General features: G+C 35.3%; 1 protein-coding gene and 2 long non-coding RNA genes across 8 annotated transcripts; 1 reads left to right on the top strand and 2 right to left on the bottom strand.

The window, feature by feature from the left end:
* Positions 1 to 41,630: 41,630 nt before the first annotated feature.
* On the bottom strand, positions 41,631 to 63,131 carry LOC131152291 (uncharacterized). The gene is made up of 2 exons (XR_009135916.1): positions 62,716 to 63,131; positions 41,631 to 41,833 (listed from the first exon to the last, which is right to left on the bottom strand). It is a non-coding gene; the product is annotated as an uncharacterized LOC131152291 (long non-coding RNA).
* On the top strand, positions 46,121 to 52,974 carry LOC131152290 (uncharacterized). Its single transcript, XR_009135915.1, has 5 exons — positions 46,121 to 46,321; positions 46,375 to 49,487; positions 50,338 to 52,426; positions 52,520 to 52,582; positions 52,675 to 52,974. It is a non-coding gene; the product is annotated as an uncharacterized LOC131152290 (long non-coding RNA).
* Positions 63,132 to 65,791: 2,660 nt separating the features above from the next.
* On the bottom strand, positions 65,792 to 70,535 carry LOC131152155 (uncharacterized). 6 transcript variants are annotated; one of them, XR_009135858.1, is made up of 3 exons: positions 70,447 to 70,531; positions 66,291 to 66,364; positions 65,792 to 66,153 (listed from the first exon to the last, which is right to left on the bottom strand). XR_009135858.1 is itself a non-coding variant. In XM_058103840.1 (2 exons), exon 2 carries the CDS (start codon positions 70,185 to 70,187, stop codon positions 69,027 to 69,029), a length of 1,161 nt encoding a protein of 386 aa, XP_057959823.1. In that variant the 5' UTR covers positions 70,188 to 70,257; positions 70,447 to 70,531; the 3' UTR covers positions 68,999 to 69,026. The 6 variants fall into 6 exon arrangements, 1 of the variants encoding a protein (XP_057959823.1); XR_009135859.1 differs by having other exon boundaries at positions 65,792 to 66,197; positions 70,447 to 70,498; XR_009135856.1 differs by lacking the exon at positions 66,291 to 66,364 and having other exon boundaries at positions 70,447 to 70,535.
* Positions 70,536 to 72,089: the final 1,554 nt, after the last annotated feature.

Below are 72,089 nucleotides of genomic sequence, written 5' to 3'. Positions count from 1 at the left end.
AATCAATCACATGTAAAGATTTAACCCACGAGATTACCCAAGGATAGGGGTGATTACCCGCCTATACAAGTAGCACCTCTCTGCTTTGATATTTAGGTAACCCTAAGGTCACTACTAAAGCATACCAAGACACTCACCTTACTCAGTAAGCCCTCAAGTATTAAATTAATCTCGTACTCACACTGTTCAACAATAGCTTACCGGCAAAGGTTCTAAGGATAAGGAAATCTACTCGCTTATACAAGTAGGTTCCCTCTGCCTTAATACGTTATGCGGCTACTGTCACATTTGTAGCTACTAGTGCACTTGCCTTACTCAGCAAGCTCTTAGACGAAAGGTACACCTCACCCAATCGTAACATGTTCTACGCACATATATACTTTTAATATCATAATACATCATTATTTCTATCATTATTCAATCATACACATATGTTCATATTCATAACTTAACATTGCATTGCATTTCACTTTAAGTGACTCTTTCCCATTTGTATTATTCACGTTTCACATTTTATTTCATTGCATTGTCATTTCATCGCATAACATTTTCATTTCATTCCTTCGTACTACAACTGGTCTTTAGCCATCATCAGTTAGTCCACATAGAAATGCGCTAGAATGTGCTACAGTTAGTACACATAGAAATGCGCTAGAATCTGCTAACATGGCTGTCTTTCAGCTGTCTTACATTTACATGGTTGCATTTAACATACACAGGTAACGTAATCCATATTATATTTTATTCTCAATACTTTACTTACTTAACTTGCATCTCATACATTTAACATATATTTGCACAAAATCTCATGTCACACAATTTAACAGTAAAATTCATACATATTCCTATAAAATAGGTTAACCCACATTTAGCATTTAATTACTGAAAATACAATTTCCATTTCTTACATAATTATCCAAAAAATTCCTTCCACTTTCTTCAGTTCATTCCCACAAATACATAACTAAATAAGTGGTCCTAGGCTTAGAAATCATAGTTTTACATGGTTGGCTTTTTAATAATTCGCATCAAAACATACATATAATATAACGTAAATTATTAGCCTTAATTTCATAAAATATAATTTAATATATAATTTCCCCTTACTTGAATTCTCAACTACACCGACAGGACTCTCACACAGATGCCCGCAGTGCTCACCCGGACCCTGGTTCAAAAACCCTAGTTCCATTAAATTAATACTAAATAAAATACTATTTAAATATTTCCTAGAGCTATAATTTCCAAATAAATAGTTATACTCGCAAATATAATCAATTTGCCAAAATTTTCAAATCCCACTCTCGCTTTGGAGTGGGGTCTAGAAAATTTCAATTGAAAATTTACCCATGTCAAAATGACAACAATCGTGACTAGGACCACGTGGTGGAGTCTGATCGTCAATTTAACAGCAGATTCAATGAAAAATTAGGAAATTAGGAAAAAATTGTCTTACCCCAGGAATAGTGCCTAAGCCGCTCTCACGACAAATCTACTATAGTAGAAATGTTGGTGGTAGAGTTAGGAATCCAACGGCACCTTTTGTTTCCCGATCCGCCACAAATTCGTTGAGAAATTGAGAGAGAAAGAGACGGAGATGGACGTGAGCTGCAGCAGGGGGATATGTTATAATATAATATTATTGTACCCCGTTTTTTCTAATCATATATATATATATATATATTATAATAACTTACATGTATATATACATATATATCTTATTTCAATTAGTTTTTTTTCCTTCATACTATTTCTTTTTATTTATTTATTTAATACATCAATTTAATAATGTTTAACTAATTAATTGATTGATAATTTTAATTAGTTTAATTTTTCAGGTTTTTACATTCTCCCCTCCTTAAGAAATTTCGGCCTCGAAATTTGTTACCTGATCTTTCATTTCCATAATTGTATGATTTACTATATCCCATACCATAATTTCAACAACACAATTATATATTTTAAATTCAATACACATCCAAGTTCTCCATATAAGGACCAGTCCCACGACTAAGAACCATCATCATCGATGGATTTACCGTGATTTTCTAAAATCGTTGACTGAATCAAAAAATCACAGAAGTTCGCCAAGGGATTTCTGCCTCCAAGTTATAAGACAAAATCATATACTTCCCTACACCATACCTACTTCTCAGCACCTAACCTAACCTATCAATCTCTTATTTTTCATCATAACTCATTCCTATACTCTGGTATAAATCATCTCCTAAATTCTCAAAATCCCAAAATCATTGCTCTAATACTATAATGTAATGCCCCGAACCCATAAACTCAGGTTCGACGCGTTATACCTAATAAATCCCTGATAATCCATAATCCGTGATATATGCAGCGGAAAATATAAACATAATCTCTATATAACATAATACCAGAGTTTACTAATTCTAACCATAATCCATAATAAATCATCCATCACCTGCATTTCCATAAATCTACATAACTCCAAAAACATTTCAGTATTTCACAATCATTCCTTACTCAACAGCCTTAAAACATAAAGACATAAAACATAAATATTTACATTCCCCAAAATTAACATAAAATTATATCATTTTTTTTTTCTATTTCCCAATAATGCTATAAAAATCTCGAGTTCTCAAAGCTCGATATCGAGGAAATCCTAAAAAAGATAAATTCATATTCGGGTGAGACACATTTCAGTAAGGGAAGAAATAATATATTAAAACAGCGTGTGGTTAACATGAGGTAAATATATATCATTTTAAAAACATTAGCAAATCATTAACATAACACTGAAATCATTCTCTGAACCTAATCAATCACATGTAAAGATTTAACCCATGAGATTACCCAAGGATAGGGATGATTACCTGCCCATACAAGTAGCACCCCTCTGCTTTGATATTTAGGTAACCCTAAGGTCACTACTAAAGCATATCAGGACACTCACCTTACTCAGTAAGCCCTCAAGTGTTAAATTGATCTTGTATTCACACCATTCAACAATAGCTTACCGACAAAGGCCCTAAGGATAAAGAAATCTACCCCCTCATACAAGTAGGTTCCCTCTGCCCTAGTACATTATGCGGCTACTGTCACATCTATAGCTACTAGTGCACTCGCTTTACTCAGTAAGCCCTCAGGCGAAAGGTACGCCTCGCCCAATCGTAACATGTTTTACATACATAGATACTTCTAATATCATAATATGTTATTCTTTCTATCATTATTCAATCATATGCATCTATTCATATTCATAGTTTAACATTGCATTACATTTCACTTTAAGTGACTCTTTCCCATTTGTATCATTCACGGTTCACATTTTATTTCATTACATTGTCATTTCATTGCATAACATTTTCATTTCATTCCTTTGTATTACAATTGGTCTTTAACCATCATCAGTTAGTCCACATAGAAATGCGTTAGAATTTGCTACAATTAGTCCACATAGAAATCTTTCAGCTGTCTTACATTTACATGGTTGCATTTAACATACACAGACAATGTAATCCATATCATATTTTATTCTCAGTACTTTACTTACTTAGCCTGCATCTCATACAGTTAACATATATTTGCATAGAATCTCATGTCACACAATTTAACAGTAAAATTCATACATATTCCTATAAAATAGGTCAACCCACATTTAACATTTAATTACTGAAAATACAATTTCCATTTCTTACATAATTATCCAAAAAATTTCTTCCACTTTCTTCAGTTCATTTCCACAAATACATAACTAAATAAGTAGTCTTAGGCTCAGAAATTATAGTTTTACATGGTTGGCATTTTAATAATTCACACTAAAACATACATATAATATATCATAAATTATTAGCTTTAATTTTGTAAAATCTGATTTAATATATAATCTCTTCTTACCCGAATTCTTGAACTACATCGATAGGAATCCCACACAGATGCCTGCGGCGCTCACCCGGACGCTGGTTCAAAAACCCTAGTTCTATTAAATTAATCCTAAATAAAATACTATTTAAATATTTTCTAGGGTCATAATTTTTAAATAAATAGTTATACCCACAAATATAATCAATTTGTCAAAATTTTTAAATCTCACTCTTACTTTGGAGTGGGGCCTAGAAAATTTCAATTGAAAATTTACCCAAGTCAAAATGACAACAATCACGACTAGGACCACGTGGTGGTGCCTGATCGTCGATTTAACAACAAATTTAACGAGAAATTGGGAAATTAGGAAAAATTTGCCTTACCCTAATAACAGTATCTAAGCCGCTCTCACGACAAATCTGCTCGAGTAGAAATATTGGTGGCGAAGTTAGGAATCCAATGACACCTTCTGTTTCCCGATCCGTTCAAATCCATCGAGAAATTGAGAGAGAAAGAGACAGAGACGGACGTGAGCTGCAGCGGGAGGGGGGGGGGCTCCTTTCTATTTCTGAAATCACAATTCAATCTGATGTTGAAGCATCTAGATTCATATATAATCTATATAATATAATATATTATGTTATAATATAATATTATTATACCTTTTTTTTTATAAACATATATATATATATATATTATAATAACTTACATGTATATATACATATATATCTTATTTCAATTAGTTTTTTTTTCTTTCATACTATTTCTTTTTATTTATTTATTTAATACATCAATTTAATAATGTTTAACTTATTAATTGATTAATAATTTTAATTAATCAATTAATTTTATTTATTATTTTATTTATCATTTTCCTCTAATTATTTTAATCATTTTAATTTTGGGGTCTTTACAAAGACAACTAAAAAACTCAAGCCCTTTTTCCCCTCAAGCCACATGTCTTGCATGTGGTTTACTTAAAGCGGTTTGCTTTGGACCGATTGGTTGGTTTTTGCAAACTAATTGGCCTAGCCATCCCTATTTTTAATTTTTATTTATTTATTTTAATAATTTTGATTTAAAATTTAAAATAAATAAAAATTGGTTTTTAACAAGAAATAGCTAAAAAAATCTTTTTTTTTTTTTTATAGTCATTTTATTAATTCATTTTATTTATCTATTATTTATTTTGTATTTTCTTTTATTTAATGTTCACTAGTTCAAAATGGGTTTTCTTAAAGGATTTTGTGTAGTTTGCTATATTAATTTTTTCAAGGGACTTATGTCTAGGATTTAGTTTATTTTTTTTAAATGTTCTTTATTATAAAATTTTATTGAATTTTCTTGCATTTCCTCATATTTTTTTGGGTCCTTATAAAATGTCAAAAAAAAAAAAACAAAAAAAAAAAAAACAAAAAATTCCTATAAAATGCTAACAAAATTTTAAGCAATTTCTAGTGTTGCTTTTATGCTTTTTGAGGCATTCTGTAGCGCCCCGACTCGCCACGTGGCCCGAAGTGCTAGTAAAATATATATATATTTTTGATACCACCTGTAACATATAAATGCAACTCGCCCTAACCAGGGAATCTTGGGTGCACCTGTCATTACTGAAATTAAACCATATAGGAGAAGATTTCTAAAACATCCAAACAATTTACCAGAGTTCTATTTGTTCCCAAATACATACACACCACTATCTGTCTATATATTACAATCCCTAGATAACAAAATAAGATATATAATATCTCACTGGTTCTGATAACCACTCCTATAAGTCTAATCCCAACCCGAGGTAAGTTAGGTACGGTTCCCGGAAGGACCTGAAAAGTAATTTGTATAATGGGGTGAGACACTTCTCAGCGAGGTAGATTATATTAATATCAGTGTGTGACTAGCATGAGTTCTCACGTGAATATAAAATTTTCATTATGTAACTGAATATGAAATGACATTTTAAAATTGTACTACATTGTTAATATCTAAAAATACATAGTATCATAATAATAAACTGTCGGCTCAATATAGCCCATTTTATAGTAAATTTACTCATATATGCATAAAAGATACAACCTCAACTGCTGTATTAGCGTCGTCACGCTATCATAAATATAACGCCCCGACCCCCTACGTGGGCCCGAAGTGCTATTAATGCATTCATTTACCTCATAATCTATATTCTAATATCATGTACGCAGCGGAAAACATAATTATAATCCTCAATCATATAATACCAGAGTTTACTATTCCTATCCACAATCCAAATTAACTATTCACCACCTGTAATCACATATATACATGTCTCCAAACATAATCCCCAAATACCAGTATTCTCAACTATCCATATCTCAGAAAACTTAAAACATATAACATAAAACATAAATTTATACATTTCAAAATTAACATAAAAATATATCATTTTTTCTTTCTATTTCCAAAAAACGCTATAAAACCTTGAGCTCTCTAAGCTCGATCTTGAGAAAATCTTGAAAAGATAAATTCATATTCGGGTGATACATATCTCAGTAAAGGAAGAAATAATTTATTAAAATAACGTGTGGCTAATATGAGTTTATATAATAACATAATATTTAATATTTGAAAATCTTTAACATAATTTTTGAAATCATTCTCTGAACCTAATCAATTACATATAAAAGATTTAACCCACGAGATTACCCAAGAATAGAGGTGATTACCCGCTCATACAAGTAGCACCCCTCTGCTTTGAAACATTTGCAACCCAAGGGTCGCTATTGAAGCATACCAGGGCACTCACCTTACTCAGTAAGCCCTTAAGTATTATATTGATCTCATACTCACACAGTTCAAATAAAGGTTTACCAGTGAAGGCCCCAAGGATAGGGAAATCTACCCACCCATATAAGTAGGTTCCTTCTGCCCTAGTACGTTATGTAGCTACTGCTACATCTAAAGTTACTAGCACACTTGCCTTTCTTAGTAAGCCCTCGGGCGAAGAGTACACCTTACTCCAATCGTAACATGTTCTACGAGTATAGATACTTTTAGTATCATAATACATTATTCTTTCTATTATTATTTAACTATTCACATATGTTCATGTTCATAACTTTAACATTTTATTTTATTTCATTTTAAGTGATTCTTTCCCATTTTACATTGTTCACATTTCACACTTCATTTTTGTTTCATTCATTTCCATTTTCATTTCATTTCATTTCACACCCAACATCTTTCTGCTGTTTTACCCAACATCTTTCAACTATTTTACCCATTATTTTTCAGTTATTTTATATGGTTACATTAACACTCACATGCAGCATATTTCATATAACATTTTCATACTCAGTTCATTTCCTGTATATCCTGCATCTCATACATATAATATATTTTCACACAACATTCCTATTTACTCATGCCACACTATTTAACAGTAAAATTCATATATATTTCCTATAAAATAAGTCAACCCACATTTAACATTCACATACTAGAAAAATACTTTTAATTTCTTACATAATTATTCTAAAAAATATTTCACTTTCATCAGTTCAATTTCATACATAAGTATATAATAAAACAGCCATAGGCTCAGAAAGTATAATTTAAAGGGTTGACATTTTAAACTCAGACCGAAACATACGCATGTATATATAACGCAATTCATATTCTGTTAAATTCATAAAAATTCTGGTTTAATATATATTTATCCTCTTACTTGATTTCTTGAACTACGCCAACAGGGACCCCTAAAAATACTTGCGACGCTCACCTAAGCTCTGAATCAAAAATTATAATTCCATTAAATTAATCCTAAATAAAATATTATTTTAACATTTCTTAGGCCCATAAATTATAAATAAATAATTATACCTCAAATATAACTAATTTACCTAATTTTTCAAATTCCACTTTCGCTTTGGAGTGGGGCCTAGAAAACCCCAATTGAAAAATTTCCGGCCAAAATGTTGATGGTCGTGACTAGGACCCCATTGTGGTGCCCGATCGTCAATTTGGCTAAAGATCTAAGGAAAAATTAAGTAAATTGGGAAAAGTTACCTTACCCTAGAAATGGTACCTACGCCGCTCCCATGATAAATCTGCTCCAGTAGAAATGTCGATGGCGGAATTAGGAATCCAACGGTACCTTCCGTTTTTCGATCAGCGCTTGTTAGACAGACGAAATTGAGAAGAGAGACAAGGAGGACGAAGGAGAGAAAAAGCGTGGAGAGACGGAAGACAGAGGAGAGAGAAAGCGTGGAGAGACGGAGAGAGCAGAGAGACATCTGTCTTGAATTGGAAGGGAAATCTCAAATCTTCCTTTGGAAGATTCAACTAAATATCTAATATTATATATATTTTATATTAACATTATATATATATACTTATTAATTTAACCATATATATACTTTAACCTTATACATATATACTCATCATATTATTTACTTAATTAATTCAATTAAATAACATTTAATTAATTTATTAACTCAATTAAATAATGTTTAATTAATTAATTAATTAATAATTAATCTTAATTATTTTTCATACTATTTCTTTTTATTTGTTTATTTAATACATTAATTTAATAATATTTAATTAATTAATTGATTGATAATTTTAATTAATTAATTTTTTTAATTTTTTTTTCCGAGTTATTACATTTTTCCCTCTTTAAAAGAATTTCGTCCTTGAAATTTCTTTATTAATCAATCATTTCCTCATTTTAGACATTCATTAACTCATTATATCTCAATATCTATCCAATGAATTGCTATATTATCCACAAAGAAATAAAATCATCAAATAAACTTCTCAATCATCCATAGTCAAATTAAATCATTATTACCTTAATCATAAACTCATACTTGCGCCATTGATAACATCTGCCTCAGTCAGGATTAACGAGTATACTCGTGCTTGTCCACCTCTACCGAGAGGTACTTGCCAGTTTCCCCCGATACCCTAACCTCTAAAATCAACTAACCAACCTCATACCATACATTTCCATATATTTCAATTTAAATATTAAACACCCAACTTGACCACAAACCATTAAACCGCAACACCTAAATTATTTCCCTTCAAAGATTTTTCTCCCTAAATCAACAAACTTAACCATCGAGTTCAAATCCCAAGTTCTAATTTCTCTACTCAGAAACATCACCATCGATGGATTTACCATGATTTTCTAAAGCTAGCTACTTCTTCAGAAAAACACCGAAGATCATCAAGGGATTTCGGCCCCCAAGCTTATGAAACACAACTTAGAATTCCTAACGGTATCTTAATTTACCCATCCCTATCCTTTTCGCCTTAATCCTATACTCGAGTATAAATCATTCCTAACCTAATACTCTAACATTTCCATATTGAGGCGATGTGAATCTAATCAAACTTCTGGCTGGACATTGCTCTGATACCATCTATAACGCTCGACCCCCTACGTGGGCCCGAAGTGCTACTAATCCATTCATCTACTTGATAATCTACATTCTAATATTATGTACGCAGCGGAAAACATAATTATAATCTTTAATCATATAATACCAGAGTTTAATATTCCTATCCATAATCCAAATTAACTATTCACCACCTGTAATCACGTATATACATGACTCCAAACATAATCCCCAAATACCAGTATTCTCAACTATCCATATCTTAGAAAACTTAAAACATAGAACATAAAACATAAATTTATACATCTCAAAATTAACATAAGAATATACCATTTTCTCTTTCTATTTCCGAAAAATGCTATAAAACCTCGAGCTCTCTAAGCTCAATCTTAAGGAAAACCTGAAAAGATAAATTCATATTTGGGTGAGACATATCTCAGTAAGGGAAGAAACAATATATTAAAACAGCGTGTGGCTAATATAAGTTTATATAACAATATAATATTTAATATTTTAAAATCGTTAACATAATTTCTAAAATCATTCTCTGAACCTAATCAATTACATGCAAAATATTTAACCCACGAGATTACCCAAGGATAGGGGTGATTACCCGCTCATACAAGTAGCACCTCTCTGCTCTGATACATTGGCAACCCAAGGGTCGCTACTGAAGCATACCAGGGCACTCACCTTCTCAGTAAGTCCTCTAGTATTAGATTGATCTCGTATTCACACAGTTCAAACAAAGGTTTATCAGTGAAGGCCCCAAGGATATGGATATCTACCCGCCCATACAAGTAGATTCCCTCTGCCCTAGTACGTTATGTAGCTACTGCCGCATCTAAAGTTACTAATGCACTCACCTTTCTCAGCAAGCCCTCAGGTGAAGAGTACGCCCCACCCCAATCGTAACATGTTCAACGAGCATAGATACCTCACCTAAAGTTACTAACGCACTCACCTTTCTCAGCAAGCCCTCAGGCGAAGAGTACGCCCCACCCCAATCGTAACATGTTCAACGAGTATAGATACTTCTAGTGTCATAATACATTGTTCTTTCTTTCATTATTCAACCATTTACATATGTTCATGTTCATAACTTTAACATTTCATTTTATTTCACTTTAAGTGACTCTTTCCCATTTTACATTGTTCACATTTCACATTTCATTTTCGTTTCATTCATTTCCATTTTCATTTTATTTCATTTCATACCCAGCATCTTTCAACTGTTTTACCCAACATCTTTCAGTTATTTTATCCAACATCTTTCAGCTGTTTTACCTATCATTTTTTAGTTGTTTTACATGGTTGTATTAACACTCACATGCATCATATTTCATATAACATTTTCATACTCACTTCATTTCTTGTATATCCTGCATCTCATACATATAACATATTTTCACACAACATTTCTATTTACTCATGTCACACTGTTTAGCAATAAAATTCATTTTCATATATATATTTCCTATAAAATAAGTCAACCCACATTTAACATTCACATACAGGAAAAATACCTTTAATTTCTTACATAATTATTCTTAAAAATATTTCACTTTCATCAGTTCAATTTCACATATAAGTATCTAATAAAATAGCCCTAGGCTTAGAAAGCATAATTTAAAGGGTTGACATTTTAAACCCAAACTGAAACATATACATGTATATATAACACAATTCATTTTCTGTTAAATTCATAAAAATTCTAGTTAAATATATATATATATATATATATATATATATATATATATTTATCCCCTTACTTGGTTTCTTCAACTACGCCAACAGAGACCCTGAAAAATACCTGCGGCGCTCACCCGAACCCTAAATCAAAAATCCTAATTCTATTAAATTAACCCTAAAAAAAATATTATTTTAACATTTCCTAGGCCCACAAATTCTAAATAAATAATTATACGCTCAAATATAACCAATTCACCTAATTTCTCAAATCCACTCTCTCTTTGGAGTGGGGCCTAGAAGACCCCAATTGAAAATTTAGTCTGGCCAAAACGTCGACGATTACGACTAGGACCCCGTGGTGGTGCCTGATCATCGATTTGGCTAAAGATTTAAGGAGAAATTGAGTAAATTGGGAAAAGTTACCTTACCCCAGGAATGGTACCTACGCTGCTCCCACGACAAATCTGCTCTAGTAGAAATGTCGGTGGCGGAGTTAGGAATCCAACGGTACCTTCTGTTTTTCAATTTGCGCTCGTTAGACCGATGAAATCGAGAAGAGAGAGGAGGAGGACGGAGGAGAGAGAAAGTATGGAGAGACGGAGAGAGCAGAGAGACGTCTATCTTGAATTGGAAAGGAAATCTCAAATCTTCCTTTGGAAGATTCAACTAAATATCTAATATTATATTTTTTTTATATTAACATTATATATATATACTTATTACTTTAACCATATATATACCTTAACCTTATGCATATATACTCATCATATTATTTACTTAATTAATTAAATTAAATAACATTTAATTAATTTATTAACTCAATTAAATAATGTTTAATTAATTAATTAATAATTAATCTTAATTTTTTCCATACTATTTCTTTTTATTTGTTAATTTAATACATTAATTTAATAATTTTTAATTAATTAATTAGTTGATAATTTTAATTAATTAATTTTTTTAATTTTTTTTTGAGTTATTACAATAAACTTATATAATATACTTTCCCCCATGACGGGTTGCGTGGTCCGAAGGCTGGACTCAACATATGACCGGCCGACCATAGCTGAGTTAGTAAAGGTAGTAAGCACGATTGTGCCTACCTATGGTCATGTGGAACCGTATCGGATGGCCCCCCCGACACTTTCCTCGGGGGAGTACTATGCCCAAGTCACCAATCGTTTAATCATCATCACACTATCATCCCAGTGTGATTGCACTCCCTGCCAACATATAGCTATGGTACCTTGCTCAATATATCACATCTCATATCTACAGGGCTCTAGAATCATATATGACAATTTACATAATAAAACTGTATTATATCTCATTTCATATAAAACCTGTCATTTAATAACTCTCGGTCCTCGACCGTTATATCAAATCTCAGCCCCCGGCCATCATATTAAATCTCGGCCCCCAGTCGTCATATCAAATCTTGGTTTCTGGCCGTCATATCATACTGTGTATTACTAGTAAAAACATTCTACTCATATATACCATTTAAAAATTGTTCCATGGCACACAATTTTTATCTGATAAATCATAAATAAAATAAACTGACGGGGAAAGACATAAGTTGCTGAAAACTAGGGTATGAGCATCTCCAAGGTTTAATTTAACTCAAACTACGTATTTTTATAGAAAATAAGAGACGTTCAACCTATTCACGTTAATTGCCTAAAAAACATATAACAGTTGAAACCACCCTTTTATATACCCGTTTTGTTCAGAAAATCATATATTGCAATTTAATCGATCCATATTTCAAAATTAACTAACATAATATAATCCCCTTACCTGGCTTACTGGGAACCCTAAATCCATGCCGTGCGGCGTTCAAAGAGCAAAACCCTAAAATTACATTTTTCCCAAATTAATCAACTTAACCCACATAATATTTCTCATTAGTATTTCCTAGGCCCCATATGCTCCAAATTAACAATAAAACCCTAAAATACCCTACTTACATTGGTTTTGGAGTGGTGCTTGGAAAGCCTAGTTCAAAAATCCACTTCGCTTGACTTGTAGAGAAATGCTCCTAGATCCTCGTGGTGACTTCCGATCATTGATTCGGGCAACGAACGACGAGAAATCGAAGAAAGAAGGGGTGAGGGAGTGGGTTAGAGAGAGAGAGAGAGAGAGAGAGAGAGAGAGAGAGAGAGAGAGAGAGAGAGAGAGAGAGAGAAATTAAGCTTCTTAATGAAGAAGCAATTGAAAATCCATTTATAGACCGTTGACTCGATACAATTCGTCGACGAAATGGAGCCTTCGTTGACGAATTGCAAAAGGACATTCGTGGATGAAAGAAAGGGTTCATCAACGAATTGTATGCCTAAAATTCGTCTTGGTATCTCTTCGTCGACGATGCCTGAATTTCGTTGACGAACCATAGAAGGACATTCGTCAACGAAAGTAGGGAATTCGTTGACGAACTGCTACTTGCCTTTTAAAATTTTTCCCTTTTCCTTTTCTTTATTTATTTCCTTATTTCCCGAGTTCAAGTTTCTACAATCTCCCCCCTTATAAAAATTTTGTCCTCGAAATTGCTAATTGATTTCCATTACATCCCCTGAATTATCACTGATCTGCTGATTCGACTCTAAGAAGAGCCGGTGGCCACCCACACAGCAGCCTTGTCCCAAATTTATTAAATACCCTCACTTATGGCGGAGGAATACCATGGTTACATATTCTATTTTAGAAGATTACAATATCCATACAAAACTTTCCCAGAGACCATCTGTAACCATAACAATAAACAACTGCTAAAACTAAACAACCTACTCTAACAAACCTATATACAAAACCAACACTTACCTACCTCTCTACTTACCAGTTTAACGCTAAGCCTATCTGAATAGCTTTGGATACTTCTGACGTATTTCTGTCTCCGATTCTTATGATGCTTCCTCCACTGCATGATTACACCAAAGTACCTTTACAAGTTGAATCCTTTTTGTACGTAGCTCCTATTCCTTATAGTCTAGAATTTGAACCGGTATCTCCTCATATGCCAAAGTGTCCCCAAGCTCTTAAGACTCGTAAATGATCACATGCGAAAGATCCGGAATGTACTTCCTCAGCATGGACACGTGAAACACATCGTGAATCCTAGACAGTGCTGGGGGTATTGCTATTCTCTACGCCACCAGACCAACTCTCTCAAGAATCTCGAATGGCCTGACGTATCTAGGGCTTAACTTCCTCTTTTTCCCAAATCTCATTACCTCTTTCATTGAAGCAATCCTAAAAATATATGGCAACACCAATCTTAAACTTCAGCTCTCGCCGGCGTGTATCTGCATAGCTCTTCTGCCGACTCTGTGCTGTCTTAATTCTCTCCTTGATAAGCTGGACTTTCTTAGAAGTCTGTTGCACAAGCTTCGGCTCCAAAATTTGCCACTCACTGACCTCGTCCCAATACAAAGGAGATCGGCACCTCCGGCTATACAGTGCCTCATACGGCGCTATCCCGATACTGGTATGATAATTGTTATTGTATGCAAACTCAACTAACAGTAGATATTTAATCCAACTACCCCTGAAATCCAGTACACACGCCCACAACATATCTTCTAGAATCTGAATGGTCCTCTTTGACTGACCATTGGTTTGCAGATGAAAAGCAGTACTGAATGTGAGTTGAGATTCCAAATCTTCCTATAGACTTTTCCAAAATCGGGAAGTAAACCAGGTGTCCCTATTGAAACGATAGACACAAGCACCTCATGCAGTCTGGCTATCTCTTGCATATAAAGCTCTACTCGCCTATTCATAGAGTAACTGACTTTAACCGGGATGAAATGGGCAGTCTTAGTTAGTCTGTCAACAACTACCCATATAACATTTTATCCATGAAGTGTTGATGGCAATTCTGTGACAAAATATATGGAAATATGCTTCCACTTTCACTTAGGAATGAGAAGTGGTTGCAACGGTCCCGCTGGCCTCTAGTGCTCGACCTTCACCTGCTGGCACGTCAGACACTACTCAACAAAACAGACAATCTCTGTTTTCATGTTAGACCACCAGAAAGATCTTCACAAATCTCTATACATCTTTATGCTCCCTGGATGTACTGTATATAGAGAGCGATGTGCATTTTCCAGGATGGTTTGTTTAATCTCAGCTTCATTCGGTATGCGTATCCTGGTGTGAAATCTTAACACCCCGTCATCTGAAACATTGAAATCTACATTAAACCCATCCAATATTACACTCACAATCTCTACTGGCTCTGCATCTTTTATTTGAGTCATCCTGATCTTTTCCTGTAAGGTTAGTTGCACTACAAGGATAGCAATGAACGTCTGGTTATTTCCTTCCACTAACTCCACACCCAACCTTTCTAGGTCCATCCCAATCTTATGTTGAACCCCAATTGTTGTGACTGACACAGGCATTAACTTCCGACTTAAAGTATCAACTACCACATTAGCTTTTCCTAGGTGGTAATTGATGATATAGTCGTAATCCTTTATCAACTCAAGTCATCTCTGCTGCCTCATGTTCAACTCCTTATGAGTGAAAAAGTACTTAAGACTCTTGTGGTCAGTAAAGATCTCGCACTTTTCACCGTACAGGTAGTGCTTCCAGATTTTCAATGCATAGACTACTACTGCTAATTCCATGTCATGTGTTGGATAATTCTTCTCGTACTCCTTGAGTTGGCGAGAAGCGTACGCGATAACCTTTCCCCGCTGCATTAAGATACACCCAAGTCGTATTTATTCTTTACTGTCACTTTATTAATCTCTCTGTAGTCATTGGACATCCTCATCGACCCATCCTTATTCTTTACAAGTAACACTGATGCTCCCTAGGGTGATACACTCGATTTGATAAATCCCTTGTTAAGAAGTTCCTGCAGCTGCACCTTTAACTCCTTTAGTTCAGTTGGAGCCATTCTGTATGGAACCTTAGAAATAGATGCTGTCCCTGGAAGCAACTCAATGGCAAACTCCACCTCACGATGAGGAGGCAATCTCGGTAAATCTTATGGGAAAAAATTGGAGAACTCCCTTACCACTGGAATATCCTCCAATTTAAGTTCTTCTCTCGGTGCTTCTTTCACAAATGTTAGATACCCCTGACATCCCTCTAGGAGTAGCCTCCTTTCCAGAACAGTTGAAATAATTTATGGTGCAGAGCGCACACACGACCCAAAAAATATAAAATCTGGCTTCTGAGGAGGTCGGAACACTACTTCCTTCCTATGGCAGTCTATGCTCGCATAGCTGGCTGCTAACCAATTCATCTCCAAAATAATATCAAAACCATGCATATCAAATATAATCAAATTAGCAGGTATCATTCTCCCTTGAATTTCCACTGGCATTCTCGAGTCACTTTACTACACACTACCACTATCCCTATTGGTGTAACCACCTTTAACTCAAGGTCTAACAATAGTGTTTCTATCTTGCAGAACTTGATGAACCCTTGAGATATGAAAGAATGCGTCGCACCTGAATAAAACAATACAATGGCACTATTTGACAAAATGGAAATTGTAGCTATCACCACGTCACCGGTGTTCTCAGTGTCGCCAGGAGTTAAGGAATACATCCGCGCCTAGGTCATACCCCTTTGATAGTTTTCGTGTGGTGCCTGATCACCTCCTTGATATGGCTGCTGTGGAGGTGCATTTCTCCACGCCGCGCTGCAATCTTGCGCCAAATGCTCGAGCCTACCACACCGAAAGAAACCACTTGACCTTGCCTTGCACTCTCCCGAATGCCTTTTGACACACGTATAGAAAATAGGGCATGATAAGGCACCTTGAAATGCTCTACGACCCGAATCCCGTCGCTGGTCTCCCCCGCTACCATACCTCCTACAAGGACCCTGCATCGCCCCTCCGTATATGAACTAGAAGGCATCGATCTCTTCTTAGGGTTCTGAACCTCCACATCACCCTGTAGACTCGTTTCTGCTACCATGGCCTTATCCACTAGTGTAGCGAACTCCTGCACCTACAACATAACCACCTACTTTATAATTTCCTGCTCCAGACCCCTCTCGAACTTATAAGCCTTCGTGAACTCATCAGGTACCATGTAAGGAGCAAAACATGATAGCTCCACAAATCGGACAGTGTATTGCTGAACAGTCAGCTATCCTTGAGTCAGGTTCAAGAACTCCTCTGCCTTTGCTTTCCTGACAGAGGCTGGAAAATACCAATCAAAGAAGACCTCTTTGAAGCTGCTCCATGTCATCGCCACCGATACCAGTCTCTACTCCTTTAGACGCTTTATTGCTTCCCACCATCTCTCGGCCTCTACAGTCAGTTTAAACGTGGCGTATAACACCTTCTACTCATCGGTGCATCGCAGTAATGCCAAGATCTTTTTGATTTCTTGAATCTTGTTCTCCGCAAGAATTAGGTCGGTACTTTTCACGAAGTTAGAAGGCTTCAAGTGATTAAACTGATCGATAAAACCTCCTAGCTCAGTGGTGGGACGATCCTGCCCCTAAGAACTTCACATAACCTCGACCATAAACTGCTGAGCGAAATCCTGACGCGCCACTGTAATCGCTGCCACCCTCATGGGTAGCCCCCTCACTGCTACTTCCTCCGGTAATAACGTTATTGTCCCTGGGATCCATCTTGAAGAGAGAACCAAACAAATTTAGAATTCTAATATCCTAACATGGCTGGTGCAATTATAACACTAAAATATTTACTTTCAATAAATTTCAAATACCAGCTTAACTCTTTTCCCCTAATTCACGACATACTCTACCAATTTCATATTCTCGTTCTAGTTTTCAAGTTCCTACCACTCTGCTTGGAAACAAAATCATCAATGGATTGCTGTGGTTTTCTGATCCCATCGACTGATCCAAAAAAACACAGAAGTCCGTCGAGGAAATTCTGCCTCCAGTCTTACTAAGAAAAACTCAAAATTCTTATTCTACCCATTCCTATTCTTGTCCTTAATCTAAACCTATACTCTGGTAAAATCATCTGACCAAGTCTGCAGAACCTAGCAACCTAGGCTTTGATAATCCTGTAGCGCTCGGACCCGCCATATGGCTCGGAGTGCTAGTAAAACATACATACATACATATATATATATTTCTAATGCCACCTGTAACATATATAAATGCAACCCGCCCTAATCAAGGAATCCTGAGTGCACCTGCCATTACTGAAATTAAACCATATAGCATAAGATTTCTAAAACATCCAAAAGATTTACCAGAGTTCTATGTGTTCTCAAATACATACACACCACTATCTGTTTATATATTACAATCCTAAAATAACAAAAAAGATATCTAGTATCTCACCAGTTCTGATAACCACTCCTAGAATTCTAATCCCAGCCTTGAGGTAAGTTAGGTACGGTTCCTTGAAGGACCTAAAAAGTAATTATATAATGGGGTGAGACACTTCTCAGCAAGACAAATTATATTAATATCAGTGTGTGGCTAGCATGAATTCTCATGTGAATATAAAATTTTCATTATTTAACTGTATATGAAATGAAAATTTAAAATTGTACTACATTGTTTATATCTAAAAATACATAATATCAGAATAATACACTGTCGGTTCAATATAGCCCATTTTATAGTAAATTTGTCCATATATGCATAAAAGATACAACCTATAATGTTGTATTAGTGTCGTCACGCTATCATAAACTCATACGACATGCTTCCCCCTATGACAGGTTGTGCGGCCCGAAGGCTGGACTCAACATATGGCCGACCAACCAAAGTTGAGTCATTAAATGTAGTAAGTACGATTGTGCCTACCTACCATCCGAAACTACATCGGATGGGCCCCCCCGACACTTTCCTCAGGGGAGTACTGTGCCCAGGTAACCAATCGTCTATCCATCATCACACTATCATCCCAGTGTGATTGCACTCCTTGCCAACATATAGCTACAACATCGTGCTCAATATATCACATCTCATATCCACAGAGTTCCAGAATTATATATGGCAATTTACATAATAAAACTGTATTATATCTCATTTCATATCAAACCTGTCATTTAATAACTCTCGGCCCCTGGCCGTTATATCAAATCTCGGCCCCCGGCCTTTATGTCAAATTTTGGCCCTCAGGCGTCATATTAAATCTCGACCCCTAGCCATTATATCAAATTTCGGCCCCCGATCGTCATATCATACGGTGTATTATCAGTAAAAACATTCTACTCATATATACCATTTAAAAATTGTTCTCATGCCACACAATTTTTATCTGATAAATCATAAATAAAATAAACTGACGAGAAAAGACATAAGTTGCTAAAAACTGAGGTATAAGCATCTCCAGGGTTTTATTTAACTCAAACTACGTATTTTATAGAAAATAGGAGATGTTCAACCCATTCACGTTAATTGCCCCCAAAACGTATAATAGTTGAAACGACCCTTTTATATACCCGTTTCGTTCAGAAAATCATATATTGCAATTTAATCGGTCCATATTTCAAAATTAACTAACATAATATAATCCCCTTACTTGGCTTACAAGGAACCCTAAATCCACGCCCTGTGGCGTTCAAAGATCAAAACTCTGAAATTACATTTTCCCCAAATTAATCACTCAACCCACATAATATTTCTCATTAGCATTTCTCAGGCCCCATATACTCCAAATTAACAATAAAATCCTAAAATACACTACTTACATTGGTTTTGGAGTGGTGCTTGGAAAGCCCAATTCAAAAATCTACTTCACTAGACTTGTAGAGAAATACGCTTAGATCCTCGTGGTGACTTTCGATCATTGATTTGGGCGACGAACGGCGAGATATCGAAGAGAGAAGGGGTGAGGGCACGGGTTAGAGAGAGAGAGAGAGAGAGAGAGAGAGAGAGAGAGAGAGAGAGAGAGAGAGAGAGAGAGAGAGAGAGAGAGAGAGAGAGAGAGAGAGAAATTAAGCTTCTTAATGAAGAAGCACTTGAAAATCCATTTATAGACTATTGACACGACACAATTCACCGATGAAATGGAGCCTTCGTTGACGAATTGCAGAAGGACATTCGTCAATAAAAGAAAAAGTTCGTCAACGAACTGTATGCCTAAAATTCATCTTGGTATCTCTTCATCGACGACACTTGAATTTCTTCGATGAACTACTGCTTGCCTTTTAAAATTTTCCCTTTTTCCTTTTCTTTATTTATTTCCTTATTTCCCAGGTTCGAGTTTCCACACGTTTGGACCTTGTTTCTATCTTAGTTTGGGTTTGAAGAGCAAAAACATGAGAAGTAGTGAAATTTATGGTAATTTGGTGTTTGTTTTGGATGAAATTCTCCATTTGTGGGTATTAGATGTTCAGTTGAGCTTAAATATAGTGAATTTACATGAAAAACACACTCCTATTTGATTTAATTGATCGGTAATAATTAAATAGGTAAACTAACCTCACCTTAGATGTAGAAAGTTAGTGGCGACTACATTGCGTTTATTTTGGCCCACTTTCATCCCCAAATACCAATTTCATATTCTGAGTTTGCCATTCATGTCAAGGTGGTTTGAAGATTCATCTTGGTAGAGGTGAGCCTTTGGAACATGTTGACACATAAGATAGATGAGGTTTGCTCATACACTGATGATTCATTCTCATAAGATATATGAGTTATGCTCATAAAACAAATAAGTCCTTCTCATATTGACAAATGAATCCCACTTCTACCAACAAATGAGTGTTGCTTATATCTACATATGATCCATGCGCAAAAGATAGGTGCACTCTACTTATATTTGACATATGAGCCTTGCTCATTATAGTAAATTAACCCTACTTGTAGACATATGAGTTTTTCTCATATAAACATATCAATTTTCCAATTTTAAAAAAAAAAAAGACCTTAGCTAACAATAACATGGAAGACTTGCTTGCTTCAAAGTTAGAAAAAAAATAGTTGTTGCATGCTCAATTTCTTTTGATTATTTTTCATATACTCCTAGCGTTAAAAAATAAGTTTCAAGATACAAGAGTGCGGGGCAACTAATGATGCATAAAATATTTACAATAAAGATGAGTAAAGTTTGCTTAAAGTGCAACTTACACTAGTTTAAGAGGGGGTCAATAAAGGGCTTATAGCCCCTGGGTCAATTATGAAAGTATAGGATTAGGACTCCTATAACCCCTTTACCCTAGTGAGTAGGGGTAAGATAACTCATAATCTCTTAATTACATATTTTTTTTTTAATTAAATCTCATTGCTTCACACTTCCTATTTTTAGCATTAAAGAGGGCCCTTGAAGAGCATCTTGATCTCCCAAGTATTGTTTTTCTTATTAGATGCATATGATTGTCACGTACTGTGGATGCAGAGATTAGGTTCAATTTCTTGTGTGTCAACAAATATTTTAAAGATATGTAACCATCATAAAACAAATAACAATGAACATTTTTAAAAAAAATCCATAACATAAAGAAAAAAGGAATAATAACTACTCCCAAATGTCACCATGGAAATATCAGTTCGTATCATATTTCGTAATGAATAGAATATTACAAGATCTTGCCATAGTGGTTTTTTCTTAAAATAATACTATGGAGCCCCTGACCTAATTTTGTCAAATTAAATGAATCTATATATAACTTTAATTTGATTTGCATAGGGATACAAAAAGGATGTTCTATTCATTTACTTACAAAAGAGACCAAACTAAAAAAAAAATTCTATACTCTTGTATTTGAACAAAAACTAGATCACATATCAAAAGAAATTTTTATATAAGGAATTTTGACTTCCCATATTATGTGGTGTTATTTTTTAGCAATTAGAGAAGCTACACATGTATCATTTTTTCCATTTTTATTATAGCTAAAAAAATATATATATAAAAGCTAGACCAAATGGAAAACATCAATAAACATTCATAATTTCATGCATTTAATAGTGAATTAATTATTTCATAAAAATATAAATAAATTTCCCTTTGCAAAAAATTTATGCTAATTGATAGAAGGATTCAAATCAATTCATTTAACAATTTACAAGGGTAAGAAAAATAAATCTAAACCCATAATTTTTAACTACAAACAATAATCTAATCCCTAAGTCTAAGTTAATAATAAAAGTTCTCAATGTCAGTAGTTGTAATTTTTCTAGTACATACATTATGCATTCTAAATCTTTTACCTTTTCAAAAAACCAAAAAAAAAAAAAAAAAGAATTAATTGAACTATTTGTTTGACTCCATAAATCCAAGACATAGTTTTTCTTTTCCTTCTCTAAATTTCTTACTCCAACCAAACAAAATCACTCCATCTCAATATGAGAACTACTCCAATTTGGGTCAACACAATCAAGGCTAGGGGGTTAGTTGCCGCCTAAACTCCACATAATTTGTTTTTTCTTAATTTTCTTGATGAGCTTACCACATGCATGTATACTCCCTTACATGTTCTCTCCACTAGGGTCTTTTCTGTTAGAATTAGGAATTCTTCACATATATACATGAGTGAACAACAATTTGATCAAAATGTTAAGTTATTAGGTCTTGGGCTTGACCAGGTATATAAGTAGTTCATTCTTTACTTAATTTTTGGATGCGTGACAACTTTTACAAGTGGAATTTCCAACAAACTCCTTCCCACTTATTCATAAATCTTCCTTGAACAAGAATCATTTTCCTTTGGGAATTGGTTTAATTCTCACTTTGTTAGAATCAAGAATACTAAGAATTAATAGCATATTCTCTCCATTAGGAAATCCACTTTGTTAGAATTGAGAAGTCTTCACACTATCTTAATAAACATGATGGGCACCAACTTTGACCCAAAAGCTTTAGTTGTTATAGGTATTGGGCTAATAATACAAATAAGTCACTCATCTTGTGCTTAGTTTTTCGATATGGAACAACTCTCACAAGTGAAATTTCCAACTAACTCCTCACTTTGAGCCTCTATAGTTCTCCTTTAATAGAAAATCTTCTCCTTTTAGGAATTGATTCGATTCTCCAGTAGTTTCTTAATTAAGTGAGCCTTACCAATATGCCTTATGTGGCTTCCAACCAATCCTACCTCCATATTTTAGTCCCATATTTGGAGCCATCTACTCAGTTGAGACAATCCTTATTAGTTTTGGTCACACACTTGGTCCTCCAATTGTTAGCATGCCAAGAGAATTGATACATTAATTTTTTTTTATGATTTTTTCGCTAAAGTTACAAACAATTAGCTATGATATCACTTTTTAGAATCAGGAGGACTTCACATAGACTTAATATATATGGATAAATATCAGCTTGACCCAAAAGCTTAAATTATTAGGTCTTAGGGCCAACCATGTACATAATAGGCTCGTTCTCTAATTAATTTTTTTGATGTGGTACAACACTCAAACCCAATTCATTATTAGTCAACTACAATCTCTCTCTCTCTCTCTCTCTCTCTCTCTCTCTCTCTCTCTCTCTCTCTCTCTCTCTCTCTCTCAAGAGACTATTGTGGGTTGCCTTGCCGGTTAGTCCTAAAAGGTAGTCAACCGACCAAGGGTAGTTGACCGGCCTAGCTAGGCAGAAGGCCCAGGCGATCGATCACCCCTTGGTAGCAGGTTGATTGGCCTAGGAAGAATCTTGAAGCAGTCAACCAACCCAAGGGGGCGGTCGACCATCTCAACTTTTTATAGGCTTCAATAGTAAGTTTTTCTCTCCAATGACTAGTAAAAAGTAAGGTGTACTCCCAAGGAGGGGGGCGAATTGGGTTTTTAAAAAGTTATTTATAAATCTTTTTATTAAATCTTTCCCAACTCAATCAATCAAGTATATTTGGTTTTCAATGACAAATACTCAATCCAAGATTTAGTATTTATTAATGAATGATGATAAAAGTCAAAACTTCAATATTTAGAATTCAACTTTTCAATATATCAATCCAATCAATAAGGTAAGCTTGACTTCACAATAAAATAGAAATTTCTGCAAGCCCCCAAAATTCAGATTTTGATATCAAACAAGTTACTTGAGGTTAAGTATGTTAATGAACTTTGATATTTATCAATGTACTCCCTTTAATCAAGGTCTCCGCAGTCAACGTACTTCCTTTAATCAAGGTTTCCGCAATTCCCAATAATTATTTAATTTCCAGCAATTAAGTAAACATCCACGCAATATATATATATATGTGTGTGTGTGTGTGTGTGTGTGTGTAGAAAATTAAAGAGAGTAGGGAAGAGAAAGACATCGAGATTTTATGAGGTTTGACTATACCCACCTACGTCCTTGCTTTAGGCAAACCACCTAAGGATTTCAACATACGTCTCCCTTAACCGGGCGGAGCAAACGGTTTACACACTCCTTCAAGTAGGATGGAGCCCTCCTCTCCAAGCAATACCCCACGCTCAGTAGTGCAACGATTCAACAATCCTGAACTATCAAAAACAACAAAAAGAATAAGAACAATTCTTGTGTACAAAAAGCACTCTCAGCAAGAGCAGATTAGTACTAAAACCAATATATTCCAATCAAATAACAATATAGAAAGATGAAGCTCAATAATTTATCACTGGGATTCTTTCTTAGATTAAGAAACTCAGTAAAAACGCAAAGAACCATAAGCGTTAATAAGCAAATTCTTAGTAGGCACTTTAACAACAGTTTTAGTAAGATAGCTTTTGAAGAGTAGAAAATATTAAACTTGAATGCTGATTGTAGGTATTGGTGTCTTTAATCCTTTAATATAACATGTATTTATAGATGGAAAAAGGTTAATTTTTGTATTCCCCAAGTTACTTGGAGTATTTCCTAAGTTTTCATAAAGTTTGGGGCCCAAGAAATCAAATTTGGAAACATTCCCTCGCTATTTTATTTTGAATTTTACGAAGGTCAGTTGCCTGATCCCGAAGGGTCAGTCGTCTGTGCCTTTAAATTAGCGTATTTTTGAGACACAATACAGGGTCAGTCACCTGATCTTAAGAGGTTAGTCACCTAACTCAATTTCGTCTGCATGTCAGTCGCTTGTCTTGCTGTCAGCTTCAACTACCCTTCAGTATTTTGGGTATAACTTATGAAAACTAAGGTGTAGTCCCAAGAGGGGGGGTGAATTGGATTTAATAATTTTCTTTTAATTCTTTTTAAGAATTCTTGACTTCTTGTTAATTTAAAACAATATCCAATCCACAACACAAGTACTTAAAACAATATTCAATCCACAACCATATACTAACAAAGTACTTAAACAATCAAGTAATCAATCAACCAAACTACAATATCCAAACTAAGATATAAGATTCAGCATTTGTTTGTTTGCAGCCCTGTATATATGAAAGTTTGATTCAATCCCCGTGGTTAATGCAAGCCTAGTGATAATGAATTTGAAATGAAGTGCAATATAAAATCCAATACTCTTTCCAAAATTTAGACGTTAAATAAACTTTCAATTAAAGAGTCTTTGGGTATTTCACCAAACAATGTACTCTCTTACGGTTTCCGCAAAGTATGGATCAACTAACGTACTCCCTTTCGGTTTCCGCAATCCCAAAAACAATGCCTCTCCAAGTGATACCCCACGCTTGGACAACAATCCAAACAATCCTTGAATCGTCAAATCTACAAGAACAAGATCAATAATCTTTGTACAAAGAATTACCCTCAGATAGGGTGGATTAGTACAATTTCAAATACTATATACTTCAATCAAAATATCAATATGAAATACAATTGAAGCTCAAGAGAGATTTCACCAAGTTTTTCTTCTAGATGAGAATCAACAATTCAGAAATATAGAGAAGGATTGATTAGCTGCTTCCAAAAAATCTCAGCAATTCAGATGTGCAAAGATGAGAGCATGAGAGCTTTGAGAGTATGAGAGTTTTAGCTTTGAGAATTGATTTTTAATTGCTTGGTATGATTTGATTTGTAAAACCATGTATTTATAAAGTGAGTTTCCTTGTCTCCAAAGTTAATTGGAGTGTCTCCCAAGTTTTTATAACGTTTAGATTTAAAAAACTAATTTTTAGAATTTTCTTGTTAAAGTTCAAAATTTAAATTTTCGTAGGGTTAGTTGGCCGGACAGGCGACTGGGTAGGTGTTTATATAGGGTCAGCCGGTTGGACAGGTGACTGATACCTTTCTATCAGCGAAAAATTGATTTTGTTAGATGGTTAGTCGACTGACTAAACATGGGTCAAAATGGTCAGTCGGCTGACCTGTTAGTTGGCTGACCTCTCAGTTGGCTGAAAAAACCAGTTTATTATAGTCAGTTGGCTGACCAGTCAGTTTGCTGAGGTGCTGACAACTTTGACCACCCTTCAGTATTTTGATCATAACATTTTTTATATAACTCCAAATTCGACGTTATTAGTATCAAAAGAAAGCTAAGAGACAATACCATAACTTTCATGTTGAACACTTTTTAAGATAAGGAGTGTTTGATAGAGAAACATGCTCATCAATACATATATAGTAAAAAATAACAGAATTTGGAAAATCCCGTTTTAATGTTTTTCAATCCAAAAACAATTTTAACCTTTTTGAAATAATTTCTGACCTTATAAAAATATTTTCCAAGTATTTTAAAATGTATCTAGGTCTAAATAATTAACCTAAGAGTTTCATGTATCCATATTAAAATCGAATGAAGTACTTACATAAAGACTTCGTAAAACTTTGACATTCTAAGCACTCGAGTCTTCATGCTTGCTTTTGCTTCATCTTGTCTTCAAGCTTTAATATACTTTCAAGCTCTCTCTCATATTTTTCAAGTTTTAAAATATCATCTTGAGATCCATGCTTTAAGCTTCATATGATCATCCTTCTTTAAAGTATAAGCTTGCAATGGATCCTTGACTTCTAGCATTTATATGTTTGATCCTTGTGAGTCCTAAAATATCATTACTTAACCAAATATGTTAAGTTTCTCTAGTTTGTTAGCATCAAAATAGGATTTTAAGTCTTATAAGGCCAACAATCTCCCCCTTTTTGATAATGACAAATAAGGAACAAAAATTTGAGTAAGCCTTAAAAAACCCCCTTTATAATAAGCATTATAACAATATTTGCAATTTCAATATCATACAATATCATGCTCGTCACATCATGTTAAGTTTAAGATCATTCATTCAAATTCTAATACTTCTCCCCCATTATATATATATATATATATATCATGCAAACATTTTCAAAAATTTTTAATGCCATGCCATGCTTGATTTTCTCAATTTTTGCTCAAACTTTCTCCCCATTTTGACATCAATCAAAAAGAGTATGATATCAAATAAATCATATTTTGAGCATATATCAATCGTGCATATCAAGCATATGATACTAATTGAGATTTTCATTAATTCTAATACCAATTGAACTTTTGAGTTTGTGAGACCAATTGAAACATTAAAGAATAATATTAATTGAAAATTTATGATACCAATTAAAAAAATAATAATTCAGGATACCAATTTAAAATTTAGGAAAAAAATCATAATAATGAGTCATAATACACCCTCTAAATTTAATACATTCAGTTTTGACACCAATTATATTTTTGAAATTATCATCTCATGTTTCAAACATTTGATTCATATCATATATATGCTCATGGATACTTATATCAAATACCAATATCATATCAATGTCACAACATACTCATGGATATAATTATACTTGTCATGCTCAAATACTAATTTATATATTCATGAATACCAATATACTTTATAGATACCAATGCTAATGTCACATTATGCTCAGCTTATGATTACTAAATTATTTAGATGCAAATTTTTTTCATTTATCCATGTGATCCATCATAAGCATACATGGTCAAAAATTAATCAAGTCATATCAAACTTCATGTTTCGAAATCATGCTTAATAACTTTATGCTCATATTTTCAAAATATAGTGAGTCATAAATTATCAATATTTTCATTTTCTTTAAAGATTTCAAGATACAAATTTCAAGATATACAATGTAGCATATCATATATCATATAAACATGGAATATATCAATATATTGTATTTCACTTTTGCTTATATTGTTCGAATGTTGCTCAGGTATCTTCTATTTCATTTTAAGTTCCGTTCAAGCTTGTTTATAAATTTTTCCTTTAGTCAGTTGGCTGACTGTAACCTCTTTTTTTTTTTACACTCAGTTGTTCAGTCAGTCGGCTGATCTTATGGTTAGTTGGCTGACAATTTTTCTGCCCAGCTCTCTTCTTTATCAATAAGCTCTATTTGCTCTAAATATTCTTTTCTTTTGATTTCATATAAACATCCAAACTTCATGTATCTTAATGCTTTCTAATTTAAGCCTCGTATGATTCATTCATTGATTTGAGGCCAACAATTTTCACGAGTTTCAATAAACATTAATAAGTTTGAATGATTTTATCCTTATTCTCTATTTCAATTTGTTCAATATCTTTGTATAGATTTGATATCAATTGAAGGATTTAGTATTTTATCTTGGTACTCATACTTTCTTGGATGATCTAACAAGGGATGTTTCTTTAATTCTCCAAACTTATTTAGTTTTCATACCCTTTCTCTTAAATGGACATTCAAACTTTATATGTCCCATTCTTCTTACATAGGTAGCATATGGTGTGAGTGTAAGCATTTGAGGAGGTGCTAACATAGTCTTTGGAGGCTTTTGTGAAATATCACATGTAGAGATTCTTTTTCCTTGTATTCTCAATTACATTGAACCTTATGCCTTCTTCATTTAGAGACATTCTCTGTGAGTCAATCATTTTATCAAAATTTTCTTTTCTTTTAGTGAAATTGTAAATGATTTTGGCTTGATCCTCAATTTCTTTCTTAGGATCATAAATTTCAGAATTTTCTATATTTTTACCCTTTTCTTGGTTTTTAGACATCTTAGTAATTTTATCCTCTAATTCAGAAATATATAAGTCTTTCTCATTTTCCATAGAGGATTGGGATTTCAAGTCTTCTACTTCCTTTATCAATTTTTCATTCATGCTTTCTAATTTCTTGATGTTCAAATCCTTTTCTTTTTCCACAAGATTTTTAGATTCTAACCCTTTTATCACAGCTTTATTCTTATTTTCTATTTTCTTTGTTTTTGAATATTTTTCATTTGCAGCTAGTTTAAGAGATTCTAACTTTTTCATTACTCCATCATTCTTGTTTTTCAATGATGTGTTTTGTTTAGTTACTTTGATTAGCATCTTATGTACTTTGAAGAAATCATTTTGTAATTATTCATAAGATGACATGCTTTCATCATTGGATTCATCACTACTATAACCATTAACCGAGTTGGATGAGGAGCTTCCCTCATTGTCCCAAGCCATAAAGCAAGTATAAGCAACCTTTTGGTCACTTGATTCACATTTCAAACTACTTATACTCAAACTATCACAAATAGTGGCTTTTATTGTTTTTTATTTTTCTTTTTGGAATCCTTCTTAAGTAGTGGACATTTTGGTTTTATATGTCCACCTTTGTTGCAATTATAACATGTAGGAATTTTATTTTTTGATTTCTTTGTATTGGTTTCTTCTTTATTAGATTCGGAGTTTTGGATTTTTCTTTTGAATTTATTCTTCTTTCTTAATATCTTTGCAAGTTTCTTAGATATGAAGACTAGTTCATCTTCATCCATCTCTTTTTCACTACTAGAGTTTTCTTTTGAAGCTTTGAAGGCTATAGATTCTTGGGCTTTGGTTTTACCATTCCTTTCATTTATTGACATTTCATATGTGAGTAGATAACCTATTAGTTTATCTAAAGAGGTGTTTTTCAAATTTCTTCCTTCGGTTATGGTTGTGGCTTTTGGTTCCCATATTGGTTACAACCATCTAAGAATTTTTCTAATCATTTCATAAGTAGTGTAAGTTTTTCCTAAGACATTGAGTGAGTTAATTATGTGGATAAACCTAGTATACATACTAGTGATTGATTCATCCGGATTCATTTTGAAAGCTTCGTATTCACTAGTTAGCATGTCAATCCTATTGTCTCTAACATCGACCGTTCCTTCATAGGTTACCTCTAACTTATCCCAAATTTCTTTGGCTATTTTGCAAGCCATGACTTTATTCAATTCATTAATATCTATAGCACAACACAAAGCATTGATAGCACTTGAATTTACTTGCAGCATTTTGTGATCTATTTCAGTCATGTCATTTTTTCTCCTTAGGGACTTGTTTTCCATCTACTAGTTTGAGGGGAATTAGGTCACCATCCGCGACAACCTCGCAAACTTTCCAATTCATAGTTTGAAGATATATTCTTATCATTTGTTTTAAAAATATATAATTTAAACCACAAAAGATGGGTGACCTAGTTGATGATTGTCCTTCTCCAATGGGAGCTACGCCTACATGTGCCATTAAGATCATTGTATAGCTATTAATTAAGATTTGCTATAACCTGTCCTTGATACCAATTGAAAACTAAGGTGTAGTCCCAAGAGGAGGGAGGGTGAATTGGATTTAATAATTTTCTTTTAATTCTTTTTAGGATTTCTTAACTTCTTGTTAATTTAAAACAACATCTAATCCACAACACAAGTACTTAGAACAATATTCAATCCACAACCATATACCAACAAAGTACTTAAACAATCAAGTAACCAATCAACAAAACTACAATATCCAAACTAAGATATAAGATTCAGCGTTTGTTTGTTTGCAGCCCTATATATATGAAAGTTTGATTCAATCCCCGTGGTTAAAGCAAGCCCCGTGATAATGAATTTGAAATGAAGTGCAATATAAAATCCAATACTCTCTCCAAAAGTTTAGACGTTAAATAAACTTTCAATTAAAGAGTCTTTGGGTGTTTCACCAAACAACGTACTCCCTTAAGGTTTCCGCAAAGTACGGATCAACCAACGTACTCCCTTTCGGTTTCCGCAATCCCAAAAACAAATTAAGCTTAAGTTTATTTAATATCTAATCCACGTAGTGTATATGATTTATAAATTTAGAACATCCACGCAGTTTATATATGTTAAAGTAAAGAGAGTGACACCAGGTTTTTACGAGGTTCGATTTATCCCCAGCCTACGTCCTCTCCTTTGGCAAACCACCAAAGGATTCTACTAATCTAGTTCCTTTCTGAGCAGAACAAAACCTTACAAGTGATATCCTACGCTCAAACACTCCTTCACTAGGCTAGAGCAATGTCTCTCCAAGTGATACCCCACAGTTGGGCAACGATCCAAATAATCCTTGAATCGTCAAATCTATAAGAACAAGATCAATAATCTGTGTACAAAAAATTACCCTCATATAGGGTGGATTAGTACAGTTTCAAATACTATATACTTCAATCAAAATATCAATATGAAATACAATTGAAGCTCAATAGAGATTTCACCAAAATTTTCTTCTAAATGATAATCAACAATTCAGAAACACAGAGAAGGATTGATTAGTTGCTTCCAAAAAATCTCAGCAATTGAGATGTGCAAAGATGAGAGCATGAGAGCTTTGAGAGTATGAGAATTTTAGCTTTGAGAATTAATTTTCAATTGCTTGGTATAATTTGATTTGCAAAACCATGTATTTATAGAGTGAATTTCTTTGTCTCCCAAGTTGCTTGGAGTGTCTCCCAAATTTTTATAATGTGTAGATTTAAAAAACTAATTTTTAGAATTTTTCTGTTAAAGTTCAAAATTTAAATTTTTGTAAGGTTAGTTGGCTGGACAGATGACTGGATAGGTGTTTATACAAGGTCAGCCGGCTGGACAAGCGATTGATACCTTTCTGTTTACAAAAAATTGATTTTGTTAGATGGTCAGTCGGCTGACTAAACATAGGTCAAAATGGTCATTTAATTGACCTGTCAGTTGGCTGACAAAACCAGTTCATTCTGGTCAGTTGGATGAGGTGCTGACAACTTCGTCCACCTTTCAGTATTTTGATCATAACGTTTATATAACTTCAAATTGGACGTTCTTAGTATCAAAAGAAAGCTAAGAGACAATTCCATAACTTTCATGTTGAAGACCTTTTAATATAAGGAGTGTTTGATAGAGAAACATGCTCATCAATACAAATATAGTTAAAAATAACAGAATTTGGAAAATCCCGTTTTAGTGCTTTTCAATTCAAAAACAATTTTAATCGTTTCGAAATAATTTTTGACCTTATAAAAATATTTTCCAAGTATTTCAAAATGTATCTAGGTCCAAGTAATTAACCTAAGAGCTTCATGTATCCATATTGAAATCGAAGGAAGTACTTACATAAAGACTTCTTAAGACTTCGACATTCTAAGCACTCAAGTCTTCATGCTTGCTTTTGCTCCATATTGTCTTCAAGCTTTAATATACTTTCAAGCTCTCTCTCATATTCTTCAAGTTTTAAAATATCATCTTGAGATCCATGCTTTAAGTTTCATACGATCATCCTTCTTTGAAGTATAAGCTTGCAATGGATCCTTGACTTTTAGCATTTATATGTTTAATCCTTTTGAATCCTGAAATATCATTACTTAACCAAATATGTTAAGTTTCTCTTGTTTGTTAGTATCAAAACATGATATTAAGTCTTGTAATACCAACAACTTTCACTATAAAACTCTAAATAAGATAATCTTGGTATCAAAAGAAAGTTAAGAAAAAATCCTACAACTTTCAAGTTGAACATTTTTTAAGTTAAGAAACTGTTTATAGAGAAAATTGCACATTAATGCAGATATAGAAAAAATAAGGGAATTTGGAGAATCCTCTTTTGGTGCTTTTCATTACAAAAATAATTTGAACCTTTTTGAAATAACTTTTGACCTTATGTAGATTTGTATAGTGTGGGATATTGAGTTAGGTTTGTTTAGTTTTGGGTTTTTCTGTTTTTGGTTTACGTTTATGTTTGGTTTTTGGGAGAATTTTATTGCCTATTTGTAATCTCCTAGAGGCTTTACTTGTAACCACAATATTTCTTCGCCACGAGTGAGGGTTTTAATAAATTTGGGATGAAGTTGATATGTGGGTGGCTATTGGCTCTTTTCTAGAGTAGATTTGTATTAAACGCTTGACAAATTTCGCCAACGAAATTTTTATAAGGACGAGAGGATGTAGTAACCAAAATTTTTTTAATTAATTAATTAATTAATATTTATTAATTAAATAATATAATATAATATAATAATATATTAATATAATATATATATTTATATATATAGAATTAAAATTCCTAAGAACAAAGACCCCCCCTGAGAGACTCTCTCTCCCTCACGTACACTCTCTCTCTCTCTCTCTCTCTCTCTCTCTCTCTCTCTCTCTCTCTTCAATTTTCTTAGCAAACCTGCGTCAATTGAAGAACAAAAAATATCCTTAGGTTCCAATTTTGCCCACCAAGGATTTAATTAGAAAAATTTTGTCAGTTGTACGTCGTAGGCATCAATCCAAAGTTAGGGTAAGGGGAATAAATTATGTTAGTTTATTTTGAAATATTCCCAATTGAAGTTGAGTACGTAAATTTAATTAGATTTATGTTATTTAAATATGGCCAATTTAAATTAAGTATGTGAAATTAATTATATTTATGTTCAGATTTTATTTAAAAATATATCTGATTTTAATTGATTACGTAAGTTTAATTATTTCCATATGCCTGAGTTTTTGGGAAAATTTTGGAATTAAGTTAAACTGTAGGGATTTGATCATATCTTGGTTTTTGAATATGTTGGGAATTTAATTTAAATATGGGGAGTGGGTCATACATGCCTTTTTATTTAAATTTATTTATGAAAATTTCTTGAGTAATTTTGTGGAATTATAATTATTGAATAAATTGCGTGACATGAGTTTATTTAATTTTGTTGCCTAATTTAGCAAATTGAAATTTTACAGTGTTATATTTGAGATGTATTTGATTTGGAATATTGAGGAGATTTATGAAGAATTATATGTTGAGGAAATGATGAAATTATGTTACAGCTTTATTACATAAATTGCAATTATATGTTTTAAGAACCCTGATAGATCAGGTGTGATGAAAACTTAGTTCCGTAGTTAGAAAGGAATATTAGTGCAATCACACTGTTGTGAGAGTGTTGGCGGTTGATAGTCAGTTTGGCCTGAGTAGGGCTGTACCCTCCTGGAGTTCGGACCAAGTTACGGTAGGCAAACTGATCTTATAAACCTAAACTTTTAACTTAGCTTTGGTCGACCAACAAATGCTAAGTTTAGTTTTCGGACCGCATAACCCTTCATGAGGGTTAAACACGTCGTTAGTTCAAAAAGGGAGGTTCTTCTATACATATTTGTAGATTTATGTAAATGGGGCTATTGTTGAGCCGAAATTATGATTTGAAAGAAACTGTGTATTTTTAATTATATAGGTGTGAGTTACATTTCACGAATGACATTTCTATTTAAAGTTAAATGGATATATTTTGCTTACATAAAAACTCATTTTGCCACACTAATAATAATTTATTCCTTCTTACTGAGGTGTCTCGCCCCAATAAATATTTCAACTTTTTAGGACCTAGAGGAAATCAAGCTTAGCGAGCTCTGGGAAGGGGTTAGATATTATAGTTTAGAGCAAGTGTTTGTAAGATACTAAATTATATATATGTTTTATTTTGATGGGTGGAGAGGATCGCTCAGTCACTGGTTGTGACTGAAACTCAGTGAGAATCAATAGACAAGAACAATATATTTCAATCTCAAAATGGATACAGAGAACTTCAAATTAAAACTCTCTCTCATGCCTATTGGCTTTACACTCTCAACACACCACACCCTTCATTGCACACACACATCTATTTATAGTAAATCATACAACAATATAATCAACAATGGTGGGAATTAAACTTTAACGGAGGTGGGCTGGTAGGTGGAGTAGGTTGTCTGCCGACTCCAAAAATTCAACTGCAGTGGGCTACCGGCCATCTCCAGATTCAGTCAAGTTTAGTTTTCAACATCCCCCCTTAAACTTGACTCTCCTAACTTTGTCATTTCGAGTATTGTCTTCAGTCTTGCAAAAATATCATGCCTAAGTGGCTTTGTGAAAATGTCAGCAATCTGATCATACGTTCTGCAAGATATCAACTCTACTTCTTTATTCTTGACATGCTCCCTGATAAAATGATACCTTGTATTAATATGCTTGCTTCTTTCATGGTAAACAGGATTTTTTGCAAGTGCAATCGCTGAACGGTTGTTGATGTAGACTTCTATGGGGTTATCTTGAAGAAATCATAGATACTTTAGTACATTTCTAATCCATATACCATGACAAACAGCTGAGTTGGCAGCAACATACTCAGCTTCACATGATGACAACGTTACGATGGGTTGCTTCTTCGAAGACCATGTAAACGCTGTATCTCCCATGAAAAATGTTAATCCCATCGTGCTTTTTCTTTCATTAAGATCTCTTCCCCAATCGCTATCTGAATAGCCGATAAGTCTGCAATCACCTCTTGATGAATAAAACATACAATCAGTGATGGTACTCTTGACATATCGGAGTATCCTTTTCGCTGCATTAAGGTGGGACTGGTTAGGAGTCTCCATGTACCTACTGACAAGTACAACTTCATAGAGTATATCTGGTCTGGTGTACGTCAAATACCTTAAACTTCCAATCAGACTCTTGAAATATGTGGGGTCAATATCTCCATCCTCATTCTTTCTCAACTCCAATCTCGCTTCAACCGGAGTTGTTACAGGGTTGCATTTGTCCATCCCAAACTTCTTCAGTACTTATTTTTCATAGTGGCTATGAGAGATGAAGATTCCCTTCTCACTTTGCACGACTTTTATGCCAGGGAAGTGAGCCATTTGGCCAATATCTGTCATTTCGAAATCTTTGAGCATGCTCCTCTTGAAAGCGGCAAACATCTCTGGATTGTTGCCGGTGAAGATCAGATCATCAACATATAGGTAGGCTATCAACATGCTTCCATTTGTCTCCATCTTTATGTATAGTGCATGCTCGTAGGGACACTTCTCAAATCCATTCTTTTGAAAGTAGTCATTAATCCTCATATTCCACGCACGAGGTGCCTGGTTCAAGCCATAGAGTGCTTTCTTCAACTTGTACACTCTATCTTCTTTGCCATTCTTCACATATCTAGGTGGTTGATCGATATAAATCTCTTCTTCCAGAAAACCGTTCAGAAATGCTGATTTCACGTCCAGCTGGTAAATCCTCCATCTATTTTGTGCTGATAGTGAAATTAGTAATCTGATGGTTTCAAGTGTGGCAACCGGGGCAAAGATTTCACCATAATTAATCCCTTCTTTTTGCTTGTAGCCTTTGGCGACAAGTCTTGCTTTGTATCTCTGAACTTCTCCTTGAGCGTTCTTCTTGGTCTCGTAGACCCATTTCACACCAATGGTTTTGCAGCCCTTCAGGAGATTTGTCAACTCCCAAGTCTTGTTCTTCTCGATGGATTGAATCTCCTCATCCATTGCTTTTCTCCATCTGTCTTCTTCGTTAGCTTCCTCAAAGCTAACCGGGTCACTGGTCAACAATAGACAGTATAGAGTAACATACTCTTGTATTGGTTCTGTAGTTTCATATAGATCAGCTAGATTTTGAGCTCCCCTAGGTCTCATGTTTGAGATTTCACGCTCTATTGGTGATGGAGCTTCATTCCTCTGTGATGAACCATGTGGAAGTGTCTGCAGCTCGGGAACTTGTGGCTCGATAGCCACTTCTCTTGTCTGTGTAGGTTCTTTTCCTTCAAGTGTCAATTCTGCATCTTTTGAACATTCAGCCTGGTCCCATTTTCAGGATTCATTTTCTTCAAAAATGACATCCCTGCTATGAATGAATTTCTTGTTGATGGGATTGTAGAGTCAATATCCCATGGTGCTGTCACCATATCCAACAAGGATACACTTCTCTCCTTTATCATCCAGTTTTGTCCTTCTTGCTTCTGGGATCTTGACGTAGGCTATGGAGCCAAACACCCTAAGATGACTCACACTGGGCTTGTGAGTACTCCCTGCTTCATGTGATGTCTTTGTGTCAAGACTCTTCGTAGGACATCGATTGAGCAGGTAGACTGCACATAACACTGCTTCTGCCCAAAAACTCTTGGGCACATTCTTATCCTTTAACATGCTTCTAGCCATGTTAAGGATTGTTCAGTTCTTCCTTTCAACCACACCATTCAACTGGGGAGTGTAGGTTGTTGTGAAGTGTGTTTGAATCCCTTGATGCCTAAGGAATTCCAAGAAAGTTTCGTCTCTGCATTCTCCTCCTTGGTCTGACCGGAGTGATTTGATGCGATAGCCACTCTATTTCTCCACAAGAGTTTTGAACTCTTTGAACTTGTCGAACATTTCTGACTTCCTTTTCAGAAAGTAGACCCAGGTCTTCCTGTTGTAGTCATCGATGAAGGTTAGGAAGTATCGATTTTGTCCATTCAAAAATGGTCTTAGTGGACCACACACGTACGTGTGTATTAGCTAGAGCGGCATGGTTGATCTCCAGTCGGCTTGCTTTCCAAAGCTGTTTCTGTATTGCTTGCTCAGAATACAACTTTCACATATCATATTTGGATGGTGGATATTGGGTAAGCCTTTCACCATCTTCTTGCTTCCCAATTGTTTCAAACTTTCAAAATTTAGATGTCCATACCTTAGATACCATAACCAGTCTTTGTCACTAATGAGAGCGCTCAAACACCTTGGCGTATCATGTTGGATGGCGAGCGGAAACATTCGATTCTTTGCCATTTGAACTCGAGTAACAAGCTTTCCTCGAGCATCTATTATCATTATCTGCTTATCACTGAAGCTAATTCGATAACCTCTCTCCACGAGCTGTCCAAGACTAAGTATATTAGTCTTAATGGTTGGCACATAGTAGACGTTGGAGATATAAGCATGATCTCCAGACTTCTGTTTGAATAAAACATCTCCTCTCTTTCGGACTAGGATTTTAGAATTGTCGCCAAAAGAGATCTCCCCTTGAACTTTCTCATCAAGTTTAAAGAATAAGTTCTTTCTGCCAATCATATGATTACTGACTCCAGAATCAAGGTACCAAACACTTTGGTCCTGGGAAGTTGAATTGTGTGCCATCAGCATCAACGACTCTCCATCTACATGTTCAGTTTCAGTAAGGTTAACCTCACTGCTAACCTTTTCTTATTGTCGCCCCCAACATTCATTACTATAGTGTCCGTACTTGTGACAATTGTAGCACCGAATGTTTTTTTTGTCTACATTTGGGCGGTTATTGTATCCACCTCTTCTTCCTTGTCCTCTACCTCATGGAACATAGTTCTGTTCATTGCGTCCTTCTCTAGTGGGGCCTCTTCTGCCTCTGCCACCTTCTCTAGAGTTAAAATTTCCAGAACTTCTTCCACGAGATCCTCGGTCTCGTCCTCTTCCTTGCTGTGATGTCCTCCCTTTGTTGTATCTATCTACCAGTACGAGACAACTTCGTTTGGAGAGCTTGCTCTAGTGCTTTATCATCACTTCTTCTGTTGACTTTCTGCTCATGGGCTTGGAGTGAGCCCACAAGTTCTTCTACGGACATTGTTTCCAAATCTTTTGTTTCTTCTAGGGTCACAACTATATAATCATATTTTGGATCTAAAGATCACAAAATTTTCTCACAAATTCTCTCATCATTGAGAGTCTCTACATTTTTTCTCAATTGATTTGACACTACCATTACTCGTGTATAGTAGTCAGCAATAGATTCAGTAGACTTCATTTTTAGGGATTCGAACTCACCTCGCAATGTCTGAAGATGAATATTTTTCACTTTATTTGCACCTTTGTGTGTTCGATGGAGAGAGTCCCAAACTTCTTTGGATGTCTTGGCAGAGGCGATGATTTCAAATATGGCATCATCAAGGCCTTGGTAAATTATGGATTTCGCCTTACAATCCTTCTTTCGATCGGCTCGCAGGGTCGTCCTTTGAGTATTGGACATAGCCGCTTCGACTTCTTTTGATGGGTTTTTTCTATACTCATCTTCAACGATGTCCATGACATCCTGAGCACCTAGTAGGGCTCTCATTTGAATAGACTAGTTGTCGTAATTCTCTCGGGTCAATTTTGGAATGACCGCTTGGCTAGTATCGTTCGCCATTGAGTTTAATATATAAAAACAGAGAGATAGGGGTTGATTTTTGCAAAGATAATGCCACCAATGTGTTCAGAAGGTCAAGAAACCTTAGAAACCAGTTTTGGGTTGCAAAGAACTGGTCCAAAAATCACTGAATCGACTACAAGAATTTCGGGTGGTTTTTAAACTAGGGCAGTTTAAATTAACGAGCGTTTAACGGCGTTAATGCTTATCGTTAGTCCACGTGGCAGCGTTTGCGCATGTCGCGTGTCGGCGGTTGGACGCAGGTCGAGTTTTGGGGATGGAGCCGGGTTGCGGGTTGATGGTCGGGTCGGATCTCGACAACCGGGCGAAGAAAACGCGTGCGGGGTGCGTTTCACTGGCGGTTGGAGACTTCGTCGACGCGTGCGGCGCGTGGGAATGGCGCTGAAACCGTCGATGGCACGTGTGAGCGTGTATAGAGTTTCCCGGAGTCCGCTAGAGACGTGGTTTTCACCGTTGGAATCGTCTTGAGTCGAATTTCACAATGGTAGGCTCAATTTAGGATTTTGAGCAACTTCAAATTTGGGAGAAAATTGAATTTTTTCTCTATTTGTCTCTGTTTGGCGAATTTCAACGTTCCTGCATGCTCTGATACCACTGATGGGTGGAGAGGATCGCTCAGTCACTGGTTGTGACTGAAACTCAGTAAGAATCAATACACAATAACAATATATTTCAATCTCAAAATGGATACAGAGAACTTCAAATTAAAACTCTCTCACGCCCACTGACTTTACACTCTCAACACACCACACCCTTCATTGCACACACACACATCTATAAGTAAATCATACAACAATATAATCAACAATGGTGTGAATTAAACTTCAATGGAGGTGGGCTGGTAGGTGGAGTAGGTTGCCTACCGACTCCAAAAATTCAACTGCGGTGGGCTGCCGACCATCTCCAGATTCAGTTAAGTTTAGTTTTCAACATATTTTTACTCCTTGGGTTGTAATATTGTTACTTGGAGATACCTATATGGTTGTGGTGGTTTAGTACTCTGGTATAGTATTTGAGTTTTTAAATTATTTTCGTTGTTTGCATTGTGTTGATTTTTGGAAAGTCCCACCCTGGACCCCATTAGGATTGGGGCGTATGAATTGTGGTATCAGAGAGTAAATATATTCATATGTGGTACTCTGGAACCCAGTTTTGGGTTTGGGGCATTACAACATGGGTGTTCCATGGTGAAGATGACGCAGTTTAAAGCGATGATGATGAAGATGAAGATGAAGATGAGGGGGCAAATATAGTAGGTGGTGATGCACGTTCGGAAGGTTTAATCGAAATGTTAGGTGACTTGCAAAGGGGGATTGTAGTGGACACGAATGATGTCAGTGTGTCGCGTATTGGTGATGAATCTACTTCAGTAGGTACCATACTTTACGATCCTAATACATTAAATCAACTCAATAAACCATTTTCTAATCTCATAAGGGATGCATGGGTGCCCCTATATCCAAACTATACAAAGTTCTCAAAATTGGAGTTGTTTCATGTAAGAACAATGCATGGGTTATCATAGAGCACATTCAACATGCATTAACCTTCATTAAGGCGACTCTGCTTGATGGTGAAATACTTCCAAAGTCTTTTTATGAGATAAAGACATACATGCGTGAATTGGATCTCGATTACACCCCAATACATGCGTGTAGCTATGATTGTACACTTTTATATAGTGAACTTGAAAATGCGAACGAGTACCTAGAATGTGGTGAACCGAGGTATAAAACTAATAAGATGGGTAAAAAGATCCCCCAAAAAGTTTTGCAATATTGTCCATTAATACGGCGGTTACAAAGATTGTACATTTATAGAAAGACTACTGTAGATATGAGATGACATAAATAAAAACGTCTCAAGAGGAAAACACCCTTAGCCATCTAGCGGACTCGGAAGCTTGAGCTGAGTTTGTTAAAATGCATTCGTGCTTTGCTAGTGATCTTCGCAACGTTAGACTTGACCTTGTTTTAGATGGGTTCAATCCTTTTAGTAACATGAACGACCCGTATAGCATGTGGCTAGTTATGATGATATCATTACAATATGCCGCCATGGTAATGTATGAAAGAACCTTTCATTTATATGTTTTTGCTTATTCTCGGATCGAGAACACCTAGTAATGATATTGATATTTACTTGAGGTCGTTAATTGATGAGTTGAAAGAACTATAGGAAAAAAGGAGTGGAGACATTTGATGTGGAAATTGGGACAACATTTCGAATGCATGTTACACTGTTGCAAACAATTAATGATTTCCCCATTTACGATAATTTATCAGGCTAGAGCACAAAAGGTTACTTAGCATGCCCAATGTGTAATAAGGATGTTGGGTCCTTACCCTTAAAGCATGGACGCAAGTTATGATTTATGTGTCATCGTCATTTTCTACGACTTAGACATCCCTGGAGGACTCATTGTGTCAAAAGCTTTAATGGAAAACTTGAATGAAGGTTGTAGCCAAACCGACTAAGTGGGGAAGAGATATTAAACCAGTTCATGTTGATCAGAAATGTGAAATTTTGGAAACCACCGAGCAGTAGAAAAAGGAAACGTGTTCAGTGGGAGTTAAATTGGACAAAGAGAAGAATCTTCTTCGAGTTGCCATACTGAAAAGATCTTTTACTACACCACTGTGATGCCCCAAACCCGTCAAGTGGGGTCCGGGTGCCACGTGTTCCATTTACCTATATCTGACACTATAACATCAATTACGCAATGGAAAAATAAACTAACATCCTTTATAACATACCAGAGTTTTATATACATAACCCAAAAAGTATTCTCCAACATTCAGTATTCACAAATATATGCATCTTAGAAAACTTAAACGAACCCAAAATATACATCAAAAGTCTATACCCTCTCTCTCTCTCAAAAGTGCTATGCCAGTCCCAAGCTCACTGAACTCAATCACGTGGAAGTCCTGAAAAGATGAAATTCATATCGGGTGAGACACATCTCAGTAGGATGAAATAAATTAGTACCAGTGTGTGACTATCATGAGGTTAAGTGTACAAAATATAATCATCATTTACAAATTAATCTACAATTATAAAATCATTATCTATCCCTACTCACACATGCAACATATTTTACTAATGAGAATTCCCAAGGATTTGGGTAATTACCCGCTCATATAAGTAGCACCCCCTGCTCTAATACTTTATGCAACCTATGGCTATAATTGAAGCATATCAGGGCACTTACCTTACTCGGTAAGCCTTCAGGTGGATAGTTTATCATGTATTCACACACATTCACACAAATATTTACAGACAGAAGTTATCGAGAATAGGGAAGATTACCCCCTCAAGTAACTTCCTTCTACCTTAATACGTTATGCAGCCCAGTATGGCTACATCTGATATTAATCAGGGCACTCGCCTTTCTCACCAAGCCCTCGGACGGAGAGTATACTTCGCCTCAAATACATATAATACTACAATATATAATACATTTATTACTTTACTTTGTGTCTGTTATCTCTATATTATTCATCGTTTCAAGTTCTCAATTTTCACACTTCTCAGTATTTCACATTACATAAATCTCACTTCCACATTTCACATTCACATTTCACTTTTTCTGTATTCCCATTTGCATTCATATATTCTGTTCTCATTTTATTCACTGGTCAAATTAAAATTATGCATTTAGAACTCACTACCAGATAGATAACATTCTGTCATCCTTCCCATGACGGGTTGTGCAACCCAAAGGCTGGACTTAACCTTAATCGGCCCACCAAAGTTAAATAAAAAAAACAACCTCTTCAATCTGTAAATCAGATCGGCTTTCCCACACTGGTCCAGACTCCAGGGGGAATTCTACCCTACACAGCACAATTGACCATCCCAGCTCCACACTCTCCACGAGACGTGTGGGTACACTCTCTTCAAAAATCACGTGCAACAGTACTGTGCATAACATGAAACCACAATCCACCGAAGTTCTCAAACCATAACTTGCAATTTAACATTCACATTCAACTTTGATTTAATAATCACACAAAATAAATATTCTCAACGCATTTCAGTATTTCCAACATCTCATAAATATATATATATATATATATATATATATATATCATAATTCATCGCAATGTATTCTTTTTTACTCATGCCACACGATTTAGAATAATACACATATTTATACATTCACAAAAAATACGCCAACCCACATTCATCATTCACATTACTAAAACTACACATTTAATTCTCCACAATTATCCAGAAAATCCATTATTATCATCATTCCATTTTCGCAAATAATAACTAATAACACAACCCTAGGCTCAGAATCATAATTTAAACGGTTGACTTTTGTAAAATTCGCTTAATAAACATATACTTACACATATTATTTTTTCATTTTATTTGGTAAATTCATAAAATTACTGGCTTAATCTATTCCCCTTACCTGTTTCCTAAATTAGGCTTGTAGGGATCTCAAAATTATACCCGCGGCGCTCACATGAATCCTGAATTCAGAAATCCTAATTTAATCAACTCAACCCTAGGTAAAATACTATTTTAATATTTCTTAAACCCATAAACTCCAAATAAATAATTAAACTACCAAAATCATCAAATTAGCTTAATTTTCTTAACCCTACCCTAGCTTTGGAGTGGTACTTATGAAACTCAAATTGAAAATCTACTCTGGCCAATATGACGAGGATCGGAGCTAGGACCCTGTGGTAGTGTCCGATCGTCAATTTGGTTAAAAATTTAAGGAGAAATTGAGAAAAGAGATACGTCGCTCCTACGATAAATCCACTTCGATAGGAATGTCGGTGGCAGAGATAGGATCCTAGTGGTATTTTCCATTTTCTAATCGGCCAAGTATTTGCCGAGAAAATGAGGAGAGAGAGAGAGAGAGAGAGAGAGAGAGAGAGAGAGAGAGAGAGAGAGAGAGAGAGAGAGAGAGAGAGGGCGGAGGAGAGAGATGGAGAGTGAGACGATTAGGTGGGGCGGGCTATTTGGAATGGTTTCAAATCTATTGAAATCAATCCTTCCCTGGAAGGATTGAATATATTATTATATTATATTAATATATAATTATATTATATTATTTAATTAACAATAATTATTTAATTTTAATTTAATTAATTAATTTATTATTATTATTATTATTATTATTTTAGGATCACTACAACCACAACTTGGATGTTATGCACATTGAGAAGAACATTTGTGAGAATGTAATTTGTACATTACTGGATATAAATGGGAAGACAAAGAACAACACAAATGCTCACGGGAATATGGAAGATATGAGAATATGGTTTGAGTTGCATTTGATTTGTGATGGAGACAAACTTCTCATGCCATCAGCCTATTACACATTATCAAAGAATAAGAAGAATAATTTCTTTGAATGGTTGAAATCAGTGAAGTTCCCTGATGGATATGCATTCAACATATCTTGATGCATAAGCATGAAGGAAGGGAAGATGTTAAAAATGAAAAGTCATGACTGTCACGTCCTTCTTTAACGAGTTCTACCCGTTTTCCTTCGTGGACACTTGACTAAAGATATTCGCTCAATGTTGATTGAGCTGGGGATCTTCTTCCGACAGCTGTGCTCCAAGAAATTAAGCGTAAACGTACTTGAACGGTTAGAGGACATCATGATCATACTATGCAAGATGGAGAAAATATTTTCGCTAGCATTCTTCGATGTGACGGTCCATCTAGCCGTCCATTTACCAAGGGAGGCCATAATTGAAGGACCGGTGCAATATCGTTGGATGTATCTTATTGAGAGGTAAATTATAAAGTCCTTCTACAATGTTCACATGATTCCCTTACTTTATTTGTACGTGGAAGTCACTAGTGTTATGTAAAATGCATAGGTTCTTGTCTACTTTGATGGGGTATGTGTGCAATAAGGTACAATCGAAAAGTTTAATCATTGAGGCATACATTGACAGTGAATGTCTTACATTTTGCTCAATGTATCTACATGATATTGACATAAGGTTCACTCGTGAGGAGCAAAATGCAAACGTTCATGCTAATGCCGAAAATGAGAACCTATGAGCTTTATATTTCGAGGAAATGTTCGGTTGTTCGGTGCATGGGTTTATGATTTCATTGATATGAAGGATTTACGAAAGATGCATTTTTACGTCTTCAATAATTGTGATGAAACTGTTCCATATATCGAGTACTTGGTTCCAAACCCCTTACTTTGCGTTGTATTTACATATGTGCGCGCGCACACACACACACATATAGTTGACATTAACATGTACTATTGTTGCATATAGTGAACATAAAACTAAACTTCTGACCTAAAATGAAAGTTATGTTGACAAAAGACATAACAAAGAATTTATTAATTGGTTTGGGAGCCATGTAAGTAACAAATTAATTTTATGTGAGTTCGAAGCAATGTATATATGTATATATATACTTAGTTGACATTAACATGTACTATTGTTGCAGATAGTGAACATAAAGTTAAAATTCTGACGTAAAGTGAAAGTAATGTTGACGAAAAACATAAAAAGGAATTTGTCAATTGGTTTGGGAGCTAAGTAACAAATTTTATGTGAGTTTGAAGCAATGTACAGTTTCTATATTGAAGGTTTAACCATCTAAACTCCTTTTTAATTAATAGATGAAAGTCATGTATTATTTTCGACACCCCAATTTTAACCAGACTACCCTAAGGAGACCCGGTGTAATAAAAGTTGATTTCGAATTCCGAAAATTGAAGGACCCTATTTGAAAAACCTGATGTTTTTAATCGAGTCTCGATATTTTTATTTGAGTCCCAATATTTGTAATCGAGTCCCGATATTTTTATTTAAGTTCTGGTATTTTTATTTGAGTCCCGGTGTCTCAAATTGAGTCCCGATATTTTATTTAAGTCTTGGTATTTTTAAATTGAGTCCCGATATTTTAAATCTAGTCCCAGTATTTTTAATCAAGTTCTGGTATTTTTATTTGAGTTCTGGTATTTTTATTTAAGTCCCAGTGTCTTAAGTTAAGTCCTAGTATTTTAATTAAGTCCCGTTGAATTTTAATTGAGTCCCGTATTTTTTAAAGTAGGCAAGTCCAAGTCCTTTAATGTTCGGAAACTAAGTTTTAATTTTCATTTTGGAAGGAATAACATTGGACAAACAAAAACATAGAAAAATACATAAAATATATATATATATATATATATATATATATATATATAAAATAAGAGTACCAATATATACAGGTTAGGTATATATGTATTTAAGAGGAAGTGTCACGGTACAAACAATGGATCATCTAATGCAACCGGGGGTAGTTGGCAGGGCAGGCTTTGGGATTTCCTCTCACGAGATGAGCCAATCTGTGCATCCCGGGTTTGATTCCTACGGTTGGCTCCTGAATTTACCTCCTTGTGGTATATGGAGTAGCATCACAGGGTACGGTTGGCTCCTGAATTTACCTCCTTGTGGTATATGGAGTAGCATCACAGGGCGTGGGACTAGTCACGCGGACTGTAAAATGGATGTGTGACACCCAGCGAAATTAAAAAAAAAAAAAAAAAAAAGAGAAAAAACCACTCAAGAATTGTGGGCGCACAGCAAGGAGAGGGAATATTTTTCTGTGAGGATAATTTCCTACTTCCCGCGTGCTTATGCGCTCCATTTTCCATCTGCAGACTCCCTATAAAAGTCCCTGCGCAAAGCAAACCAGGGGGACCGTTCACTTTATTTTCTGTTCATCTTCACTATTCGTCATCCTCTCACCTCTTGAGATCCTCTTACCATCCTTGCACAACTCTCCATCTCCCTCATCTTTCATCAACCTCCAGATCCCTCCTCCTGCTCTCCCTTTTATTTCCAGCCGACCACTATCATTCTCTCCCTCGTCCGTAACCGCAGCTTTGTAAATTTCTTCGCAGCACAGCAGCTTCCTCCTCTGTTCAAGCACAGCACCAAAGGCCTTTTGTTCGTAGTAGCCGAAAACAACAGCAACAGATCTAGCCACCTCGCCGGCCACCCCACTCGCACAGTCCACTCTCTCCTCTCTCCCATTCTCTCTGCTACTCTCTCTCGACCTTCACCATCACTGAAACCACCATCTCCATTGCTCACCTATAACGGCACAACAACCCACAAACTCCCTGCTCTGACAGTGCAACTTCTCCTCACGATTCTCCTCCATCCGCAGCTCACAACCACCCGACCATTGCTCACCAACCACAGCACCAGCTCCAGCTCTGTGACCACCTGCAAGCTCCTCACGACCAACCTACTTGTTAGCACTCCCACGCAGCCGACGACCAACCCTCACACCAGCCTTCCCCATCAGCTATAGCTCCATCAACAACCACACATTCAACTACAACCTAGCAACCACCACGGTAACTATCTCCCAACCGAGCTCTCTCCCTCCATATTCTCTCTCGACCTTCACCATCACCGAAACCACCATCCCCAGATCCGGCTACCATCCAACGAGCTCACACAGCACCACCCGGCTTCAGCATTTGCTTCAGCTTCTTCGCAGCTTTCCGCCTCTCGGATACCTCACGGCCAGCAGCCCACACGACTGCTCCATCATTGTCAACATCAGACCACCTCTGCAACCTCCATGCCATAACAAAATATAGGAAAACATGGCGAGCATAACCCAGCCGGCCTCCTTCTCGGCCACTCGAAAAAAAAAAAAAAAAAACAACAGAAAAAAAAAAACAAAAAACCAGCAGCTCGTCTTCTCAAATCTCTGCATCACCATCGTGAGCGTGCAGACAACGCAACCACCAACAGCTCTCGGCGTCCTGTTCCATTCTCCTCCTCACCGGTGTCAAGCTGTCTCGCCTCAATCCTAGCTCACCCTCACGGATCATCTCTCCTCACCCTTCATCTTTGCCTCATCACTCAACCGAGCCACCATCTTCCAGGAAACCAGCGTCACCATCGTCAACCTCTAGAGCACCGGTTTCATCTCCACCATCTCCGGCAACTCCCTCCAGCCACCTGCACGAGCTCACAACCTCACCTCGACAGCCGCCCTCTTGTAGATCAGACCTGACGGACTCTCCCCGATTCTTAGTCTCACTGTCTCTTGGACTCAAAACAAAACCCCGTTTCAGAGATTTAGAGTTCGATTCCAAATCTGTTACTAATCGTTTTCGTGAGGTGTATTTCACGTTGGAGGTCGTGGTTGGGTTCGACTCTGCGGCTGGTTTGCTCTTTATCGGTTTCACGGAGGTCTCACTCTTCTCAAGCTTCGGGAGCACACAAGTATCGTTCTGGTTGCAACCCTTCCTAATGAATCTCCTGAAGTACCTTCCACTGTTATTGGGTTGAGGTTTAAGTATGTGATTTTCGTGATGTGTGGTTCGATCTCGGCCAGCTGAGTCTGTTAAAACACTTTCACACTCACACACTATACACACTACGCACGCACCCCATGCATTTTCACATACTCACGCACACACACACACACACACACACCTGCACACACACTGTTACACACACTCAAACACACACACACACACACACACACACACACACCCTTTTACACACACTAAAACACACATTAAAGCACGTACACCCACACACTCCCAAACACACTGTCAACACCACACACACCGACTGCTCTTCTCTCCCATTCACAACATACACACAACTGTAGAAGAAACAACACACATAGCTGCGGAGAGTGCACGACCGTCTCTAAAGGAGAAAACCACTAGCATACCCCTAGTGTTTGATTTGTAGGCTAGCTTTTTAATTAACAGATTCATTTATTCTTTCTGCCATATGTTTTAATCAATGTCTTGTGTGTCAGGGAGTTGTTGGAATTTTAATGGGGGAATGCATGTCTTTGATGTGTGGCGAGCTGATTGATTGATGATGATATAATTGGACTTTTTGGGCAGTTCCAGGAAAATGAAAATGAACAAAAACAGAAAAGAAGAAATCTTTGGTTTATTATGATGTTGTTGGCAGGTGAACATAATTCGGTGAAAATTGAATTAATCGAATTAATTGGTCGAAATTAGCTGGTTCGATTTGGGTAAAAAATTTGGTTCGATCGATTAGGTTAAAATTCTACAAATTTTTGATTAATCGGTTTCGGTTCGATTAACAGTTAAAAAAATATTGGTTAACCGATTAACTGAATTACTAATGGTTTATATTTTTAATATAATTTATAATAGGGCAGTCGGGGTCGGCGACTCGAGCGACTCGAGCTTGGCCGCTTGGGGCTTGGGCCTGGGGGGAAAAAAAGGCTTCGTGCCTTCGTTCACTTCATAGTTCACACTTCACACTCAGAGACTCACAGTGGGGAATGGGGATTGGGGATTAGAGTTAAGGTTTATTCTCACTTCCTTAGTTTCTCTGTGCTCTGTCGAGTGCCGATCTGCCCCGCACGGCGCACGCCCGCAAGCCGCAGCTCTCCTGCCTCTCCATCGGAGTCATCGGACCACCTCTCAGACTCGGAGTCGGCAAATCCCCTCTAGCTTCTTTGAGTCTTCGGCAGCTCGACTCTCCAGAGTCTAGCCTCTCGTCTCGGTCCTCAGCGTCTCAGACTCTCAGTCACCAGCTCGCCGTGCAAACCCGGACCCCAGTGGCAGTAACTTTTCCTCTTCTCCTCCTCCTCCTCCTCTTCTTCTTCTTCTTCTTCTTCTTCTTCCACTTTTGTTATTATATTTATGTGCGTTTTTTGGGTTTACATTTATCGACATTTTTGTTGCTTCATTTTTAATTTCTGGTAGAAATTATTAGAAGGTTAAGATTCTAAGAATGGAAAATATGATTTGTCTTTGAAGTTGATTTTGCATTTAGGATGAGTATTTCAGTTTCAGTGTAAATAGTTACGACCTTCAGATTATTCAACAAATTTGGTTTTGTCTGTATTAACGAATTCAGCTTCAAAATATTTAATGGATGCTCCCAAACATCACCTTAGAGCCATGAAAATTAGGTGAAATTTGGAGAAAATTTATCCTAGTTCTTGGTTAGTTTTATTGGAATACATTATTTAGTGCTTGAAAATTTTAAATCTTGAAAGTTCAATGAGAACATATTCCATTGAAACATTATCAAGTGTCTGCTTCCATTTTATTTTGTGGAAAAATGTTGTATTGTAATTTTATTTTCTTTTAGTCAGAAATAAGTGATGCAAATTTATTCATTAAAATGCTATTCACAACAAATGCATCAATTAAATTTCAGTGGGATAATCAACGCGTGCTCATTGCATGCATTTTAATAATTGAAACCCAGAACCACATTTTTTGAGCTTTCTGCATAAGATTGCCACTTGCTAAGTTATGAATATGAATGCAATAGGTAAACATATTATTTTATGTAAAAATTTTTAAGGTAAGAATACTTTATGTTGTGATTAGAGTATTTTTTTAAAAAATTTGGATTACTACTCTTCTATGATGGACTTTACCCTTCTTTTTTATTTTTTTCAGATGTTAAAGGGAATAGAGGTGGAGGTGCCAAACTTAGAGGATGCAATAATGACGCAAGCTAATTCCCAACATCAGCCTTCAAATCCCAGTATGACAAGTGAGAGTACTACTAATCCTCCTACTCAATCTAATCAAAAAGTTAGGAAGAAAATGAGACCAAGATTTGAAGTGTGGGATCACTTCACTAAATTTGTGACGGAGTCTGGTGAAATTAAGGGTAAGTGTCATTATTGTCATATTGATTACTGTGCTGATCCTAAAAAGAATGGTACGGGCATACTTAAATATCATATGGTTAGATGTGCACAAAATCCACATGTTGAAGAAACAAAACAGACACAATTAAATTATCAACTAGCCTTAAAAAATGCAGAGGGCTCAGAGGCAACTCTTACAAATTGAAAATTTGACCAAGAGGCAATTCGAAAGACATTGTCTTACATGCTTACTGTTGATGAATTGCCTTTTAAATTTGTAGAGAATATGAGATTCAAACATCTTATGAAAGTTGCATGCCCTCGTTTTAGAATTCCATCAAGATGGACAATTTCTAGGGATTGTTATGACCTTTACATGGAAGAGAGGTTAAAGTTGAAAAAGTTTTTGAAAACCTTCTTTCAAAGGGTTAGTTTCACAACTGATACATGGACTTCTTTGTAAAAGGTCAATTATATGTGTTTGACTGCACACTTTATAGATAATGATTGGAAATTGAACAAAAACATCCTTAACTTTTGTCCAATTTATAGTCATAAAGGTGAAGAGATAAGTATGGCCATTGAGAGATGTTTGCTTGATTGGGGAGTTAATAATGTGTTTACAATAACTGTAGATAATGCAAGTTCAAATGACGTTGCAATTGCCTACATAAAAAAGAAAACTTTTCAATTAGAGAAAAGACATTTGTGGAGGCAAATTCTTGCACATGAGGTGCATTGCACATATAATTAACCTAATTGTGCAAGATGGTTTGAAAGAAATAGGGGATTTAGTTGCTCGTGTTAGAGACGTAGTTATATATGTTAGGCATTCACCTGCTAGGTTGAAAAATTTCAAGCGTTGCGCAGAAGTAGAAAAAGTAGAATGCAAAAAGATGTTATGCCTAGATGTTAGCACTCGATGGAATTCTATTTATCTGATGTTAGACACGGCTCAAAGATATGAAATGGCTTTTGAAATGTTTAGGGATGAAGATCCTTCATTTAGAAATGAGTTTGAGACTAGGGATGGCATACCAAGTAGTTTTGATTGGGAACAAGTCAGAAAATTTGTGATGTTTTTGGAACACTTCTATGAACTCACTATACGAGTTTCAGGTTTTTTGTATGTTATAAGTAATAATTTTTTTGATGAAATTAGTGGGATTGATTGTCTTCTAAAAGAGTGGGAAAATAGTGATGACCTGGAGTTGAGTTTAATGAGCATGAAAATGAAGGATAAATACAACAAGTACTGGGGAAACATTGACAAAATGAATATATTGATTTTTGTTGCATCTGTTCTTGACCCTAGACGTAAGTTGGGATTTGTGCAATATGCTCTTTCTACTATGTATGAAGGGGACAAAGGTTTATTGGTGGGGAAAAAGGTTCAGGATACAACAATGGAATTGTTTGCTGAGTATAAAAAGTTGTCACAATCTAAAAATGAAGAATCAAACAGAAGTGAAACTTCAAGCTTGACTTGCTCCACTGGTCAAGGTGAAGCAGCAGAACGAAAGTTCAAAGTTTTGTATTAAAAGTACAAGACTCAAATTAGAGGTGGAGATAATAAATCAAAGTTGCATAGGTATTTGGAGGAGGATTGTGAAAATGATGTGGAGGGCTTTGATATTTTGGAGTGGTGGAGGTTAAATAGTCAAAGGTTTCCCATCCTTTCATATATGGTTCGTGATGTTTTAGCAGTACCCATCTCTACAGTTGCTTCAGAGTTTGCTTTTAGCACAAGGGGGCGTGTTCTCGATGCCTTTAGGAGTTCTTTGACTCCTAAAATTGTTCAAGCTCTTATCTGTACACAAGATTGGATGGGGGTTCACATACTCCAATTAAGATTGAAGAAGACATAGATGACCTTGAAAATCTAGAAAAAGGTAATATTATATTTATATATTGTCAAAAATTTTCATTTGTTCATTGAATGATTAATTATTATAACTTACGAGTGCTTCTATACAATTTTTTAGAGTTGTCAAAGGTTGCATTGGAGTCCACAGTTGGTGAATATGACAAACAAAGAAAGACAAAGGGTTGTTTTCATACTTTCATATTGAGATTATGCTTTAGTGTTTTGTCATATAAATTACATGCTATCAATTATCATTATTTTGGTTTGTTGCAGACTTACAGGTGAAATAAGCAGAGAAATTGTGCTTTGTATTTTGCAATGTAAGAAGCTGAAAAGTGGAGTTTCTAATACAAGAAGCCATGAAATTGTAGCTGTCACTTGTCAGCTGATGTATGAAGCATTGAAGTCCTAGTTTTTTTTTTTTTTTTAAATTTTTTAGAAACAATTTATATTTTATGTTTGTTTTTTATTTTTATTTTACACAAACTGTTTACATTGGTCTGTAATATAATATTATGAACTTTGTACTTTTGAACTCAAATCTAAGTAGACATTGCAGACCTTTAAATTTCATGTTTGGTCTGTGATTATATTTTTTTAGGAAGATTTTTTAGATTGTTTTGGTATACAGATGATTTTATTTTTACATTTATTAGATTTTATGTAAACAAGGTTCTATACTTTTTATGTAGACACCTAGCTGACTAGTTGTGAGCCTCTGATGGTGTCATTATAAATTTTTTTTTCGTCATTTGGTTTGGTAATTTTATGAACACTGGTTAATGGTTATGCTTCTTGTGAACAACCCTATTTTTCTTATGTAAGTGCATTAAGGAGTTTAATTAAGTTTGCTTATACTCGTCATTATTATTATTATTATTATATTTTGTCGTCGTTTTTCTTGTTTTGGGTTCTTTGTTCTATGGTAAAATATCATTTTTATTAATAAAATTAATAAATAAGGTATTTAATTAAGCTGGATTTGGTTTTTAAAATTTTTTGTATAATAATCAATTTTAAATAATTTCGATTAAAATCAGTTAATCGAATTACCTGTTCGAGTAATTCGGTCGGGTCAGGTTCGGTTTCTTCCTCCAATTCGGTCGGTTCGGTTAATGTTTTTATTTAACCAAAATTTTTGGTTAATTCGATTAATTACCCGAATTTGAACGAACCGACCGTTTGCTCACCCCTAGTTGTTAGGGCCATTTTTGTCATCATGTGTTTTGATAGTTTTGTATCCTATTGCATCTTTATATAGTGTGTTACTATATTTAGTACGTACGGTGACATTTGTGTTGTTATGTTTATAATATCTATATATGGTGGTGTTTATTATATGTGTGTATGGTTGTAGGGACATATGGTATTGATCAAGACTTTAAACTGGTTTTCTTCTAGGCCGGTCGATATTTGATCGGATCACCCCCCCTCCCCCGATCTTCTTCATTTTATTTATTTAGTATCATTTCAATGTTTGAAACGTTCACAAAAATCTACAAAAATGTCAAAAAATCACAATTTTTTTAGAAAATTCTAAAAAAATATTTCAGACTTTGACTTTCATGATTTTTGTCTTAATTTTATTTGTACTATTTTGAAGTTCGAAAAAAATATTTAAAAAATCATTAAAAAAAAATTATTTTCACACTTAGAAAAATCACAAAAATATTTTTTAGACGCAGAAAATCATTTCCATCCCGAACAAATTCTAAAAACCTCCTGGAATATTACTTTTCACTTAGAAAATTCTCTAAAGATTTCAAAACCTCGGGAGTGTATTTTTGTAAACTATTTTCTTGATTTTCAATCTCAATGATTGCAATGGGAGACATTGAGCTCTTCGGAGTACGATATGCCCCAGTTCTGAGAGAATATCTATATAGTATCTATTTTGTGCATTTTCTTTACACTTTTGATAGAGTAATTTTCAAAGGCTTATTTTGGAATAATTTTTTATTAATCTGGTATCATTCGTAAGAACGGGTGCGTAGGAGGTGTTAATACCTTCCCCTCGCGTAACCGTACTCCCAAACCCGACTTTGGTGACGCAGACCGATTCTACCCCTAACAGGGAGCAACCAAATATTCTAACCGCACTTCAAAAGATTAGTGGCGACTCCATTACATCATTATTTTCCACAAAAATACTTTTTCAAAACTCATCCCATATTTCCCAGTTCGCAGTAGCACCCGTGCTGAGTGTTTTGACAGGTCCCGGATGTCATGACAATTATAATAAAAAACCAATGGAAAGTAAAGATTTGTACGCGTTGACATGTGACCCCGACCAACGAGTTAACCACTATAGCGGTTGCATTGTCAACGACTTAGTATTTCATAGGAAGTCCCTCGAACTGCATATAAGAACCCAAAATTATGGGGTTGCGGTGCTAGACACAGAAGGAAATGAGGAAATTGACTACTTTGGTGTCTTGAATGACATTATACAACTTAACTATGGAGCCAACAGACTCGTCCACACGTTCAAGTGTGCTTGGTGGGACATTAGCAATAAAAAGAGTGGGATAAACGCCAGTGTCTACTTTACCAGTGTCAATTTTAGCAAGACATGGTATCAAAATGACCCTTTTGTGCTAACGACGCAGACAGAACAAGTGTTCTACTTTAAGGATACAAAATTGAAGGGTGATTGACACGTGCCTCAAAAAATTCCTTCCTAAAGTTTGTATGATATTACAGAAGTCGCAGATGGGGAGAAGAGTGTCAGTGAGGATGCTTTCCAAGAAGATGAGTCATCTATCAATGCAACAACGCAATCTACTTTCAATGTTGCTGAGGAAGGAGTCGATCCTATACCATTGAATAGGGTTGGTGTCATGGCAGAACACAGAGGGACTGTTGACATTGAAATTGAACCTTCTGTACATGTTCACTTCATTAACAATGATGAAACTAATGGAGAAGATGAAACTATGGTCGAATACTGTAGCGAGGAGGAAGACATACTAAAAAGTGAGGATGATACCGATATTGAGGATGTATAAGGGGTAAGCATGTTATGTTGTCACCATATATCTGACATGTGTAAATAATTAAAAATATATTTACTATGCATCCATTTACTATCTAACCTTCTTATATTTACTTGTGTATTATTTTGCAGACATGATACTAGGAGACCATTGTTTAGTTCAGTCTAGGCTCTCCACGACATCATCCTGTCAGGATGATGCGTCATCCTTGAGACCAACGGAGCACGTCGGACCTGATGCGAGATTGTCTGAGCCCTCGGGACCCCAGCTCGACATGGATTCATCAGCTGAGGATCAGACCTAGGATGAGTTGCACACCATTATGAGCAACGTTAGTAAGATTATGAGTATTTGATTTATATTAATAAACTGATTGTCATTCACGTGTATGATCATGGTGAGTCCTTTAACTCTTCTTTCAGCATCGACCTCTACGACACGAGCAACAAGGTTAGGTTGTGGTGCAACAAAGAACACGATGCTCCACAAGAACCTGGAGAGGACTGGGCAGCAGATCCAGATCGACATTCCTTTAGGCTTCACGGCATCGCGGGACAATTGGTGTGCAGTCTGGACACGAGAGCTCGACATTATATGCCAACAATATGCTCTAGTCACCTCCTTCACCTAGCCAAACGTGAGGGAGGATTAGCGCATGGTTCTCTACCAGCACATCTTGGTACGTAACCCTAAACTATTTTGTTTACTTTTCATATACTACACTATTCACTATTTAACATTATATATGTATTTCATATGCAGGAAAGTTTTAATATGGACATTTTAACCACAGAGCATGTCAAAAAGGCGGCGAACGTGCAGCTGTGTGCTAGGTTTAAGAACTATCGCAGCAAAATGCATGGCCATTCTAAGAAGATAGGAGATGAGGCTAAAGCACACCTATATGATAAGATCTCCCTAGAGGATTTGGAGGTGGTGTGTCGCCATTTCTGCGACCCTAGCTATCAGGTGATGTGTTTAGATTATAATAACTACTTTTTCGTATAGATATGGATAATAAAAGTCATTACATATTTTTTGTAGGCTATCTGTAAAAAAAAAAAAAAAATGCTGAGAATTGCAACAAATTATATATGACGCATTGCGGTGGGTCAAGTTTTTTGTCAATCATCGAAAGGTAATTGCTATACAACTATATGAGCATTACATTACAAGTGTTATTAATGTTTACACTCCCGAATTAATATTAATGACGTTTTATATGATAATGTAGTGTGATCCTGTCACTGGCGAATTGGAGTCGAGGATGTCCCTTTATCAGAGTACATATCAGAGACCATCGGGGGAGTGGTGCTAAGGTGCTCAGAGTAAACATATAAGTAAATTTTAGTATTTAGTTCATTATTTTATTCAAAACGTCAAAGTTTTATTCTTATTTCTTCATTTTCTACATTTTAATGACTAAAAATAGATGAAGATGGTCAAGATGAGGGATGCACCCGTTCTTGAGGGGAATCAGCCACAGACAGATGACGACATCTGCACTCGGTTGCTTGGGGAACGAGTGGGGGTTGGTTGAATAGTCTTGGGAGGGGATACATCACCCCAACATCATCTTCTTTGAGTGCGGCGTCTCGTGCTGAGATTGATCGAGCGCGCCGAGCCGCCAAGTCTTGAGCAGAGGAGATGATTCTCTGGATGCAGACGATGAAAATGGAAAACTAGCAGCTAAAAGAACAGGTGTCCACATGGGGAGCGTAGAGCGAGCAATTAAAAGAAAAGGTGTCCACATAGGGAGCGGAGAACCAGTAATTAAAAGAAAAGATGTCCACCTGGGAAGCGGAGATGGAAGCTATGAAGAACTGGAAAGCACAGATCGAACAAATGATGCGCCAAACTCGTCCAGATGATGCAGGTGACTACTCCTCTCATTAGAAGGTATGTAAAAGGTAATAACCCTTTTCAAAACCGACAGTAGGGTAGGGTTTAGTTGTTTTCTATTTTGATTGTTGGTTTCTTCTTGTTTTATGATGGTCTTTTGTTGTGCTGCAGAGTCATTTTGCTAGTACTACTTTTACCTCGTGGCCTCGTTATGCTTGCTACTGCAACCGAGACTTCCTCCTTGATTGCTGGTTTTCCTTCTTGTTTTTTAGGATTCTTCATGTTTTTCCTTCTTTTATGATGATCCCTTGCTGTGTTGGACATGTTAATTGTACCTCAAGCTTTTGTAATATTTCAGTTTTTATTGAATATTATCATTATGTTGTACCTTTTAAAAGAAAATGACTTGTGAATCTTTTTTAGTGTTATTCTTACAAGTTGCACGATGAGAAACTCTTACTTTTGACAAGTAGCGTTAACTAACTTTTAATTAATATGATTTTCATATTTAATAATTTAGTTATTTAAACTCATATATCATTAAAATAAGGGAACCAGTGTGCAAAAGTAAACTTAGTTGATGTGAAGCACCCAAGTGTCCATTTTAGGTATACGAGCTCCAAAGCGAGTGAGATCAGTCTTAACACATTCGTCACATTGAGCTGGACGTGCCGGAGCTTATCGTGCCCAAAAACTGACCCCCGATTGAAAATTATGCACTTAGAGGCGAATTTAGTAAACTTAATTCCTTTTAAGCACCCAGGTGTCCAATACATGCATACGAGGTTCACATTGAGTGGGGCCAGTCTTGACACGTTCGTCACATTGACTTGGACGTGCCGAAGCTGACAGTGCTCAAAAACTCCTCTCTAATTGATTTTTTCCCATTTAGAAGTAAAGTTAGAATAAAAACATAATTAACTTAGTTAATTTTAAGCACTCAGGTGTCCAATCTGGGCATATGAGGTCCAAATTGAGTGGGATTAGTTTCAACACGTCCGTGACATTGAGCTTGATGTGCCAGAGTTGACGGTGCCAAAAAATTCCTCCTCAATTGAAAGTTATGCGCTTATAGGTTTATAAAGTAAACTTAGTTGATGTGAAGCACCCAAGTGTCCAATTTAGACATATGAGCTCCAAACTGGGTATGGTCAGTCCCGACACGTCCGTCACATTGATCCGGATGTGCCAGAGCTGACGGTGTCTAAAAACTCCTCCCCGATTGAAAATTATGTACTTAGAGGCAAACTTAGTAAACTTAGTTTATTTTAAGCACTCAGGTGTCTAATTCGAGCATACGAAGTCCAAACCGAGTGGGGTCATTCCCGACACATCCGTCACATTGAGTTGGACATGCTAGAGCTGACGGTGCCCAAAAACTCCTTCCCAATTGAATATTATGCGCTTAGAGACAAACTTAGTAAAGTTAGTTCATTTTAAGCACTCACGTGTCCAATTTGGGCATACGACATCCAAACTGAGTGGGGTTAGTCCCGACACATTCGTCACATTGACCTGGACGTGTTAGAGCTTACAATGCCCAAAAGCTCCTCCCTGGGAGCTTTTTCCCCACTTAGAAGTAAAGTTAGAATATAAACACAGTAAACTTAGTTCATTTTAAGCATTCAGGTCTCCAATTTGGGTATACAAGGTCCAAACCAAGTGGGATCAGTGCTGACACGTCAGTGACATTGCGCTCAACGTTTCAGAGCTGACGGTACCCAAAAATTCCTCCCCGATTGAAAATTATGCGCTTATAGGGGAATTTATTAAACTTAATTCATTTTAAGCACCAAGGTGTCCAAGTCGAGCATAAGTGGGTCAGTCCTGACATGTCCGTCACATTGACCCAGACGTGCCGGAACTAATAGTGCTAAAAAACTCCTCCCCAAAGCTTCTTCCCCACTTAGAAGTAAAGTTAGAATACAAACATATAGTAAACTTAGTTCATTTTAAGCACCTATGTGTCCAATTAGGGTATACGAGATCCAAATTGAATGGCATCAGTCCCGACACGTCTGTCACATTGACCTAGACGTGCCAGAGCTGACGGTGCCCAAAAACTCCTCCTTGGGAGCTTTTTTTCCACTTAAAAGCAAAGTCAGAATACAAACAAACTTAGTAAACTTAGTTCATTTTAAATACTTAGCTTATAATCATGCATATAAGGTTTGAACCGAGTGGAGTGAATTCCAACTAATCAAAGTTAGTTATTTACAATTGTATGATTATTTTTTAACTATGTCCGAATATCCAATCATTTTTCTATCAAATCATTTTTAATTATAATATATACATATATGTTCAAACATTGTATACTAAGTTTTTGTATAATTATCACTTGTAGGATTTGTGGCTATCACAACACTACGATGATGACAGACACTACAGTCGGATGTGCGTAGCTTTTGACTTTTCTTGTATTTCTTGTTATCTGAACATAATTAATTTGTATGTTTTAATTTGAATTTGTATTTATATGTACTTGAATTTTGAACAATTTGTATTTTAATTTTGAATAATTTATGAATGTTTTAGCAATTCTGGCTTAATTTTATGTATGCTTTAATGTAATTATAGGTTTCTACAGGATTTTTCAAAAAAAAAATTAATTTTTTCAAAGTATTAGTAACGGTTTGAAAAACCGTTACTAATAATAGTAGGAGGAAGTATTAGTGACAGTTTTTGAACCGTTACTAAAAGCCTAAGACCATTACTATAAACTCTACATGTTCTCAGCTTAAAATCGTTACTAAAGTCCAAGTATTAGTGACGGTTATTAAATCGTTACTAATAAGCAATTATTAGTGACGGTGATTAAAACTGTCACTAAAAGGCGAGTATTAGTGACAGTTTGGTGACCGTCACTAATAGTGACATATTAGGGACGATTATTAAAATCGTTACTAATACTTGAGCTTTAGTAACGATTTTGAACCGATAACACATAGATCTTATAGTGACGATCTTAAACTTTTAGTGACGACATAAAACCGTCACTAAAAGTGAAGTATTAGTAACGATTTCTAAATTCATCACTAATAAGTATTAGTCTCTACAAACTAGCGACTAATTTCAAACCGTCACTAATACTCATTGAACTGTCACTAATACTTATTAGAGACGATTTTGTATTATTAGTGACAGTTTTAAACTGTCACTAATAATCTTATTTTTTGTAGTGCTTTTAGTGACGGAGGAAAATCGTCACTAATAATGAACTATTAGTGACGGTTTTGAAAATTGTCAGTAATAGTTAATTGAGACCGACTTTACAGTTACCATCCGTAAGCGTCACTAAGTCATCACAAATACTAAGTATTAGTGATGACTTTCTATTATTAGTGACAATTTGAAACCGTCAATAAAAGGCTTCTTTTTTGTAGTGTTTCTCCTTAAGAATGTGTATATTGACTTTAGTATATCGATATATCGATTTTGCTGGAGTGTTAATGGTAATCTTATAACTGTATCAACTTATGAATATGCCTATTAATTTTGGATATATCACATTTAGTAGTAGGGGTGTACAAAATTTACCGAAAAACGGAGAACCAAACCGAAACCAAACTGTTTGAAGCTTCGGTTCGATTTTTCAGTTTCGGTAATCGGTTTTGATTTTGAATATATAAAAAATAGATTTTCGATTTTGGTTTCGGTTTCACTCAAAAACCAAACCATAAAAACCGAAAACCAATTATAATTTTAAAATAATTATATCCTGTGAAAACTTTGATTACAAGTACATGTGGAAAAAATAATTATACCTACATTATTTTTTTAATTTAAATTATTGGCTTATACTTTCTCAAGGAGTGGGGAAGGATTTTATAAAGGAGGAATGAGAACCAAAGCTTCCCATTTTGGCCATGTGGGATGAGTGCTATTGGGAAGAACCGAACCAATAGCAGCCTGCTACAGTGCTATTACCACAGCAGGCATCATCTTCTCCATCTCCTGGTAACCTGCACACTGCACACTGCCGAGTGCCGACTGCCATGCCCTCCGACGCTCATGCCCACACCAGTGACGCTCACGTCCACCGCCCACGCCAGTCGCCAACACCCACATCTCCACGTTGATGCAGTCACACACAGCAACGCCCACATCTCCAGTTCTCCACGCCCACGCAGCCACACTCACGCCCGTCGCCCATGCCAGTCACTCACGGTCACGCCCACATTATCTTGGTGCTCTGGCCGTCCCACATTGGTTGGAAATGGGAAGAAAAAATTTTCCTCACCCTATTTATTGAAGTTGGATCTCTCTCCTCTGTGCTGGGCTTTGCAGTCAAAGTCGTGGCCCAGTTGACTGTGGCCTAACTTGGTTTTATGTAATTATTTTTTTATTTTGTTAGTTCAAAATTTAGTAAAACCGAATTAACCGAACCGAATCGTAAAATAAACGGTTTGGTTTGGTTTTAAACCGACGGTATACGGTTCGGTTGCGGTTCAGTAGTTTTAAAAACCGAGAGGTTCGATTCAATTGACGATTTTGGCAATAACCGAACCAAACCGTGTACACCCCTATTCAGTAGGTTCTATTTTCACTATTCACAATTGGTCTTTAGTTTCAAAATATTTAGAATTGACATTAACAAGGTAATTAATTGTTCTTGAAATCTATTAATTGCTCACTTCTACTCTTTAATCTCTAAAGCTTCATTCTTTTTTCTTTGTTTTTTTCATAAAAAAACACTAAAATTTCTAATACTACATTATGAACTTAAAAACATATTTAAAACATTAATAATTATGAACTCACATTCACTTGTTCCTTTCCCTCAATCATTTTCCTTTAATTTTATTATTAGTTTTATCTTTAAAAAATCTATTTTTTTCTTTTTAAAGGTCTCATATGGCAATCTTTAACTGCTTTTAAATAGTTATCAATATTTCACAATTTTTACATAGTTTTTAATTTTCCTTAAGTAAAAAATTCGCACCAATAGGGCAATGGCCCTCAAAATCTTTTCAAAATATTTTTATTCAAATAATTAAAATAAAAGTATTGATTTAGTAACTACTTTGCTAAAACAAAAACAAGTTAACTAAGATGAATATATCTATTGTAAATGAGAAGAGTTTAATTATAATATATTATAAAAAATCTCATCATAGCCTAAATATACTTTTAGACAATTCCCAAATTAAAAACAAAAGGAACATGCAGTGAGTATTGGTTAGTTCCTTCTAATTAAACTAATTTTATTAAATATCACTGGGCCCTTTGTCTTCAGCAAAATTTGTGACACTTTTGATTTTTTTAAATTTCAAAATACTATAAAGTGTAATCGGTTCGGTGTGGTTCGATTATGGGCAAAATCAAAAATCAAATCGAAAATTTTGGTTTTAAAATTCCAGAACCAAAATCGAAACCTAATGTGTTATTCGGCCATTCGATTACGATTTTTGTAGTTTTAACCATTTTTCAAAATGTTTAAAATTTATTTTTAACAAGGGTGGTAGTGTGGTACCTTAGGTGCTCAGCTGCTTGAGAGTTGAGACTTGAGAGGACAAGGGAGGGAGGCAGAGCCGCAGAAGTGGTGCAGCAAAGCAGCGCTGCGTGCGTAGATCGAGCGAAAGCGAGAACTGAGAAGGTGGCTGGTGAGCTTGTCGGCTTCTCGCGAAGATTGAGAGAGTGAGAGTCGAGAGACGGAGAGTTCGAGAGGGACTAAGACCCTGAGAGAGGCAGTGTGCCAATGACGAGTGACGACGACGAGAGACGAAGAGAGACCTAGATCGGATCCGAGAGGCTGTTCTGAGGGAGAGGGCCGAGAGGCAGAGACTCAGCGTGGCGTGACTGGCGTCGACGATTCGCAGAGTCGTAGCGCAGAGAAGAGAGAAATCAAATGTAAGTGTGAAACCCTAGTCCCCCACTCGGCCACTCACCAGCGGCCCAGCCCATATATGTATATTAAGTAGTTATATGAATTTATATATATTTATTTTATATTTATGTTGATTTTCGATTTTTTCGATTCAATTATATTTTGAAAACGAAACTGAAACAAAAAATTTATGTTTTTCAAAATCAAAACGGAAATCGAAAATCAAAAAACCGAACCGCTTGTGCTTTTGGTCTGGTTTGGATTCAGTTCTTGTTTTTTGGGTCATTTTTGTACACCCCTAATTATATGGTATTAAATTATTAGCATAACATAATTTAAATTGTTAAAAGGAATAAATATAAAATATTATTTTAAATATATTTTTAATTTTATTTGTTGATCTTTATATCCAATTACTTGAAATTTTCATTAATTGCACAATATGCAATTACTTATCTAAATTCTCAAAATATATTGATAAGTCATACACATATTCATGCACAAGATACGTAATTTATTTTACATATTGATTAAGCTAAATGATAAGTTAGCTTGACAAACATTATTTACAATTCTTAATATGCTCCAATTACTTGAAAATTTCATTAATTGCATAATATATAATTACTTATTTAAGTTCTCAAAATATCTTGATCAATCATACACGTGTAGATGCGCAAGACACATAATTTATTTTACATCTTGATTCGGATAAATGATAGGTTAGCTTGACAACATTATTATAATTCTTAATATGCTATTATAGGTTTTTTGTATTTTATGTAAAGTTTATCTACTCAATAATGTTATGAATTAACAATATAAAATCAGCCCACTACCCCCCCCCCCCCCGGGGTAAAAAAACGAAAATCATTTACATATTGATTACACTCGAGGCTAGGCTACTTCAACCAATATTTATTCTAATTTTTAATACACTCACAATATAAACAAGTATAAGGTTATTTATATGTAAGTTTATCTAGTTGATAATTTTATTAAAGTTTATAGCTCAACCTAATCTTTCTTTTTTCATGTTTCTAATCCCTTTCCCTTATTTCTAAAAATTTTAATTGAAAATTTTATAAAATAAGAAATTGACACTTGACAGTAATATAGTAGTAATACATATATAATAACATTGACCTGCAACAGCAGTTAAGAGATAATTGAACATGTCATGACATTTTTAGGATCTCAAAATAATTGAAACTTTGATATTGAACTTCTTAATAGCATTATCTATTCTAAATGAATTTTTTAACAAATGATTCTATCCCACTGAAGGATTGAGTCACACCTGTAACGTAGCCTATAAAAGAACACTTGTTGAAACTCAAACTTGTTCACTTAGCAATTTATAGAATAAACTATCATTGCATAGAATCCATAAAATATCATTAGATTTAAAATGGATTCTTTTTTTTTTTTTGGTGAAGTACACAACTTAGTGAATTCCTACTTTAATAACCTTATGTGGTATAAAATACTATAAAGTAGCAAAATCACTTATATAAGCCCTAGTAACTATTGCCCTTGAAATTGAAGTGATAGATTATGACTTAGAAAAATTAGGGTATTGAGCAAATTAGGATTTTAGTGAGAGCTGGTTTATATGATGATCGATAGCCTGAAAGTTCCATTTGAATGAACATTCATATATACACATATATGACCTATTTAGTTTGGAAAATATTTTTTATTTTTATTTTAATAATCTAAAAAAAATTATTACAAAGTTAGCTAATTTTTTATTTAATAAATGAATAATGATAAATAACTTTGACATTACTTGCTTGTAAAAATAAATTTATTTTTCAAATAATTTCTAAAAAATATGACCTTTTTTTTTTTTTCAAAATTTCAAATTTATATGAAAAGTTGGAAAACATCTTTTCAATATTATTTTATAAAAAAAAAAAATATTAACTCTTACTTTCCATATGAAAGCATGAAATTTGAATTTTGAACTTAATTTATATGGATTATGTATAGAATTGTTTTTTAAATCCATAAAAGTCCACATTCAAACCCAAAAATTCATGATTCTAAATATTACCTAACAAAAAATTTTAAAAATAAAAACATTTTAAAGATTAATTTAAAACAAAAATTATTTTACTCAATTTTCTATTTTCTATTTTTTAATATGAATATTGAAAATTTTAAAAATAAGCTAATTATTTTTAAATTTTTTTTAAAAAAATTAAAATTTTAAAAAACATAAAATATTTTTCTCCGTTCAAAACTAGTCCATATCATTCCCACAACCATTTTATCCTTTCTCAGAGCTCAAGCCAACAAGTAAACTCAATTTTTTTGTCTACACCAAAACAATTAATGCCTAATTCACTTGTGAAAAATATTTATTTTTCATTTCTAACTTTTTAAAAAATAATTACAAAAAAGCACCTTTTTGTCTAGTTTTTCAAATATGTATGGAAGAGTTGAAAAACATTTTTTTATTGCTCTTACATCTAATAAATCTTAAAAGAAAACAAGATAACATTTTTTTTTTTTTTTTGTAATTATATGAAGTTCTAAAAATAAAAGATGAACTATTTCCCACAATTAAACAACCCCTCAAGTTTGCCACACGAGAAAAAGATACTTAGGACACTACATGGCACAGAAGGTTCACATTTACCACATAATATAATGCTTTTTTCCAACATTTTTTTTTTTTTTTGGTCATTAGCTTGAGCACCTCTTTGGAAATTCATACGAAATGAACAGGGATAGGTCCCTGCTCTAAATTATTTGACTTCCAAAAGGATATAATCACAGAAATACATTAAGAAAAGAGCCTTGTATCAGTTCTTAGAGCCAGCATTTGAAGCTTGGAAACACCAAGGAAAACAAATGAAATGAAAATTTTAGGACATCTGCTTCTGTCTGTTTGCTTATCAAACCAAAACAAATGAGACAGAACTATTCTTTAGTCACCAAATTGGACCACAGCTGAGTTTTGAAAGAGTTCCTCAACTGCTGAATGTGTGATCTCAGGACAATAGAAAATCCTTAATGGAAGCATTGCTCCGTCACACCAATGTTACCTGGAAAATAAAACAACAAAAATGCTACCTGCAGCACTATGCTAGTAAATCAGATATAGACTGCCATGATACCTAACATGTAGCCAAACAATGAATCATTTCACAATTCAAGACAATTCAATAAATACATTATTCGAGACAAAAGTTCATAGCATTATATGTTACCTATAACCAAATAAGGAAAAAGAATCAAATTGAACTGCTTCTGCAACATGCACGGACTTAATCCAGTCAAAAACCTTTACAGAAACAAAATCTTTTAAATATTTTTTGTTCTGGACAATCAAGGACCGACTTTCAAGAGTCCAATGATAAAAGCATTAGATGGATATGAATGGAAACATAAAAGGAGTGAGGAAATTAAAGTTAAACTGTAAATGAACATAGCTGAAGTGTAGCCAATAAAAACAAAACAATGTAGAAAAACTGCGAGAGAGTAACAAGGAAAGTGAGGGGATGAAAGGAGGGTGTGGAGGAGGGGAAGGAGGAAGAGCAGAGGAAGTGTTATTGTTGTACCATCCCCTTTGCCCTTTGTCAAAAGCAGTCTCTTGTATTAGCTTACACTGTTGGTTTGTTGACTGAAGCCTTCAACACCCCCACTCCCCCTCTCTAATGAGGCTTACACGTGTAAGGATGCATTAATGAGGGCAAATGCTCTCGGTGAGAATAGAACCCAGGTGTTGCAATTGAGACTCTTACATCAAGTGTTTTCAGCTCTTGAACCAAAAGCTTAAGTTATTATTTATGGGCCAACAATGCACATCAAATCTCAAGAACTACAAATACAGACACTGTTAGAGGGAAGGAAAAAAAACCAGCTCTTTCTACATTCTAATTCATGTTTTCATCTCAAAACCCAATACTTTTCCCTATAAAGAAAGAAAAAGAAAAGCTTTTAAAATCATTTTCTAAACCTTCGATGAATACACTTGAAAAGACAAGGTTCATGAATGTCAACACAAATAGGGAACATTCCGGTTCAAGGAATAAGAACAGGATCACGAGATGTCACTCTAAAACACAGTAATTGGAATGTGTGATTACACTCCTACATTCAAGAAAGGATGTTCTGAAGTTTCAGAGATTTTCTTTGGTGAAGTAGATTACTACCAAAAATAAAATTATATTGTGAAGATGCTCCATTTTCACTGATAAAAAAAATGCCATATAACAAATATTTAAATAAAACTTTTGATTTCTAGATTTAGTTTCTAGGCGGAAATGCACCATGTTGGAAGTTGGAACATTTGTGCAAATCCTTGGCTTACTAGGGATGTTAAGTGTATTACTGTAACTATGGGTCCATCATTGCCTAGAATTACTTCAAGGTGGCAGGTACATATACATGATATTCCAATAAGTCCTAGTTCCAAGAAATATAAAAGATCTACTTACTAGGGGACTAACTAGGTCTCCGGGAAATAAGAAAACACAAACACACAAATACACATACACACATATGTATATGTATATAGGTACAAGAGATAGCACTTAATTCCCATAACTAAGGCCAATCCAGTGAGGCTCTAGACCTTACCTACCACTAGCTTGATTAGCATTACCCACTACTTGCACTGTAACGCCCCAACCTAGGTCTGTTAAGGAGCACTGCGTCTCTCCTCTTCCACCTAGACCAGACAACAGAGGGCAGACCTTATCGGACTAATGACTAGCCCCACAGACCAACACGTGTCTTTTTCAGTGTGTTTTTGTCCTCACTCACACACTTCTTGAAAAAACTTTCCAAAATGTCACCCATCTCAAAATTACTTCAAGTCAAACACGCTTAACTATGGAGTTCTTATGAGAAGGTTTTCGAGAAGAAATGTGCACCTTATTGATATGGATAGTAACATCTAATCCTTTTTAAGCATTTCTTCTACGAGGTATCACATTTTCCCCCACTTATAGAACGCAACGTTCTCGTTGTGAACTTACATTTCCAAACTCAAACGATGTGAATTTCATCACACTTTCGGCTGAGTAATTGTTCTGATACCAATTTGTAACGCCCCAACTTGAGTCAGCCTTGGAACACTGCGTCTCTTCTCCTACACCTGGACCAGACAACAGGGGGTGGACCTTATCGGACTAATGACTGATCCCACAGACCAACACGTGTATTTTTCAGTGTGTTTTTGTTCTCACTCACACACTTCCTGAGAAAACTTCCCAAAAGGTTACCCATCCTAAGATTACTCCAAACAAAACACACTTAACTGTGGAATTCTTATGCGAAAGCTCCTGGAAAGAAAGGTACACCTTGTTAATATGGATAGTAACATCTAATCATTTTTAAATCTTTCTTCCACAGGATATCACATGCACAGCTTAAACCAAAAGTAAGACGATTCATCACAACTAAATACACAATTATATGAAAGCAAGATGCCAGTTTTTCCATGTACCTTTCACTATATAAATATGTTTGTGTGTTTCTTTCTCACTAGGGCAATGAACTAACATTCTGAGCCAAAATCTGAAAAGCAATAGTATTCATAGTTCCAAATATTAGCATAACCCCTACCTGACTTGAATTTTGTATGGTGGATATCTATTCCAATAATTCTTGGCCCTTCATTGCAGATTCAGAGAAGGGAAATGCTAAGTTAGACGCTACTTACTGCAGCGCTTCATAAAGGTTAAAAAAAGGATTCTCAAAAAAAATGGACAGGGATGCACACTCGCATAGGGGGCATAGAGTGCTCATGAGACGAGCTCTCATGCCGCACAGCATAAATCCGCATGATTACCAAATAATGGACTGCATGGCAAACAACTAAATAACTATGCTCGTGTGTGCAATAACCCTCTCAGTCCATGAAAAATAAAGGACATGAATATATAGCCAACGAATATGTGGGAAAATAAAATAAAGAAACCAAAAGTAAAGGAAAATGATTAAAAAGGAAATCCTTTACAAATATTTCTCTTTGAACCTTCTGCCAAGCGCTTGACACATTTTACATTTCTGTACCATTCCATCAATTGATGGGAGACATCATTTGGGTGGCATGTAACAAAAGCCTCCAAAAAACGCTTCTCTTTCATCCTTAGGGCTGTCAATATTTCAGGCCCTTTAATTTGTGGAACAAGACCCATTTCCTCTATCTTTGCTGCAAGAAGAACTCGCGGTCGTAATATGGCCTCCAAATTTAACCACAGCAGATACGGATGATTGAGAACCACTTTTGCAGGTAGTTTCATTGTGCCCAAAACAAAAGTCATGTTCCTCTGCACCTTGTCCACAGATAGCGTCAATGTGAATGGAGATCGCCCAAAAAGGCCAAACACTTCATCGTCTGAAAATCCAAACTTCTCAAAGTTTGCCACCTTTTCACGTATTGTTTCGAGGCGCGAGACGGCAATGATGGAGACCACGTGTTTGTACATCTTGGAATCCATAGAAATTCCGGTCTTATGGATGTATTCCAGCTTCTCATCATCAAATGAGCTTCGCGAAATCAATGTGGGGCGAGACAAAAGCATGGAGATCAAGTCGTTTCTACCAACACCAACCTCCTCATACAGCGCAATGACAGGTTTAACTTTTTTGTGGATATCATAGGTGAGAATAGAGGGGTTTCTAATAATGGCTTTGATGAGCCTTTCGTTGGACCCAAAAAATTCCTGGAGATACTGTAGCCGCTCTTCAGACAAATCATGGATGCGGTAGGAGAGGAATCGAGGCCTGCAGTTAACAATTTTGACAAGCTCGGATGTGGTGAGGCCCAAATCCCGGAGAAATGCGAGTTTTGAATGAAGATTGGAAGGCCTGGCATTCCGTAACGAAGGCGATCGGCGGAAGATTTTCGAAATTTCGGACTCTGAGCAACCCCAATTCCTTAAAACCTCTGCTGCAGACTCCTTCGGACAATCGCCAACTTCTCCTGCTACTCTTTCGATATTTGGTTCGTATAAGGAGCAGAAGACTCTATTAGCAGTGGCGATTGGGCAAAATATGAAATTTTTTGAAACTAGGGCTTCCGAGAGGAAGAATAAGTTCCGAGAGGCAGAGAATAGCATGCGCAATCCAATTGAAGCATTTGATTTGGCTTTCATATTATTATCTTGCAATTTTGTGAATAAAAGAAGAATGTGTCCTTCGCTGTTACGAAGATCTCAAGATTGGCTGCGGGGAAGGGTTGAAGTAGTCATTGATTGGGTGAAGGTTGGTTTGTAATTGTATCTAACAGAATTCAGATGATGTTGGAGAGGTAGAATCAATATCATGAAAAATAGCACTGCTACCATTTAAATGCAATTATGCGAGAGAGAGAGAGAGAGAGAGAGAGAGAGAGAGAGAGAGAGAGAGCCTGACCTGAACTGCTGTAGCGATGAGCGCCGGAAGCCGGCTGAAAGCGCAGCAAAATAAATCATGTTCTAATTTTTACAATCTCTAACATATTCGAACACAAATTTTTCTAGTGCAAATTTTATATTAGTGGTTGAGAATTCTACATGTAAATTTGTGCCATATAAAAAAAATTAAGTTGATTATACATGTTGCACCTAAGACTAAATAAATTTAAACTTTTTGATCAAGTTGGTACTCATTCATATGTATGAAGCCATTTATGAACTTCTCGTGTTAGCAAGTGGTATCAAAGTCATTGTCATTGGTGAGACATTTTCCTAAGTGCTAGCAACTTGTGTTTTTTATGATCATTTGCATATCTTTGGATGTAAGACATTTGTGCATATTCCCAAATATGAGAGTTATAAGCTAGATAAGTTTGGCTATAGGTTGTATGATCCATCTCAGAAGAAACTTGTGAGAAGCCAATATGTGTGTTTGGAGATCAGTAATGACATGAAGTTAGTTCTTAGAGATGTAAAACATATTCCTAACATCTGTTTGAACTTATTTTCTGTAGGTAAACTTGAAAACCTTCTGGTGTGAGAAAGGAAAAACTATGGGACCATAGTTCACTCAAACAATTCCACTATCAACAATTACGGAAATACATGAGTATTCTCAAGTCTCAACTAAAGACATATAATCAATAATCTTCAAGAAATACAATTCTTTGGTATAAATTAATTTCTACATGAGTTAAAGAAAGATCACACAAAAATAGATGCTACTAATTATTCATAATGAAGATTCACGTGTTATGAACATCCCTGTAAAATTTCAACTCAATTGGACCACAAACACTCGTTAATCGAAGCAATTGATTAAGATTGGATAGAAAATTCATATTCTCTCTCTCTCTCTCTCTCTCTCTCTCTCTCTCTCTCTCTCTCTCTCTCTGTGGCGGCTGCTCTTTTTTCTTTTCTGATTGTTCACATCTCTTTACAGCATCAAAGGATAGGGTTATTAACCCTATTCTCCCAAATGGGTCTCTCCATACATGGGCTAGTATGGGACAAGTTTCTCCCAATAAAGTGGCATTAAAGCCATTATATAGCGACCCGAATTTTATGCAGTGGAAGACCTCAAATACAAATTATACCAGAGTGCTAAAAACTTTTATTACAGCAATATGTCCAATAATAAAATTAATATCCTTAAAAATTATAAAACATTAAAAATAATACAAATTTAATATTTAATCTAAAGTGTTCCTTCTAATCTCACTCACGCTTCTATTACGCTACTCAGGTTTCGACTATGCTCCTCAAGGTATATGAAATATTTGATAAAAATTGGGGTGAAACACCTCTCAATAAGTAAGGATTAGATTATCATCAGTGTATGGTTAGAATGAGTTTCAGTATAAAAATAATTTAATAACAGTTTAATTTTAATAAAACTCAATTTGTAATTTGTTAATCACATATATACATAAACATCCGTACTTCCTCCCAAAACATCATTTATGTCTATTAAAGGCTATAATCACATAAATACCCAAATATGTATGAAAGACTCTTTTTTGGTCAATGCATGTCATGTTTAACCCTCATGACCAGGTTGCGCAGTTCGAAAACTGGACTTAACTTGGTTGACCGATTGAG

This window comes from Malania oleifera, chromosome 3 (assembly GCF_029873635.1).
Source record: "Malania oleifera isolate guangnan ecotype guangnan chromosome 3, ASM2987363v1, whole genome shotgun sequence".
Classification (NCBI taxonomy): Eukaryota; Viridiplantae; Streptophyta; class Magnoliopsida; order Santalales; family Ximeniaceae; genus Malania; species Malania oleifera.
The sequence above is the reverse complement of the archived record's forward strand: the minus strand, read 5'-3'. Positions and strand labels throughout refer to the sequence as shown.

Coding starts and splice junctions, on each gene's coding strand:
- LOC131152155 (XM_058103840.1), bottom strand. CDS start 70,187: ATGAAAGCCAAATCAAATGCTTCAATTGGATTGCGCATGCTATTCTCT.